Source organism: Vombatus ursinus, unplaced genomic scaffold, assembly GCF_900497805.2.
Source record: "Vombatus ursinus unplaced genomic scaffold, bare-nosed wombat genome assembly UNPS02014880.1, whole genome shotgun sequence".
Classification (NCBI taxonomy): Eukaryota; Metazoa; Chordata; class Mammalia; order Diprotodontia; family Vombatidae; genus Vombatus; species Vombatus ursinus.
The window spans coordinates 69,102-135,922 of record NW_020954658.1 but is presented as its reverse complement, the minus strand read 5'-3'; the positions used below and the strand labels follow the sequence as shown (position 1 = coordinate 135,922).

The 66,821-nt window shown below is 38.1% G+C and overlaps 4 protein-coding genes across 4 annotated transcripts; 1 reads left to right on the top strand and 3 right to left on the bottom strand.

Moving 5' to 3' along the window:
* Positions 1 to 7,154: 7,154 nt before the first annotated feature.
* LOC114028422 (olfactory receptor 4F4-like) lies at positions 7,155 to 8,111 on the bottom strand. The gene has a single exon (XM_027842655.1). The coding sequence runs from the start codon at positions 8,091 to 8,093 to the stop codon at positions 7,155 to 7,157; it is 939 nt and encodes a 312-aa protein (XP_027698456.1). The 5' UTR covers positions 8,094 to 8,111.
* Positions 8,112 to 10,075: 1,964 nt separating this feature from the next.
* CCDC115 (coiled-coil domain containing 115) lies at positions 10,076 to 10,974 on the top strand. The gene has a single exon (XM_027842595.1). The coding sequence runs from the start codon at positions 10,083 to 10,085 to the stop codon at positions 10,734 to 10,736; it is 654 nt and encodes a 217-aa protein (XP_027698396.1). The 5' UTR covers positions 10,076 to 10,082; the 3' UTR covers positions 10,737 to 10,974.
* A 12,234-nt stretch (positions 10,975 to 23,208) lies between these two features.
* On the bottom strand, positions 23,209 to 24,147 carry LOC114028362 (olfactory receptor 4F15-like). The gene has a single exon (XM_027842611.1). It carries the CDS (start codon positions 24,145 to 24,147, stop codon positions 23,209 to 23,211), a length of 939 nt encoding a protein of 312 aa, XP_027698412.1.
* Positions 24,148 to 57,705: 33,558 nt separating this feature from the next.
* LOC114028348 (olfactory receptor 4F3/4F16/4F29-like) lies at positions 57,706 to 58,659 on the bottom strand. Its single transcript, XM_027842599.1, has one exon. It carries the CDS (start codon positions 58,642 to 58,644, stop codon positions 57,706 to 57,708), a length of 939 nt encoding a protein of 312 aa, XP_027698400.1. The 5' UTR covers positions 58,645 to 58,659.
* Between the last annotated feature and the right edge of the window lie 8,162 nt (positions 58,660 to 66,821).

Below are 66,821 nucleotides of genomic sequence, written 5' to 3'. Positions count from 1 at the left end.
AGATAGATAGATAGATAGATAGATAGATAGATAGATAGATAGATAGAGGGCACAGGGTGAGTTGAAGATGAAGGGGTCATATCTGGAGAATAAAATTAAGGGGTGAGAGAGGATTATACTAGGAGAAGGAGAAAGGGAAAGGTAGAACGGGGTAAATTATATCACAAAAAAAAAAACAGAAAAGAAAAGGCTCTTACAGTGGAGGGGAATCAGGGGAAGGTGAGAGGAAATGAATGAATCTTATTCTCATAGAATTTGACTTAAGGAGGGTATAACATACACACTCAATTGGGTATGGAAATCTGTCTTACCCTAAGAAATAGGGTAAAAAATAGGAGGGGAAGGGGACAAGAGAGTAGGGGGATGATAGAGGGGAGGGCAGATTGGGAAAGGGAGTAATCAGAAGCAAATACTTCTGAGGAGGGACAGGGTCAAAAGAAAGAATAGAATACATGGCGGGGGCGGGATAGGATTAAGGGAAATAGAGTTAGCTTTTCACAGCATGTCTACTATGGAAGTGTTTTGCATAACTGCACAAGTATAGCCTATATTGAGTTGCTTGCCTTTCCAATGAGGGTGGGTGGGGAGGGAGGAAGGGAGAAAATTTGGAACCCGAAGTTCAAAAAAACACTTTTAAAAAAAATGTTTTCACATGCAACTGGGAAATAAGAAATACAGGAAATGGGGTACAGAAATCTATCCTGCCCTACCGGAAAATAGAAGGGGAAGGGGAGGAGAGATAGCAGGGATAGAAGACTAGGGTAAGGGGTATTCAGAATGCATGCCATCTTGAGGTGGGGGGAGGGGTGAGATGGGGTGAAATTTTGGGACTCAAAATCTTGTGGAAGTAAATGTTCAAAACTAAAAATAAAAAAAATTAAAATTAAAAAAAATTACAAACTGTGCTGAAAGCACATATGAGTTCATTTCTAGGCAATTGACAACTGAGAATTTCAAAAAATGATCATCTAAGAAAAAAACTCAGGTACTGAAATGTGCCCAGACAAGTGAACCAAGGCATTTAAAAATAATATCACCAACTGACCTGAAAAGAAAAGGTTTTTTCCTTAGACAATATAAAGCAGATCTAAAGTGAAAAGAAAGGGGGAAAGGCAGGTGGGTTTTGTTTTGTTTGTTTTGTTTTGTTTCTTTGGTGTTGATTCTGCTTGAGTGTGTCAAAAATTCCATGAAAAGGGGTTGGGTTATGATTCCTAGTGGAAAAAAACATCCACATGGGATAAGACAGATAAATTGACTTGGAATAAGCATTTTATTTTTACTATCAAGCTCAATTATTACTGTCGTGTTGTGAAAAACATTTTATTTTTATTTAAAAAGAAAGTCTATCTATCTGTCTATCTCAACAAGAAGGGTAGAATACTTGTATACCTGTCGCACCTCCATTCTGAGTCCCTGCTTTGCTCTAATCTGGGGAAGCAAAGTTGCATACATTTATAAATGAATCTCAAGTATCAGACTCCACTCAGGTAACTGATTAGTTCTATATGGCTCCAGATATTAGTTGGATTAGTAGGTTGACACAAGATGCTATAGCTGGATGCTTTGATCTTGGTTAAACTAATCTCAGTTGCCCCTGATTAGCTACCCAATCATAACTAGCAAATGGATGGGGGTGGGGGGTAACGTGCTGACAGGATTCCTTTGGAGTCAGGGTCTGTTGTCATGGACATTCATTAGTCACTGCAGCTTGTAGCTGCATATATCTCTCCTGGAGGAGTGCATTTATTATGTACTGAGTCAACAAAAAACATCATTCCACAGAATGCTTGGTCTTTTTGTCTATAAGTAGACATGATGAGCAGAAGGAACAGGCAACCATGAAGATAACTGAATTTTATGTACTAACATTCATTACAGACAATGAGCCAGTGGAGAAATTGAGTGACAGTCATCCCAAATAAGACAACATATACCTTGACAGTTGGTTCTTTCAATGTGAAAGTGAACAAAGGGTATAGTAAAAACTATGTTGGAAAAAAAAAAGTTTGCGGTTTTAAAAAGGCTGTCACTCAAAAGAGAAAAATGTGTGTTAGTGGACAGAATGGATAGACAGAATTGTAGTCAAACAGATTTTGGTTTGAATCCAGTCTCTGTCACTTATTAGCTTTGATCCTAGGTAAGTCATTTAAGTTCCCTGAACATCAGCTTCTTCATTTGTAAAATGAAGGTTATTACCTTATACTTGCAGTACCTGCCTCATAGGGTGCTTGAGGCTCAAATGATCAGAGAACTCTGCTTCAATGAATTTTATTTTCACTGTGAACTGCACTGTGAACTGCATAACTAAACTGATTTTTCTTGGGCAAAGAGTTTTCAATTTATGATATAAAGTTGTCTATTTTATCTTCTATGATTTCCTTGATCTCTTGTTAGTTATGAATTCTCCTACTCATAATAATTATATGACCTAAATGTTAAAAGTAGAAGAAATACAGGTAAGACACATTTCAAAAGAGTAGCTAGAAGAATGGCTTAACTAAACAAGAAATTTAGGTGCTCACAAAAGATAAAATGAATCACTTCAATTACATTAAGTTGAAAAGAACAGAAATTGAATCAAGTTAATAGATCTATAGTTTTCAAAATTTTGTAAAAGTAGGACATTTGTCCTTCCTAAGTATTTTCATAACTCTTCCATTTTCTATGATCTTTCAAACATCACTGACAGTGACTCAGCAATCATATTTGACAGTTTTCTTTTTTAAAATAGATTTTATTGAGATTTAGTTTTTACACTGCCTAATTTTCCCCCTGTATCCCTCTTCCCATCTTCCCTCACTGAGAGCCATCTAACATAACAAAGAAATTTTTTAAGAAAAATCAAGAAAACCTACCAAAATTTTGAAAAATCTGAAAATATGTGCAATGTTCCATGACTCTTCAAAGCAAAGAAGGAATGTGAATTTTCATATCTCTTCTTTGAACTTTATTCCTTTTAATTTTACAAATTCTTTTTTAATTGTTCTATGTTCTTTCCATTTACATTTCTATAGTCTTTAAATACATTACTTTCCTCTCTTCGCTTACTTAATTTTCATCAATTCCTGTAAACTTTTCCATACGTTACTGCTGACATCATATTTGTTGTTTCTTAAAAAACAATAATATTCCTTTGCATTTATGAATCAGAATTTGTTTAGTCATTCCACATCCATGATTAGTTGCGAGTTCTTTCAACACCCAACAATGTGGTGACTTGAATCAAGGGCAGGTAAGTACCATCTATCTCAAAGCATACATTAGATATTCATTCCTAGTTCTGTCATTTCTAGTGCAAAGGTCATTCCCCTTGACAGCAACAACAGAAGCAAAATCTCTGCCATCTATGTCATGCCACTTATCATCCCATCCAAACCAAGTAGTGACCCTGTCACTTCTTTGATCTCTCACTTTAAAAATGCTTTTTTTTGTTTTTAGCTTTCTTTGTCAGACTCTGCTAATACTTTTAACACTTCCTGACACTATTTTACAAAACTAACCCATGTCTTTGGATTCATCATCTGTTGCTTTCCCTTGCCTCCATCTTCTATACATATCTATTTTATACTTAATTTGGTTGGTGAATTCTCTATGCCTCTACAATAGTCTCTTCAGATAATTCTAGTTTGTCTTTCCTAGTAGAATCACTTCTCTTTCTGTCTTCAGAATTTTAACCTTCAGAGTTTGCCATCCCTCCTGAGCATACTCTGCCTATAGAGTTTTAGTCTTTGGGATCTTAGCTACCCTTTCTCTGGGAGGTACATGGGATGCTCAAGGAGAACTAGCACCTCTCGTGTGAAGGTTTGCCAAGCCCTTTTCAAGGCTGATCATCCACCTTTAGTGTCTACCTGTTACTCAGTTCTCACCTGTGGCTCCAAGAAGCTGTAGCATGCACAGTGACTACACCCCAGTAACCAACTCACAAGATGAAGTTAAATCAAGTTGAGGGTAACTGACAGGCCTCAGATCCATAGTTGAGTTAGGCTGGTGTCTACCCCAAATATATGAAGACTTCCTCTAGAGGAATGGACAGACGAGAATAATTTGTTCCAATAGCCATGAAGGTAGCTGAAGTAGGAGTTGTGGAGTGCTTAGAGTTTTGTCAGACACAGAAGATACCAAAGTCATCCACTGCATCCCAGGCCACCACCAGTCAACCTGACTTTTGTCTTGCCACTGGACTTAGATTACTCTGGAAGAGAAAGTGAGGCTGATGGCTTTGTGCAATTCTGCCTCACTTAAATCAAATTTATACATAGGTCAAGACATCACCCATGATGTCATTGGCCCTCTTTGAAAAATCAAGGACAAATAACAATCCTTCCTCTGAATTCCTGGAAATCCATTTTCCCAAAATCTAGGGTTTATGTAAAACATTGCCTATTCTTTTTTTATCACAAACTCTAAGAGAGAATGGTCACTTATTCTGAAGAGTCCCAACATTTCCACCCTAACAATGAGATCTTATATATAAATGAGAATCAGATAGAGTTCCCCTTTGTTGGTTCTTCTACCTACAAACAGAGTGGCAGAAAGAAATCCAGAGACAGAGAGAGAGGGATACAGAAAGAGAAAAGGAAAAGGACAGAGGGAGAGAAGAGAGAGAGTGAGCAATATAGCAGCTTTCTGGCTAATTGGAGTCTCTAGTATTTACTATATGATGTTTCTGTGTCATGCTTGTGATGTTTCCCAAAGTTCTCCTTCTTTCCTTCTATATGAAGCATCCTCCAGCAACAAAATTCCTTCTGTTTCTTCATCCATTAATCATCACTGAAATGGTCTTCAACACACTTCTCCCTCTACCTCACCTTATCCTGCTTTTCCTCATTTAAATGTACTTTCTTATGGTAAAATGCCCCCATTTACCTATCCTGATTCTTCTTAATAAGTATAATTTAATAACCCAAAGCCATAGTGGAATAGGTTAGGTACACCAGACACAGTAGTTAATGATTATAGTAATCTACTATTTCATAAACCCAAAGACCCCAACTACTGGGATAAAAATTCACTATTTGACAAAAACTGTTGGGAAGACTGGAAAGTAGTATGGCAGAAACTAGACACAGACCAACATCTTACACTGTATACCAAGATAAAGTCAAAGTGAGTATATGATTAAGATATAAAGTCTGATACCATAAGCAAACTGGGAAAGCAAAGAATAGTTTACTTGTCAGATTTATGGAGAACAGAAGAATTTATGACCAAACAAGAGATAGAGAACATTATGAAATACAAAATGGATAATTTTGATTACATTAAATTGAAAACTGTTTGCACGAAGCCAATGCAACCAAGATTAGGAGGGAAGCAGAAAATTGGGGAAGAATTTTTACAACTGTCTCTGATAAAGGCTTCATATCTAAAATATATAGAGAACTGAATCAAATTTATAAGAATATAAGTCATTCCCCAATTGATAAATGGTCAAAAGATATGAATAGGCAGTTTTCAGATAAAGAAATTAAAGCTATTTATAATCATATGAAAAAATGCTCTAAATCACTATTGATTAGAGAAATGCACATCAAAACAACTCTTAGGTACCACATCATACCTATCAGATTGGCTAACATGACAAAACAGGAAAATTATAAATACTGGAGAAAATGTGGGAAAATTGGAACATTGATACATTGTTGGTGAAGTTGTGAACTGATCCAACCATTCTGAAGAGCAATTTGGAACTATGCCCAAAGGACTATAAAAATGTGCATACCCTTTGACCCAGCAATAACACTTCTAGTTCAGTATCCCAAAGAGATCAAAAAATGGGGGAAAGACCCACATGTACAAAAATATTTAAAGCAGCTCTTTCTGTGGTGGCAAAGAATTGGAAATCGAGGGGATGCCTATCAGTTGGGGAATGGCTGAACAAGCTGCAGTATATGAATGTAATGGAATACTTTTGTGCTGTAAGAAATGATGAGCAGGCAGACTTCAGAAAAACCTGGAAGGACTTAGATGAACTGATGCTGAGTGAAGTGAGTATAATCAGGAGAACATTGTACTCAGTAACAGGAACATTGTGTGATGACCAACTTTGTAAGACTTAGCTCTTCTCAGCATGCAAGGATCTAAGACAACTCCAAAAGACTAATGATGGAAAATGCTCTCCACATCCAGAGAAAGAGCTATGGAGTCTGAATGCAGATTGAAGCATACTATTTGCTCTCTCTTTTTTGTTTTGTTTTGTTTCTTCTTTCTCATGGTTCTTCCCATTCATTCTAATTCTTCTTTACAACATGACTAATGTGAAAATATACTTATAAGAATGTAGATGTAGAGCTTATATCAGATTGCATACCATCTTGGGGAGGGGGAGGGGAGGGAGGTGGAGAAAATTTAAAACTTAAAAGCTTATGAAGTGAATGTTGAAACCTAAAAATAAATAATTTTTTTTTAAAAAATAACTCAAAGTCATATCACAGTAATGGGTGTCATCCCATTATGATTCAGTAATAGCTATGAAATCAATTTTGTCTTCTTGCACTATAGCATGTGCTGCATGTGGATTCTTCCTGTTTGCCTGCTTGTGCAATATTTATTGTTTCTGCTAGGCATGATACTCTATGTTAGAATTTAAGGGTAATTGCAAAGATGATGAAACATGTTCTCTGACTTACAGAATCTTTCAAACCGCCGTACCTGATGATTGTCTTTTCTGTGACTCTTATCTCCATATTTTCACCTGATGTCAAAAGCTCTCTAGTCTGTTGTAAAAGGCCACTTATTTCATGTTCATTAATATGTGTTCCTCAAGGGAGATAGAATCTTACACATGGCCATTTGAAGTAAGCATGGAATCTCTATGAAAAATATTTCTTGAAGTATTTGCTATCAAGTTCAGTGTTGTCCAAGTATAATCCTATGCATACAAGGAACCAATTTATGGCATTAGATACATAAAAAATGGATGTCATCAATGTCAGGGCAACATCAGAGCTACAGTTCTCATCTCTGCAGAATTAAGGAGGAGGTAGAATTTAAAGATAGTACTCAATAGTCACCTATAAATAGAAAAATAACACAAATCTAAAATGTAGATAAATTTACAATTAAATTTCTGATGATCTAGTATATCATTCAATGCTTTAAGGGCTGGTCAAGAAGATCCTAAAGCATCTCTTGATCTTGATTAACAAAATCCATCATGAAAACTCCATAGAACCAACAATCCTCTTGGTTAGTCTTTTCACTGCCATCTTCATATCCTTATTCCTAAATGTATATATGATAGGGTTCAAGAATGGTGTTATAAGAAAGATAAAAATGAGCAAAAATTTATCCAAAGATAACGTGGGAACTTGCCACACATAGACAAAGAAACAAGGAGCAAAAAACAAGAATACCACAGAGAGATGAGCTGAGAGTGTGGAGAAAGCCTTGGACAAACCAGCTAAAGAGTGGTGTCTGACAGTGACCAGAATAATGATATAGGAGGTGATTAGGAGGAAGAAGGTACCCATGGTGACAAGCCCACTATTTACAGTGACTGCATATACCACCCTGGAGGTATCTCTGCAGGCAAGTTTTGCAACCTGAGGGAAGTCACAATAAAAACTTTCAAGCTTGTTAGGACCACAGAAGGGCAAATTTATAACAAAAACAAACTGAGACACAGAATGGAGTAACCCAATCACCCAGGCAATACCTGCAAAACGAATACATGCTTTGTGGTTCATAATAATCAGGTAATGGAGAGGCTTACAGATGGCTGCATATCTGTCATAGGCCATGGCTATCAACAAGACCAGCTCAGTCCCTCCTATGAAATGGATAAAAAACATCTGCATCATGCATCCTGAGAAGGAGATGACCTTATGTTCGCTGAAAATGTCAAGAATCATCCTTGGTACTGTTGTAGAAGACAGACCAAAGTCAGTGAGAGAAAGGTTGGCCAGCAAGAAGTACATAGGGGAGTGAAGATGAGAGTCAAAAATCACAGTGAACACAATGAAGAGGTTTCCCAGCATGATTCCCACATAGAATGAAAAGAAAAATAAGAAGAGGAAAATCTTCATCTCCCAAGAAGTTGACAGCTCCAGCATCACAAATTCAGTTACCACAGAGCTGTTTATACCATCCATTTTGAGAACTGGTATCACAGACACTGAAATGACCTGAGAGTAGAGAAAAAGCAAGAAATTAGAAGTGTAGGGAATTAAATTGCTTATCCTATTTGTTCCACCAATGATTTTGGAAGGCCCTAGATAGGAAACATAGAAGTTGGAGGAAATTTGAAAGGTCACCCAATTAAGAAAGAAAGGTTGAAAAAATAGAATTTAAGTACTCAGGAGCAGTAAGGAATTGAGGAGTAGGTGAGGCAAAGAAGTTACCAAAAAAAGGTCAAAGAGAATGCAGCTGACTGAGCAGACAGAAGTAGGAAATATAATTTTCCATAGCACAACAATATTCCATCACAATCATATGCCACAACTTGTTTAAACATTCACCAACTGATGGGCACCCCCTCAATTTCCGATTCTTTGCCACCACAAAAAGAGCTGCTATAAATGTTTTTGTAGATATAGGTCCTTTTCCTTTTTTTTAATCTCTTTGGGATATAGATTTAGTAGTGGTATTGCTGGGTCAGAGGGTATGCACAATTTGATAACCTTTTGGATATAGTTCCAAATTATTCTCCAAAATGGTTGGACAGCTCCACCAGAGGTGCATTAGTGTATCAATTTTTCCACATGCCCTCTAGCATTTATCAATTTCCTGTTTCATTATGTTAGCCGATCTGATTGATAGGTGTGAGATGTGTCTCAGAGCTGTTTCATTTGTATTCCTCTAATCAATAGTGATTCAGAGTATTTTTATTGTTATTATAGCTTTGATTTCTTCTGAAAACTGAACAGGCAGTTTTCAAAAGAAATACAACCTATCAATACAAGCTTAGTTGTGGTACCTATAGGTCAAAGGATTTAGTATCTTTCTGGTCATAGTCCCAAATTCCTTTTCAGAATGGCTACATAATTCACAGCCTTACCAATGGGATAGTAATTCCCTTCCAACAGTTTTCACTCTACTTTTTTTTGTCAACTTTGCCAGTCTGAGAGGTGTGAAGTGAAACTTTAGAGTTGCCCTAATTTTCATTTTTCTAATTACTAGCGGTCTGTAGCATATATATGTGTATATGTATATATATACACATATATGCACATATATATATTATATATCAATTTATATTGATAGGTTGTATCTGATCAATGCAAAGACCAATCGTTATTCCAGTAGACTAATAATGAAGTACAATTACCACCTCCTAATGGAAAACTGATGAACTCAAAGTGCAAAAGGAAAAAATATTTTGGGACATGAACAATAAGGGAATTTGTTCTGCTTGATTAGGAATACATGTTATAAGTTTTTCCTTTTTCTTTTTCTTTTTAAAGAGGGAGAGGAAAGAGGAAAAGATCTCTATATCTACATGGAAAAGTATATCTCTATACTTTTAAAGTATAAAAATCAGTAATTCCAAAGTCTAACTCCAACTACCTAGTTGTATATATACTTTTTTTTAGAATAGGCAATGGAGTTAAGTGACTTGCCCAGGGTCACACAGCTAGTAAGTGTTATGTGTCTGAGGCCAAATTTGAATTCAGTTCTTCCTGAATCCAGGGCCGGTGCTCTATCCACTGTGCCACCTAGCTGCCCTGTATGTATACTTCTTTCCAAACAGTCATAGTATGAAACTGGAAGTATCATCCTGGCCAACTACCTTCTACAAATGGGGAAACTGAGGCCAAGAGAAGTTAAGTCACTTGACCTAGGTGCTATAGGTAGTAACAAAACCACAATTTGAATCTAAGACAACAGATTCCAAATTTATTGCTCTTTCTACTACAGCACAATACTTCATATGGTAGAGAATGGCTTTTCATCTTAAAAAAAATTCAACTTTTACCCTTATACAGAGAATCCATAAGGGAATCGGTGAGGCTCGGTTTTCATGCCCTCACTGAAGATGGCGCGCTAAGTCGTCGCGCAGTGGCTGACGGGCGCACACTGATTGGCTGGCTGCAGGGGAAGGGGCGGGGCAGACAGAGAATTGTGAGGTGACTTCCGGTGCTATGGCGACGGGAGGCGAGCAGAGCGCGGCGGCCTCCGGGCCTGGACCGTTGCAGTCCGTGAGCACCCAGCTCGATTCGCTCCTCGTGCAGCTACTCCTGGACCTTGAGCAGCTGGAAGGGAAGCGGGTGACCCTGAACGCCCGAGTGGAGGAGGGCTGGTTCTCCCTGTCAAAGACTCGCTATGCCCTGGGTGCTAAAGCTGTCAGCCCCCTTCAGTATAGCTCCTGTATGGCTCCCTTCTTCCGGGTCTGCACCAGTGAGCCCGAGACTGGTCGGCCTGAGTTCGAGGTGATTTTCGCTAGACCCGGGTCGCCGAAGGACGTGAGAGCCCAGGAGGCCCAAGGTGTGAGTGATTATGAGGAGGCCGAGTCCGAGTCTGCCGTGCTGCGGAGGCGGCCCCAGCCTCAGGGGTCGGCCTTGCAGACCACCCCACCTACACCTGCCGCCGCGACCTCTCCCGAGCGGGATCCCCTGACCTGGTTTGGGATCTTGGTGCCCCAGAGTCTGCGGCAGGCCCAGGGAAGTTTCCGGGCAGCTCTGCTCATGGCTGGGGAGATTGCCGCGCTCCAGAGCCGAATCGAGTGGGGAAGAGCCCAGATTCAAGCCCTACTGCAGGAGAAGCAGAAGTTGCTTGATCAGCTGAAGGTGGTATGAACACATTCCTCCTGAAATTTAGAATCTAAATAAAGGATTTAGCCCTTATTTGATGACTTTAAAAAAAAAATAAAATTAATTTTTCCTTTTCTGTAGAAAATGACACATTTCCTTTGCTTTCCAAAGTTCCCGCTGTTACATTAAAGAATCAGACATGAAAAATATGAAATATATTTTTTGCATTGTCACAAAAGACTCTGAAGCATTAGGAAGTAAACTAATGTGTAACCTTTGCACAGTTGTAGCATCGTTTTTGCCAAAGATTGTCCTTAACCTAAAATATGTTATTTGGAATATGGAATGCTTAATTTATAAATATTCTATGTCTGAATGTAAATGGGTGGGGGCAGGGAAGAACTGAGATCAGAGGGAAATTACTCAAAAGAGAAATCCCATATTGCACATATCCATCAGCGTGGATGAAATGAAAGCGTTTCTATGGTTATTGGTGCTTAGAAATGAAAAGTACCAGACAAAGGTGCCAAGAGTGAGCTGGTGGTACAAGAGCCATAGAGTGCCTACTAAGAAACCAGAATTCCATGGGTGTATAATGATTACACACACACACACAATTATACACATCTGTTACAAAAAATATAAATGGAAGGAAAAGAAAAAACAAAACTGAGCTCTGTTACAATTATAATAACCAAGTTTGGATTGGATAAAAAGAAGAGCAAATGTACCTCTTTGCCTAATTTGAAGGTTGGGGGTGGAGGGGATTCCATGAGTTTGGATCATCACATACTGTCAGATTCAGTTGCTGTGGTGTTTATTTCTGCCGAACTATATTTTTTCTTTTTCATTTTTGCTCTGTTACAAAGGATTGTTACAAAGCTTGGAGGGAGATGGGGAGAAAAAGGGGTAAGATAGAAAGTATCTATTCAGAAATGAAGATGATATAAAAAGACATTTTTAAAAGTTTTTAATTTAAAAAAGCAAAAATAAATTCTATAGCAAAAGTATCCTTATGAAAAGAACTCAGAGGGCCTCGTGAGGTTTTTTCCATCCTCTACTTAAAAGAGTTCATTACCCCTGCCCTCCAGAGCCCCAACTTTTTGGTTACTTTGAAAAATCAAAATATAGATAAGAAAAATGGTCTTCTTAAAGATGAAATAATTTCTTTTGCTCACATAAGATTCAAGAGCATGAAAACTGAATATGAATGTGTAACGTTGGCAAAGTCACTACATCACTTTGTTAGAAGTTACCTTATACTAAAATTCATTATTAGTAAAAACCTTAGTCATGCTTACTATACAGATATTGTATGTTTGCGTGGTGGTAGGAGGAAATAGAGATCAGAGGGAAGTTTACCAAACACTTCTAGAATAGAAAATCAAACATACTTACCTACTAGCCCCAGAGCTTGAAAATTGTTATCACCAATAGTGTGAGTGTAATCCATTCATGATCACTGATAATAATTTAATTTTTAAACCATCTCAGTCTAAAATACAGTATTTGAGGAGAGATAAAGAGGCTTAAGCCACTGAAAGGTCTGAGGACTAAGCAGAGCTCAAAGGACAAAAGAAGCCAACCAGAAGGTAAAGAAGAGGAAGGAAAAGAAGAAGAGATGTTTTTAAAAACTGTCAGAAACAAGCAGAGACAAAAAGGACAAGAGCTTTTTTTGGTGGGAGTGTGTTTACAGGTTGAAAGTATCAGACAAATGCTCCAGGGGTTAACTGGGTCCTGTGTAGCGTACCCACCCAGTGTGTACCAGGGGTTTTTGTTTTTTTCAAATAGTTCATACTAACTCTTTTGTGTATCACAAATATATCCTCTGTGCATGATGATGTCCTGGGTTTTCACAATTCTTTTATGAAATTTAAAACTAATGAAGAGGAAGAATGAAAAATTTCCACCAAATACTATTTAGTGTAAGGAAGGGTGGATGATGGATGGCAGAATGGGAACTAATATAAGGCCTTGTGTATTCCAGAAACTTGACAGGTTAAAGAATAACTGAAAATATTAGTAAATAATTTTATCAAAGGTATCACTCAGCCTTCATGAAAGATTTTTCTTCACCCATAACACTTTCTATATTCCATTTCTTAAATGATCCCAGAGGATGAAACCCAACTAAGTATATCTTAGGAAAAACACAGCAAGGCATCATGAATAAGTAAAAAGGAAAGATGTTCCATCTACTACCTGTTCTACACAATCTTCTGCCGCCTTGGGACAATTGGGTTTAAAAAAATTAGGCTAGAGAAATCGGTAATAGAAAGGTTCCATTCATTCTGTTGTTATGGAGGACAACCTGAGATCATGACCCTTAGGGAATTAAAAAACAAAAAGGAACTTCCAGACCTCAACTAAGGAAAGAAAAAAAGGCATATTAGGCTCTTCTGTTTACTCAGAAAATGTCATCCTTTGTATCTTGTCTCCCAGGTGTAAATTTTTGGCTCTATCAGGGTGGGGAACCTGCAGCCTGGAGGCCACATGTGGCCCTCTAGGTCCTCAAGTGACTTTGACTGAATCCATACTTCACAGAACAAATCCCCTTAATAAAAGAATTTGTTCTGTAAAACTTGGACTCAGTCAAAAAAGGCTGCACCCAAGGACCAAGAAGGCCACATGTGACCTCCAGGCCACAGGTTCCTCACCCCTGAATATTGGCTTGGGAAAGCAACCTTTATAAACAGGAAATAAAGATATATACTTTAACAGAAGAAAGGAAAATCAGAAAGAAAGAATTTGGTTGATATGAAAGGAATCTGGTAATATTATTTAGGCTAACTTCTTTATCTAATAAATGAAAAAACTGAGTTAATTTCCCTGGATCACACTTCAAGTCATTCACAAACCACAACTAGAACCTGGGTCTATCTTCTACTACAACTAGAACTCTAGTCTCTTAATTTTCAGTATAGTCTTTCACAGTCTTTCTTTCTTTCTTTCTGTGAAAGAAAAGAGTATCTAATGAAGTTGCCCCTTCTCACAGGCCAAGAGCAATTGGCCTTGCTAAAGTTGGCTCTAGTCTAGTTTTATCAACTCACGGCTGTAGTCTTAGCAAGTTATTTAACCTTTTTGTGCCACATTTCCCACACCTGTAAAATGAAAGAGTTGGACTATGTGTTGTCCAAGGTCCATTTAAACTCTATATCTATTACCTTATTAATATAAATCTGGTATGTGCCCCACATCCTAGAATGACAGCAATCAAAGATAACAATAATAGTGTTTTTGTACTTAAAGCATTTTTCCAAAATCCTTTGAGGTATGCGGTATTATTATCCTCTTCTTTAAAAGAGAAATTCAATTTTAATTTCTAAGTAATTTGCCCAACTTCACACACTCAAAACACAAAATCAGATTTTCTGAATGAACGACAAGCGAACTTTACACAATGCCTATCCTCCCATCAGGAAGGATCTGATGTCTGTAGAACTGGATTCTTATGTCTGTGCTTTCCTTTCACTCGCCCCTCCTTTCCCCCTTTCCCCTAAGCCCACTTTAAGGAATTTCACTTCCAAAATTGAACAATATTCCTTCCTAATTACCTATTGTCATTGATCTTTAAAAGGTATTGATCATTTTTCTTCTAGCTCTGGAGACGTCCCAACAAACAGACATTGGATGCCACCATCAATCATGCAGATAAACAAGATTGTAGCTGAGGAGGTAAACATTATAGATCCTCAGGATTAAAGAAAGAAGAACAAGGAGGAAAGAAGACAATGTAAATAGAAAGAATAAGAAAAACAAAACTGAGCCCTATATAATTACAATGACCTAGCAGGAGATTCTCTTAGCTCCTACCCAAAGCAAAATAAACCTGCTTCATTTAACATTTTCCAAATCCTAATGGAGGTAGGAATAGCCAAAATCTATAGCCATTTGGATCCTGATATGAGAAACTTGAACTTAAATTTAGAGAATAAAAATAGTTGAGAAATGTAAAGAATGAGACTAAAATACCAATCCACCAAAGGTGGAAATATTCAAAATAAGCAAAGTGACCTAGGCCATACCTGGGTTTGCCATAGTTAAATCTCACCTCAAACAATTGTGTGCAGTTCTCATTAACTCATTTCAGAAGAGACACCAGGGTGTTGAGGGATTGATTGAGAGAACTGGAGATATTTAGATAAGCAAAGAGAAGACTTAGTGGTCTTCAAATATTTGTGGGGTTATCATGTGAGACAGGGATTATACCAGCTTGACTGAAGAAGATAGGACTAGGACTTAGGGACATGAAAAAAGGTGACTTCTAAATCAGTTAAAATTTATTACTTTGATTTATCTTAGTTTGATTGAAGGATTATTTCCTTTCCTTAAGAAGAACTAAGCCAGGGGCAGCTAGGTGGTGCAGTGAGTAGATAGAGCACCAGCCCTGGAGTGAGGAGGACCTGCAGCCTCAGACACTTGACAATCACTAGCTGAGTGACCCTGGGCAAGTCACTTAATCCCATTGCCTAGCCAAAAAAAAGAGCCAAACCAGCATAAATATTCCTTTAAACCTAAATTACTTACAGATTTAGTAAATGAATATTTTAACAAGATTTAGTATGCTTTTAATAATATACTTGGTGGAACAGTGAACTGATTCAGCCATTTTAGAAAGCAATCTGGAATTATGCCTGAAGAGTTATTAAACTACCTATACCCTTTGACCCAGCAATCCCACTACTAGATCTATTTCCAAAGATGGTTAGGGAAAAAGGAAAAGAACCTATATATTTTAAAATATTCATATCATCTCTTTGTGGTGTCAAAGAACTGGAAACTGCAGAGATGCCCATCAATTAGGGAGTAGCTGAATAAGTTGTGGAATATGATTGTGATGGAATACTACTATGCTATAAGAAATGATGAGCTCACTGATTTTTGAAAAACATGAATAGACTTGCATGAAATAATGAAAAACAAAATGAGCAGAACCAAGAGATCATTGTATAGTAACAGCAATATTGTTTTAAGAACAACTTTGAGCAACTACATTTTTTTGACTATTTTAAATACCCAAATTAACTACAAAAGACCTATGAAGGAAGATACTATACACCTCCAGAGAAAGAACTGATAAATAGAAATGTGTATAGAATGATTTTACATATATATACATATTTGTGTCTCATGGTAGCTATCTTGAGGGCAAGGGGATGGGAGAGGGAAGGAAGAAAATAAAAGGAAAAAAAGAAAGTTACCAGATAACATTATTATATATTTAAAAGGAATAGCAAGTTGTACGTAATCGATTTGCAATTTTATGTGCAATCATCTTTTTTTTTCTACTACATTATGGAAATGCTTGTTTAATTTCATAAATTAAAAATATTTTCTAAAAAATCAATAATAGATAAGTTAGAATAGGGAATATATCTTTATAGAAATAATATAATCATAGAATTAAGCTTAGATATCACAGGACTATACTAAAGGTCAGATTGCCCTTTTCAGACACTTGAAAGGTGAATGGTTGACTCGGCTCACCACAAGTTTCTTTTTTAGTAAGTTAGTTCTTTTTCAGTGAGCATAATGGACCCATAGCAGAAACCCTTAAAGGACTACTGAAGGAGACTTATCAAAAAAAATTCACAGAATGATAGACATATGTTCTAAATCTATGAAATATTGGATCTAGCAGTTTTCCCACCCTAAAAACATCCTGTTACGCCCCCAACAGGCCCAGCAGTGGAATATTGCAAATCTACCTACTTCTCTGTAAATCCTATGAATCAGCCTGATGAATATATTTCCTTTTTTTTTTACTTTTTGTTTATAAATATTAGCTGTATAAACCTGTGAAACTATCACTAATCACTAAGGGATTAGTTGACCTGATTTAATGGTAACTTGCTAGCCTTGCTCTTGAATAATTTTCTCCCAGAAGTAATAAGCCTCAGAAATTTTCTCTTTTAGATATAAATTCAACAGGTAGATGTTACAGAGAGGCCTGAATTTGTTCAATATAAAGAAAATCTTCCTTGGGATTAGTTTTAGTGATCCTCAAACCAATATTTCTGTCCCTAATTCCTCTCCTAAACTCCATTCCTACATTACAAACTGCTTGATAGATGTCTTTACTTAGATTTCCCATAGGCATGTCAAATTCATCATGCTCAAAACAGAACTTAACTATATTTTCCCAAAAATCTATCTGTCCTTCAAATTTTCCTATGTCTGTGGAGAGCACCACCATGCTACCAGTCACCCAGGTTCACAACCTCAGCACCATCTTTTACTCTTCCTCTGTCCTTTCCTCCCCACACCCAATCAGTTGCCAAATTTTCTTGCTCCTACCTTCATAACATCTCTTGCATCTGTTCCCTTCTCTCCACTCACATAGCCTCTGCCCTGATTTAGTCCCTAATTATTTCTCACTATTACATTAAGTTCCTAATTGGTCTCTCTGCATCCAGTCTCTTTCCCCTTCAATCTATCCTCCACATTGCTACCAAATTAATATTCCTAAAACTTAGAATTGACTGTATTACATCCCTGTTCAAACATCTTCAGTGTCTTCCTATTCCTCTATGATAGTCTGTGTGTCCAGAGTGCTAGCACAGGACTCTTACTCATAGTTGGAATTTAATAAATGTTAGTGGAATGAATTGAGTTGCCTCCAGGGTTGTTGAGTTCTCTAGCACTGGAAGTTGAAAAACTGAGACTATATGATTATTTGTTGGCAATGCTTTAGATAGGAGGTAAACATGTAATCTTAGATTTGACTAAGTTTATGGTCTAAATATTCTATACATTCATTGAGAAGAATCTGATTTTCCCAGTCATGATGCAGTGTAATGGTAGTAGATCTCAAATGGAATAGGTATAGAAACATACCAACCATACGAGAGGCATAAATTGAAATGCAGCTGTAAGGACAAAAAGAACAACTGTTAAATGGTATGACAGAATTTAAAATAATCTCACTTACATACCAGTTCTGACACAGGATATGAGGCAGGATCAGGCATCAGAGAAAGCCAGGGTATTTAACTGGCCCTCCTATAATCACTTTTCAAAATAATGAACTATAAAAAGTTCTTCCCTACTATTAAAAATAATTAATTTCCTGAATGTTTGTGCTTTTATTGATGCTACTGACATCCAGCTCATGATTGGCTTTCCCCTGGTAGTTGTGTTTTAGAGGCACACTAGATTTCCCTATTGAAAAAGCCTTGAAACATTTATCTGGCAATGGAACAGGGTACAGGAGATGCAAAGAACTGTTTCTTATGCACCGGAAAAAATAATGTCCTAGTTGATGTGAAATACTGCCATGGAAGTATCGACCTTTTTGGAATGATAGAGATGGTGAAGGAAACAAAATGTATCCACAGAATTGACAGATAAATACTACCTTGGGGTTAAAAGGAGTATTTGAAATAAAAACCAGTGCCTTAGTGTAACCACCATCTAAGTAAGGAAGTAACCACCATGTAAGTAAACATCAAGTTAGGGAGTCAAAGTGGTTGACTTGTGGAACAGGGAGGCAGCAACAATATCCTTTATAAGAGAATCAACTTCTTCTTCCGCTGTGATACAGCATATAAAAGTAGGAAGAGTAAATCACTGAGTTGGTGTTTTGCTATAGGCCAGGCTGATGGTCTATAGTTTCAAAACTATTTGGAATTAAAAAAGAGAGAGATGAAAAAGAGATGTGACATCACTGGCTTCAAGAATCTTGTTTCTGGCTATATTTACCAATGTGCCCCTATTTTCCCTTTTTACATGTTATGTGTATCCTTGGTGATATTCTGTGTGCTAGACTGTGCTAAAAGCTGCCCAGGTCTTTGCATATACCACAAGTTTGTGTGCTGATACCTCTGTGTCACAAAGTCAGCAAGAATTACTTAATAAAACTTTCTGAGAAAACCTTGGAAGAGCTTTATGAACTGATGCAAAGTTAAGTGAGAGCAGAACCAGGAGAACAATCTCTATAATAACAGCAGTATGATAAAGATAATCAATTTTGAAAGGCTTAGTAACTCTGGTCAAAACAATGACCCACCACAATTCCAAAGAACTCATGGTGAAACATGCTATCCTCTAGATAGAGAACTGATGGACTCCAGAGTACAAATTAAAGCATGGTTTTTCTCTTTTTTCTTGCTTTTGTTTTCCAGAACACAGCTAATTCAGAAATGAATTTTGCATAGTTATACATATTTGTAATAGGCTTTGTTTTTCTTGCCCTCCATTCAGAGATGGAGAAAGGAGGAGAGAGAATTTGGAACTAAAAAAAAAAAAAAGAATAAAAGAAGTCTCTCTGCTTTAAATAAAAAAACCTAAGTCCTTTCCTATTCACTGATTCACATCTGTGTGAATGTGCTAAATTCATGAAACCCTAGCACATCATTTAACTACTATTAACAACAAATAAATAAGGCTCCTAACTGCTTTGAGGGACAATTGCCTAGAAATGTCTAACCCTACTTCCTCACTTTAGAATTTAGGAAAGGATAATCTGTCACCCTGAGAACTATGGGACTAATGTCTTTCTTATGGTGACAAGTAAGAAACAAAAAGTGTTTGGATTTGGAATTTGAGATTTGCAAAAAGAAAAAGAAAAAACTGAGTTATTGGGGCTAGGTAGTAGAAAACTCCAGATAAATGTACAAAGAGTAATAGGTCTTAAAAATATTTCTAGTAGACTCTAAACTCTATAACATTAGGAATCAATATCTCATATAAACTTTGAATTTAACAGCTTGTATAATAGTGTTGTATAAACCATAAGGAATAAATAAATGGTGATTTTGAAGATTATCAAATCTGTTCAGGCTTAGCTGGAACATTTGTGATTAACAAAAAGGGCCACTTTAAATATTCTTTACGCTTGAAGTAACCCTAGAAATGTCCCATTTTTATTTGAGATCCAGAGAGAAAGGGAACATAGGAGAGGTCATTTGTTGGTTTGGATAAAGGTACAAAGTATAAAGTTCATATTCCAGGGAATTGGAGCTCTAATCCTTCCTGAGCATGGATCAGCCTACCCAAATTCATCTCTCCTCCCTGCCCTTTCCTTGAATTCCTCCTTTATTTTCCTTAGCTGAGAATAGTTTCCATTCCCCCCATTTCTCTAAGGCTCCGAGATGTAAGGAATCCTGACTGAAAAAAGTTTGTTCATTATATATCAGCAGAAAAATGTTATTTTACCTGTTCTGAATTACCACCCAGTATCTTATAGATTTCAAATTGTAGTAACATACATTATCTCATTTTATCCTCACAATAACTTCTAAAGTGATGCAAAGTGAAAGTTATTTTCTTGATGTACTGGACATGAACAAGGAGCAATCACCACAGGAATTGATTTCTCACAATGCTTAGAGATGAGAAACCATTGTGAATTGAGAGGAATTCTCTGGACTATATTTTCTAGATAGTGCATATCTGGCCACAAAGCCCTGATGTTACTAAGCAAGGACTCGTTTTAGGAGTGTTCTGAAAATCTCCAAATTATAAAAGTGAAACAAGAACCACTGGTCCATTAGAGATGGGGAGGCAAATAACAAAGCTGGGGAAGCAAGTGAAAGGACAAAACCATCAAGAACAGTTATGAATAGAGACACAGATACTGTCTTCAAAATAGACCTTGGCCAATTTCTCAAGGATGGCAAAATTTTTAAACAAGAGGAAGAGTATAATGGGGACTGGCCAACAGGAACTTGAGCACGCCTTGGTCTGATGCAATTCTTCATGTGGGCTTCTGAGCGTGTGCAAGAATTCTATAGCTATTAGTTCCACTTCATCAATTGGCTACTGAGACAGATCTGAGCACAAACGACTATGGGGGAGATCAGAGGGAGCTACCATCAGAGGGAGGGGAAGGAGAAGAAGGAGGAGACTCAAGTTTCTCTTGGCTGGGATTGAAGGAAGTCATACTGTAATTCTTTTCATGGGAAGAAAGGCCTTAGAACCTCCCCACTTAGGCCAACCTGTAGCAGGTAAATACAGAAGGCCTCTATTTTTTGCCTCTGTGTTCTTTGCTGCTTTTAGATGAAGGAAAATTGAAGAGAGCTATAAACTTGTGACCTTTATAAGGTCAAAAGATCAGAAGTCCAGTGACAGGAGTAGTATCTGCTAGAATTTTCTGCCATTCCCTCTCTCTCTCTCTCTCTCTCTCTCTCTTTCTCCCTCTCTCTCTCTCTAATAATTAAATTTCAGTGAAGTCACTTTCTTTCATACTTTTTACTGTCTTGTACCCAGACCTATACTCAGGTGGAGGCAGTTGGAGGTAGGGACATGGACAAGCCCAGAAAGGGGTTTTACCTTTAGGAATAAACTCCAATAATGCCCTATTGCCTCTGGGCACAGGTGCAAACACCTCTTTTTGGCATTTAAAGCTCTTCACAGTCTGACCCCATCGAATCTTTCCAACCTTCTTATATATTGTTTCCTTTCATGCACTTGGTAATCCTTTCCATTTGTTGTTGTTGAGTCATTTTCAGTTTGTCCAACTCTTTGTGACCCCATTTGGGGTTTTCTTGACAAAGATACTAGAATGATTTGCCATTTCCTCCTCCAGCTCATTTTATAGATGAGGAAACTGAGGCTAACAGGGTTAAGTGATTTGGCCAGAGTCACATAGCTAGTAAGTGTCTAAGGCCAGAAGATGTCTTCCTGACTTCAGACCTGGAACTATATCCACTGTGCCACCTAGCTGTCCATAGTGCTTTCAAATATTGATCTACTTTTCATTCCTCACGCGTGATATTCATTTCTTTGCCTTTACACTGGCAGTTCCCTATGCACCTGGAATGATATCCCTCCCCTCCTAATCTCTGCTTATGACTTTCCGGATTTCAACATCATGCCTCAGCTGCAGTTTCACCTGCAGCTTCCATCAGCACCTAAGATGTCCTCACCCTGGACTAGTCCTCTGCCATGGCAGCCCCATCCTTCCACTGATGAGTTCCTCCCAAGGTTTCCAAGCTCCCAAGCTGATCCACCTTCCTTCCTTTCTTGTCTCTGCTCTTACCTTCTGGACTTCTACAGCATGCCCTGCCTTAGGAACTCCTTCCTCCCTCCCTAAAGTTTTCAGCTCACTTTTGACCTCCCAAAAAGAAGTGGAATTGTAAAAGTAATCTCCTTGAGGTAAAAGACTGTCTTTCTTCTTACTTCTATTTGTATCCCTAGGACTTAGTACCAGGTCCAGTACACAGCTCGTGCTTAATAAAAGCTCATTGCCTTGCCCCTCTGGTTTCTTTCAAGACTTAGATCAAACATGACATTCTAAAGGTGGTTTTGCCCCAGCCTCCCAGCTGTTATTGTTTCCTCCTCTGAGGTAGAACTGTCATTTATTTTGTATGTATCCTGCCTGTACCTATGTACATGCATGTTGTCTCCCCATTAGGCTGTCAGCTCCTTGGAGGCAGGAACTGTTTTTACTTTTTCTTTTTTTTCCCCAGTCCTTAGCATAATGTTCAACACATAGTAAGCATGAGTAAATACTTCTCATTCTTCTCATCTGCCTCAAATAAGAACATTAGACTCTCCCTTTTGAACCACTCTGGGCTCTTGTAAGTAGGTTTTTACCTTATCTAGCCTGGAACCAACCATCATATCATTTCCCAGCTACCATTTCCAAACCATGCTGCTAGGTGTACACTAACTCCCCTTTCTATATTGTCTTCCCCCATTAGAATGTGGCCTCCTTGAGGTCAGGGACTATATTTCTTTTTTCTATCTGTAGCACTAGTGCTTAGCACAGTGTCTGACAAATAATAATTACTTAAATGTTTTATCATTCATCATTCATTCCTTGTTCATTGATGAATTCATTGGGAGCCGGGTTGCTGGGTCCATGGATCAAATAGACTGTGCGGTAATGTTTTTGCTTTTGTTATTGGTGTATAATGCCCTCGTGTAATGTATTCTTGAATTAGAGATGAATTAAGAAGTCACACAATCAATGATATAAAAAGTGAAAGGAGCCAGGAGGATGGAGAATTTGAACTATTGATCTGAATGAATAATCTACACCAAACTCTGGATTACTGAGAGGAAAGCATCACCACCAAGAAGGAGACAAAGCCAAAATATATATACCAGGTACCTTTTCTATAGACAGAGCAAAGCATAGGGACATTGGTGGTTTTGTCAGAGTGCCCTCAAGTGTTGAGTGGTGCACGTGACAAATGGAGCTGAGCTCTTGATCAAAAGTATATGCTGTGGTGCTGAATAGAAAAAAAAAAGAATCAGGCATTTGTTATAGTGACCAATGGTGTCACACTCATTTAAAAAAGATTTACAACCAGTGCTTGCTTTGTATGTGTCATTCCACAATCTTGCTTACCTTTCTGTGCCTTTCCATCAATAAGGCAGTATTCAAATGACCCTTACATACGTCATCCCTGGGTCCACCTGTTTCAACACTGTAATAATGATCTGGTTTAAAAAAAATAACCAGAAATCTGAATACAGATGAACTTCCAAGTTCCTGGTGATCTTCCATTAGTTTAAGGCTGGCCAAAATGACCATAAAGCATCTTTTGATCTTCTTCAACAATGTCCATCATCTGATTTCACTAGATCTCACAATCTTCCTTCTCAGTCTTTTCATGGTCAACTTCATATCTTTGTTCCTCAATGTATATATGGCAGGATTCAAGAGTGGAGTGATAAGAAAGACTAGAATAAGCAAAAACTTAGCCGGTGACAGAGTGGGAACTTGCCATACACAGACAAAGAAGCAGGGAACAAAAAACAAGAACACCACAGTGATGTGAGCTGAGAGAGTGGAAAAAGCCTTGGACAAACCAGCTGAAGAGTGATGTCTGACAGTAACCAAAATGAAAATATAGGAGATAATTAAAAGAAAGAAAGTGCCCATGGAGATAAGCCCGCTGTTAGCAGTGACCACATACACCAACCAGGAGGTATCTGTGCAGGCAAGTACTGCAACCTTAGAGATGTCACAATAAAAGCCATCAACCTTATTAGGGCCACAGAAGGGCAAATTTACAACAAAAACAGATTGAGACACAGCATGGATCACCCCAATCACCCAGGCAATCACTACAAAACAAATGCATGTTTTGTGATTCATAATAGTCAGGTAGTGAAGAGGCTTACTGATGGCCGTGTATCTGTCATAGGCCATGACTATGAGCAGGACCATCTCAGTTCCTCCCATGACATGGATAAAGAATATCTGTACCATGCAACCTGGGAAGGAGATGACTTTGTGTTCACTAAAAATGTCAGTGATCATCCTTGGGACCGTAGTAGAAGATAGACCAAGGTCGATGAAGGAGAGATTGGCTAACAGAAAGTACATAGGGGAGTGCAAATGAGAATCAAAAATCACAGTGAACACAATGAAGAAGTTTCCCAGCATAATTCCCACATAAAATGAGAAGAAAAATAAAAAGAGGAGAATCTTCATCTTCCAAGAAGCAGACAGTCCCAACAACACAAACTCAGATACCACAGAGTTGTTTGCTCCATCCATTGACTCAGTTGATGTCACAGATGCTAAAATGACCTGAGGACAAAGAACAAGGAAAAAATCAGAAGCATGGGGACAAAAAATATATGTACTATTAGTCTCATGAGTGACTTGAGGAGGGCCCAGGTTGAAGGGTTGGTAATGCAAAAGGCTAGAAGGGAAAAAAATTAGCATATGAGAAGCAATGGTCACATGTTCAAAGTATCATAAATTTAGAACCAGAAGGGATCCATACAGATCATCTAGAGCAGGGTTCAGCAAACAAAAACCTCTCTGCCTATTTTTGTACTGCCATGGTTTTTACATAAAAAAATAAAGTTTTATTTAAAAACTTGAGAGTTTTATTGCATTTTAAAATGTAAAAAACCTTTCTTAGTTCAAGAGGCAGGCAATGGGAAGGATTTGGCCCATAGGCCACAGTTTGCCAACCTCTGATCTAGACTAACCCTCCAATTTTATAAATTAAGAAACTGAAGGTCTTTGAGGTTGAATGATTTGCTCAAGGATACATAGCTAATAAACGCCAGAGACAGGATTTAAATCCATGCCATCTTGACTCCAACTCCAACATTCTATCCACTATAACAAAACGCCTCTGCTATCAAGGAAGTTGAAGAGATGAAGAACACAGGAGCAGTTAGAGAAAAAGAAAAGCTAGCATGGAAGATAAATGAGAATACAGCAGACAGAAACAAAGAACAAGATGTAGAGTTACATACTTTTTCAGAGTAGTTGCATAAGAGGCATCTTTATATGGCATAAAATGGAATGTACTAAAAAAAATCAAGAGATTGGGTTCTTCAGGTGAAACTACTCATCAAAGTTATCAATTATCTCTTCATTGCCAAACCTAATGGCTTTTCTCAATCCTTCTCATCTTTGAACTCTCAGTAGCCTTTGACACTGTTCTCCTGGATACCCTCTCCTCTCTAGGTTTTTGCAACACTGTTCCCTCCTCATTCTTCTTTTACCTGCAATGTTCTCCTTTACTGGATCTTCATCTAAGTCATTCCTACTAATCACGAGTGTCCTCTCTTCTCCTCTCTCTGTATACTGTCTTGGTGATCACTTGGTGATCTATCAACCTAATGAATTTGATTTTCATGTCTCTGTAGAGAATTGATTCCCAGATCTATTTATCCAGCCCAAACCTCTCTGCTGAGCTCTAATTTTCATCACCAAATGTCTCTTGGACATCTCAAACTGCATGTCCTCTAAAGTCTCAAACTAAATATGTGCAAAACAGAATTATCTTTCCCCAAAAACCCTTCCCTCTTCCCCACTTCCTTGTTCTTGCTGAGAGCACCACCACCCCTCCCCCAGTCATTCAGGCTTTCACATCAGTGTCACCCCTGACTTCTTGCTCTCATTTACCCTACAAATCTGATCTGTTGCCATGTCTTATTTTTCCTACTTTGAAAACATCTCTAGTATACATTCTCTTCTTTCCGTTTACACAGCCAACATTCTGTTACAAATCTGCATACTTTTTTTTGTCCTACTGTGCAGATGTGACCATGTCAGCTCCCTACTCCTTGAGCTCCAGTGGCTTCCTATCACCTTCAAAATCAAAGGTAAAATGATCTTTTGGGCTTTGAAATCTTTTCAAAACCTGGCCTCTTTCTACCTTTCCAATCTTCTTGCTCTTCACTCATCTCCCCACCCAAGTACTATGTGATGTAGTAACACTCACCTACTTTCTGTTCCTAGCAAATTGTATGCCATCTCCTTATGCCATGCCTTCTCATTGGCTGTTCCCCATGCTTGGAATTCTTTTGTGCATTTTTTTTTAGGCAATTGTGGTTAAGTGACTTGCCCAGGGTCACACAGCCAGTTAGTGTCAAGTGTTTTGGCCTGAGGCTGGATTTGAACTCAAGTCCTCCTGACTTCAGGGCCGGTACTCTATCCACTGCGCCACCTAGCTGCCCCACCTGGAATTCTTTCCCTCCTTATTTCCATCTATCTGTTTCCTTGGCTTCCTTCAAGTCTTAACTCAAGTATCACCTTCTCCAGGAAACCTTTGTAAGTCTCTTTCCTCTCTTCCACTGAGTTATAGATATAGATAGATAAATAGATATGCAGATAGAAATAGATTGTTAATTCATTATAACCCTTAATACTCAAAGAGGACCAAAATGACATCACAATGTTGGGTCAATATACAGTGGGTCCAAATGTGGCTGATTGGACCAATATGAGCTTTTAAGGCTCTTCCACAGGTTAGGCTCAAAGAGTCCATATGAACATTTGGGATGGAGAAGTCTCTAAATTTGCACATATTCACCCAACTGACATTCATATCCTTTGCAAGCAGTTATGGGATTTAGAGCTGGAAGGAATCAGAAGAATCATCTAATCCAACCCATTCAAATTTTATAAATGAGCACACTTAGCCAAAGAGAGGTTAAAAGACTTGTCCTAGGTCATACATACAGTTAATTTCTCTCCAAGCTGCACTTCCGACTCTCCCAAATTTATCTATCATTCCATTAAAAAATAAATAAATGAAACACCTCTTCACTCTGGAGGCTCACTCTACTCTTGGACTTCACACATTGGAAGTATCTTCAATCCTTCAGCCTTTCCCTCTGATTTGGTGGTTCCTCCCAGAACCTCCATTTTACAGAGGACACCAAAGCCAAACAAGTCTTCATTCCTCTCTAGACTATACTCTTCTACATTCTGGTCTTTCTCTATCTTCCTTCTCCACCCCTTCAGCCACAATGAGGTAGGTTCAGGACAAAGTTACCCCTGAGATCATATTGGTCTCAATTTCCCTGATGGAGCTTCGTAGTCATCTAGGGGTGCAAAAAGTCCCAGCCACATAAAATCTGGTCTTCTCAGAATTTATAGGTTGCCCAAGACCATGACAGTTGCCTTACCCTGTTGACATGCTGACCAGACCCAATTCTGTATGGAGCCTGAATCCAAAGAAGCTAAGAGTCACAACTATATCCTTGTTACATGTCCTTGCTGTGTCAGGGAAGGAGAAGAAGGGAAAGCACCTATTATGTGCCAGGCACAGTGCTAAACACTTTGTAAATATTATTTCATTTGATAGGCAAAGTAGACCTCTTTTATTAAATGTTTGATTTCTTGTGAATAATTGAGTACACAGAGGCAGCTGATGGTGCAGTGGATAGACCACAGACTGAACCTGAAAGATTTGAGTTCAAATCTAGCCACAGACACTTGCCAGTTTAGTTACTTAATCTCTTTGCCTCAGTTTCCTCAGCTATAAAATGAGGACAATAATAGCACCTACCTCTCAGAATCATCATGAGGATCAAATGAGATTTTTTTAAAAGCACTTAGCACAGTGTTTTCATACATAGCAGGCACTATTATAAATGTTTATTCCCTTCACTTGTGAGTATATTTGTCCCAAAATTGAACCTGAACTGAATACCGGCATTATAGCTATACCTCTGACATTTGGCATAGTTTCGGCATGCTGTTATGAGACGGCCCCATGGCTAACACTGTTGTTGAGTTGGAGGAAGAGCCTTACAAATAGGAAGACTGAGGTGATTGGATGGTGAGGCACTATAGGGCTCCCTGGCTCATGAACCCCCCAATTGTGTATGGGGAACCCTCTCTATGGGATGGGGAGTAGGATCCAGCTCAGAAAAAGGGATTAACTCTGAGTGTTGGGGAAGGCTGCCAGAGAGTGTAAAGAAAACACAAAGGCCAGCATTCCCTGAATGCTGTTTACTGATCGTCATAAGTTGGACCACTAACATAATAAGACTAAAAGTAAACTGGCATATTCAGCAGCTAGAGACTGAGGTCTCAACTATATGTATATTAGCATTTTTTTATTCAGGGATCTAAGTCACCTTGTTTTCAATCATCGTCTAGTATCGCTTACTGAAATTGTGTTAGGGTATGCATGATCTCATCAATCAATCAATTAAATAGTCACCAAGCATTTATTAAGTGCTAACCCTAGCCAAACACTGTATACCAGTGGTACAAATCGCAATGCATCCACACCTTCTCATTCTGTGTGATTTTTTTGCCCAGGTCCTTCCCATAAATTCTCCATAGCGGGGATCTGTACAATACACTAGAGGGCCTTTTTCCCGGTCTTTTTACATTTCATTACCAATGCAGCAGTATCCAGGCTGACAATTGTCTTGCTAAGTGACACAATCACCTGGTATCAGTCATTCTATCTCACTCTCCATTTCATATCCAAGAGAACATTTTTACCCTTTACAGCATAAGAGAGTAGAATAATCTCCTTACTTTCCTCTATTTGTGCTTAGCTGCACCAGACAATGACTTCATAACCATCAGCAGATCCCTCAAACTGTATTTCACTCCTAAAGTGTTCACATTATGACTTAGCAAACTTCCAAAAATGTTATAGTGAAAAGGAAGCAAAAGCAAATTCTGGAGTGGTTGGATTAGAGAGAAACATATTTTGTCTAGTTATGGCAACTTATTTTACCATAAAGAAATGTCTAGTTATGGAAATATATTTTGTCTAGAAGTGGCAACTTATTTTACCATAAAGAAATGTCTATAACAGGAAGAGGAGAAAGTTAACTAAGGAGAAAACTTTGTAACCCATGAAAATGAAATGAGATAAAATGTAAGCATTTTTGTCCTCATCTCAACAATTTCATAAAGATACATTATAAGTACTTGTTAACTGCTGTTTAGTTTTCACATAGCACTCTGTTTACATTATGCTTTGTGAATTATATCCTCATGAGTGCCTTGGCAAATAGATCAATATTCCTTGACTCATTTTTTTTCAGCTCATTTATTTTTGACTCTTCATTTTCTCTCACTCAGTTGCCAAATTTTGCTGTGTGTCTATTTTTTTTACCTCTGAAATATTGCTTGCATCTGACCCTTTCTGCTCATACAGCCACCAATTTCACTAAGGACCTCATCTATCACTCTGTCACAATTTTGAGTCTCCGTGACTCAAGTCTCTCCCCACTCAAATCTATAGCCTCTCTGTGCAACTGTCAAAGTAATTTTTGTTAATTGTAACTTTTACTATGTTGCTCTCCTACTCAATCACCTCTAGTGACTGTAGCCTCCAGGATAAAATAAGAGTTCTTCTGTTTGGTTGTTAATGGCCTTCACAGCTTGGCCCTAACCTATCTTTCCAGCCACATCATATATTGCTCCCCTTCCCACACCCTATGTTCTAGACAAATTGGCCTTTTCATTGTTTCTCACGTATGGCATTCCATCTCCCATCTCCCATCTCCATGTCTTCAAACTAGCCATCCTCTGTGCCAAGAATGCACTCACTATACCGACCTTATAGAAACCCTATCTTGCTTCAAGATGTAGTTCAAGTACCTTACTCTATATGAAGTCTTTCTTGTTCCCCCAACTACTCATGTCCTCCTTTCCTTCTCTCCTCTGATACTGGTACCACTCTAGTAAAGAACCTCATTATACCACGCCTTGATTATTAAAATAACCTATTTCTGGGACTACCTGCCTCAAATCTCTTCCCACTCCAATCCATCCTTTATTCAGCCACTAAAGTGATTTTTCTAAAGCCCAAGTCTAATTATGTCACTCCCTACTCAAATAGACTCCAGTGGCTCCCTCTTGCCTCCAAGATCAGATATAAAATCTTTTGTTTGGCATTCAAAGACTTTCATAACCTAACTCCTCCTACCTTTCCAGTCTTCTTAAAACTTTACTTCCTGACACATACTCTTTGATCCAGTGACACTAACCTTCTGGCTGCTCCACAAACAAGATATGCCAACCTCCACTCTGTGCATTTTCTCTGATTGTCTCCCATGCTTGGAATGATCTCCTTCCTCTGCTATGACTATTGACCTCCTCGGCTTCCTTTAAGTCCCAACTAAAATCCCACTTTTTTTTTTTTAGTTTTCAACATTCACTTTTATAAAATTTTGAGTTCTAAATTTCCCCCCCTCATTCTCCTCTCCCCTCCCCAAGATGGCGTGCAATCTGATACAGGCTGTACTTTTAGAATCATATTAAACCTGTTTCTACAATTAATCATGTGGTAAAAAAAAAAAAAAAAGATCAGAACAAAAGGGAAAAAGCAACAGAAAGAAAAAAAAAACAAAAAGAAGAGAATAGCATGATTCAATCTGCATTCAGACTCCATAGCTCTTTCTCTGGATGTGGATAGCATTTTCCATCATGAGTCTTTTGGAATTATCTTAATTCATCACATTGCTGAGAAGAGCTAAGTCTAACAAAGTCAGTCATCACACAATGTTGCTGTTACTGTGTACAATGTTCTCTTTGTTTTGCTCACTTCACTCAGCATCAGTTCATGCAAATCTTTCCAAGTTTTTCTGAAGTCTGCGTGCTCATCATTTCTTATGGAACAATAGTATTCCATTACATTCATATACCACAACTTGTTTAGTCATTCTCCAATTGATGGGCATCCCCTCAATTTCCAATTCTTTGCCACCACAAAAAAAATGAGCTTTCAACTTTCAGGGACTGTGCAATGAATGCTGAGGTAGTTAATGGAGCTGGTGACTAAACAAGTAAAAGAATCTCTCCTTATGGGTATAAACCCCAGTCTCTGACCTAAAGATCCTGAGTCCTGCTGAAATAGAGTCATGAGACCAGAGAAAGAGAAAAAACTTGGGGAAGATATTGGGGAACTCCCACTGTAGACAGTAAATCTTTCAGCTATATACTGCTCCCAGGAGAGGGAAGGTGTCTCTCAACCTTGGGGGGGCAGGGGCAGGGTGGAGCCTCACCACCAAGCAGCTGGAGTATTTACAGAAGATGTTCAAACAGAAACCTAAGTAGCCCCAGGAGCAAAGGATAATGGAACCAATGGCTCAACAGTCTCATAAAGCCAATGATAGAATGCTCTCTGCTAGGGACTTTGAAACCCTGGAGGAACTTTCTAACAAGCTAAATTTAGGAACAAGCTAAATCCAGGACAATGAGATCCCACCTTCTGAGTGGAGCATCACCAAATGACTTCAGATTTTAGCTATTGGTTGCCCACATACACACACCACACAACCACACAGATGTGAGCTAATTAATTGATGCAATCCTAGCAGGAAATTGGGACAGTTGTAGCTTGGACAAATACTGCTGTCAGTTCAAATTGGCATTCTGGGGATGGGGGGAGGAGTTATAGAGTCCTCCACCCTGCTAGGTGGGCAGAGAATGATGATACCATCCCCAGAGAGTTTTGGGTATGGCTTCTGAAACATGGGATTCATAGGAAAGCACTTGATGGTCTATCTATAGGTGGTGCTGGTAAAACTGTACAGAGAAACTCAGCAGCTAAGCATTAGCGGAAGCCTGAAATGTCATCTAAATCCCTTTCTTCATTTGGATTACTCAGAACAGGCTGCAGAGAACAGTCTATGGAGGGAAGGAGTATTATGGGCTCAGTATCTGTGTGGGCCTTTTTAGCAACCGCTAGTCATGTTACTGTGGTTAGGATCAAGTGGAAACTTTTAGTTATTCAAAACATCCTGTGCAGTTAACATCTACAATATTGGGTACCAAAGAGGATGAAAGATATTTCTTCTCTAGTGATGTAGTGAGAGAGATGAAGGAAGCTGCATCAGGGAAATTCTGTTCCTATCATATAAATTTCCCCTAACTCATCAAAGGATAGAATGGAAATTAGCTCCTCTGGTTATAACCCCCCTCATCTCCATATTGAAACATCTCTGGTCAGCAGATCAACAGAGTATGACAACTCCCATGGTATTAGGCACCCACCAAGTCTGAAAGGCCCAGATTCCATGTTGCTGAGACTTTCTACGCCCCCAGTTGACCAGGAAGCTATATCAGGGAAGCTGATATAGGTCCTGGTGCAGCTTTGGCCTAGTCCTACTCCATGTTGGTTGAAGACACAGGGAAGAGAGTTGTCAGTGAAATACTGCTCCTAACACAGAGTGCCTACTCATTCTGAACCAGAGTTTTTCAAGCATAGTGAAGAATCTAGATCACAGAGCAAATTATTAACAAACCACAGCTAAAATCCAAGTCTCCTAAATTCTAGTCCAGGACTCTTTCACTCTAAAATATTGTCATTTTTCTATTAAAGCAAAGGACATCTAATGAAGTTGCCCCTCCCATGGAAGCCAGTAGCAATAAGCCTTGCTAACACTAGCTCCAATTCTCTTTCTTACCTCTGCCCAGGTAAGTCACCTAACCTCTCTGTGTCTCATTTTCCACATCTGTAAAATGAGGTGGTTGTACTGAAGATGTCTAAGATCTATTCTAGTGCCAGATCCCATGAATTCTCATCTGCAGTTTGCCCTGGCACTTATGATGACAGCAAGCAAAGATAGCATTAAGAGTGTCTTGCATTTATCTATTTTGAAGCTTACAAAGCACTTTTCAAAAAATCTTTTGAGGTAGATGGTATTAGTATCCCCATTTTAATAATGAAGAGATTCAGTCTTGTTTAAGTAAATTGAGGAAGGTCACACAACCAGGACACAAAATCAGTTCTTCTGAATAGAAGACAAATAAACTTTATACAAAGCCAATTCCTCCCTCAAAAGTATCTGATGTCTGATGAACTAGATTCTTACATCTGTCCCTTCTTTCACTCACTTTTCCTATTCTCTTTCTCCCAAGCCCACTTTGCTAAGTTTCCTATTCAGAAGCAACCAATATTCCTTCCTGATTACCTGTTGTCATTGATCCAATAAAAAGGTATTGGTCACTTTTCTTCTAGATCAAGAGGCATTCCAGCAACCAGACCTTGAATGCCACTTTCAATCTTGCAGACAGACAAAGTTGTAGCTGAAGTGGAGCAAACTTATAAAATTCTTGCTCATCCTCTGAAGTCTCTGTGGAGAATTGCATCAAACCAAACATGCTAATATTCATAAAGAGCTGGTTTCTGATTGACCAGTCTCCAGCATACTCTCTACACTGTTTAAAAAAGAAAATTTGTCGTCCTTGGGAAATTGGCCGAAGTTCATTTTGAACACATTGACTATCTCCCCCAAACCAAAACAATTCTCTAGGGTCTTAGGTAGACATAAACATTGTCCTTTCATTTGTTTCCCCAGGCCTGTTACTTCCCTCCTTATCTCTAGTGGACCAGTAGCACTTGCTCCTTTTTAAAAATTTGATCTTTGGAACACTGCTAGAGACAGTCCTAGTTTGGTGACATTAGAGGAAAGGTGGAAATATTCAAAATGAATGAAGTGATCCAGGTCATACCTGGATTTGTCATAGTTAAATCTTACCTCAAATATTGTGTGCAGTTTTCATTGACTCTTTTCAGAAGAGACATTCATGAGATTAACTACCTCTTATGGATGGTAATCAGGGTGATAAAGGGATCAATTGAAGTAACTGGGGATATTTAGCCTGGAAAAGAGAAAAGTCAATGGTCTTCAAATATTTGTAGGGTTGTGTGAAATGAGGATTACGCTTAGCTCAGCTTAACTACAGAAGGTAGGACTATGACTTATGTATGGTTAGATATTACAGAGAGACAAGTATTGGCTCAACACAAGGAAAATCTTCCCTAATATTAAGATTGTCGAAAAATGAACAAATGACCTCAAGACTGATATATCTATTGCCACTGAACTTCAGTCTTACCAACTGCTTACTAGACATCTCTACCCAAATTTTTTGCAAGCATCTCAAGCTCAACATGCCCAAAACAATATGTCATATTATCCTCAAAATCTCTCTTCTGCAAACTTCCCTACCTCTGTTGAGGATACCACTATGCTACCAGTCACCCAGATTCACAACCTCAGAATAATCTTTTACTCTTACCCTTTTCCTCACTCCCCATACCCTAAGCAGTTGCCAGGTTTTCTTGCTCCTCCATTTATAACATCTCTTGCATCTGTTCTCTTCTCTCCACTCATATAGTCTCTACCCTATTTCAGATCCTCATCCTTCTCCCTCTATCAAATAAATTCTTAATTGGTCTCTCTGCGCCCAATATCCTTCCTCTTCAATCCATCCTCCACACTGTTGCCAAACTGATATTGCTAAAACACAGATTTAACTGTGTTATATCTCTGTTCAAACATCTTTAGTGCTACCTACTGCTTCAGTAACAGTCCATGTCCAGAGTGCTAGCATAGGACCTTAGTCATAGTTGTAATTTAATAAATGTTGGTGGAATTAATGGAGTTGCCTCCAGGGGTGTTGAGTTGTCCTAAAACTGGAAGTTGTCAAGCAGAAACTAGATGAACATTTGTTGGTGAGGCTGTAGGAAGAATTCATTATTTAGATAGGGGGTGAACTTGAAATCTGAGGTTCAACCAATTTGTTATCTAAAGATTCTACACATTCGTTTGGAAGAGTCTGATTTTCCAAATCATGATGCAACTTAATGATAGTATATCTCACAGGGAATAAAGAGATATTGAAACATACCAATGAGAGATGGGGGAGAATAAGAGACATAAATAGAAATGCAGCTGTTAAGGTTAAAAATGAGAACTGTGAAATTGTGTGACAGAATTTAAAATAATCTCTCTTACATACCAACTTTGATGCAGAATATGAGGTAGCATCAGGCATCAGAGAAAGCCAGAGTGTTTAACTGTCCTCCTTATAATCACTTCTCAAGAAAATGAACTATATAAAGTTCTTCCTTACAAAGAAGATAATTCATTTCCCTGAATGTTATTGATCTATTGATCCTACTGAGATCCAGCCTGTGAATGGCTTCCCCTGGTAGTTGCATCTTACAGGCATATTTTTTCCCCTAAGGGAAAAACCATGGAACATTTAACTGGCAACAAAACAGAGAGGGTAGAGGAAATGCATAGAAGTGTTTCTAATGCATGAGGGAAAATAATGTTCTGGTTGATGTGAAATAATGTCCTATGAGAATGAACCTGTTTGAAATAATAGATGATAGAATAAGGATCCACAGATTTGACAGATAGACATTGTCTGAGGGTAAAAAAGTTGAAATAAAAGCTGTACTATGGTGTAACAACAGTCAGAGAGGCAAGGCAGTTGACTTGTGGGGATAGGGAGACAACAATTGTTACCAATAGTCTTTGTAAGGCAATAAGCCTCTTGTTCTGCTCCAAGACAGTATATAAAATGCACAGTGAGTGAATTACTAGGGATGCATTTTGCCATAGGCAAGTCTAACGTTCTGTTGGTGCAAATTTATCTGAGGCAAAAAGTAAAAAAAATGAAAAAAAGGAGTGAAATTATTGGCTTCAGGAATCTTGTTCCTGGTTATATTTACCAGTGTGCCTCTATTTTCCCCTATGACATGCTATGTGTATCCTTGGTGATATTCTGTGTGCCAGACTGTGCTGAAAGCTGCCAAGGTCTTTAGTACGCAACAGATCAGAAATTTGAGTGGTAGTGTCTCCGTGTCAAAAGATCAGCAAGAATTGATTAATTAAACCTTCTGATTCATTTCCTAGTCTCTTATTCACACCTTTGTCAAAGTTCATGGAACCCTACCACAGCACTTAACTACCATGGTATTATCAGCAAATTAAGGCAACACTTTCTCTAGAAGAAAAGGGCTAAAGATGCCTAACCATATTTTCACTGTTTAGAGAATAGGGAAGCATGACCTCTCCCTAAATGAGAGCTTAGGAGCTGTATTTTTCTTATGGTCATTGGTAAATGAGATTTGGCATTTGGGTTGTTTTTTTTAAATCCCACTAAGCCCTTGGGACCAGGTAATAAAAAGCCCCATATAAATTCGAAAAGATAATAATAGATCTTAAGATGGAAAGAATGATATAACTAGTAGACTAAGCTCCATGAGGATAAAGATCATATCTTATATAAACTTTTTATTCCCTTCAGTGTCTAATATAGTATTATGTCTATAGTAGGCGCTAATTTGTTTATTTGTTGGTTTTTTAATTTGAAGATTCTACAATTATACTTAACTGGGGCTGTTCTAGGATTGGAGAGCTTGTGACTGACTGACACAGAGAGGGCCGTTGTACATATTATTTACACTCAAAGCAACCCAAAAAATGTTCCATTTCTATTTGGGATCTAAAAAGAGAGGGAATGTGATTTGTTGTTTTGGGGAAAGGCATATGGTGTTCACGTTCCAAGGTACTAGAGTTTGTTCTTCTTGAGCATGATTCCAGCTGCCATGCTCTCCTTTGTGCCTTTTCTTTGACTTCCACTCTTCTTTTCCTTGTCTGAGAGCAGGTTCCCTTTTCCCCATTTCTCTACAGCTCCCAGATAGTAGGGATCCTGACTGAGTTTGTGCTTGCATTTCAGAAAAGAAATATTGTTATTTAACTTCTTTTAATTAGCTACCAGGATACACTTAAAACAGAAAGACTTGTAAGTCTGTGGCAGTCCCAGAAGAGGAAAAAGGATAACTATATCCAGGTAAAAACAAAGTCATATGTTTAGGATAAGTGAAGTTTATAATAATATATCACCTATATTCTAAATTGCTGTCACATACATTATCTCATTTTTTCCTCACAGCAACTTCTAAGTGATGCAAAATAGAAACTATTTTCTTGATGCACTGGATATGACCAAGGAAAAAAGACCACAGGACTTGATTTCCCATTATATTTAGGAGTGAGAAACTATTGCTCATTGGGAGAAATTATCTTTACTAAATTTTCTAAAAGGTGTCTATCTGGCCATGAAGTTCTAACATCACCAAACTAGGACTGTCTCTAGCAGTGTTCCAAAGATCAAATTTTTAAAAAGGAGCAAGTGCTACTGGTCCACTAGAGATAAGGAGGGAAGTAACAGGCCTGGGGAAACAAATGAAAGGACAATGTTTATGTCTACCTAAGACCCTAGAGAATTGTTTTGGTTTGGGGGAGATGGTCAATGTGTTCAAAACGAACTTCGGCCAATTTCCCAAGGATGACGAATTTTCTTTTTTTAAACAGTGTGGAGAGTATACTGGAGACTGGTCAATCAGAAACCAGCTCTTTATGAATATTAGCATGTTTGGTTCGATGCAATTCTCCGTGGAGACTTCAGAGGAGGCACAGGAATTTTATAATAGTTTGCTCCACTTCATCAGTTGGCTACTGAGTCAAAACTGAGCATTCATACAAATGACTCCCGGGGGGTAGAAGACGGAATTGGGGGAGGAGAGGGAGGATACTCAAGTTTCTACTTCCTGGCTGTGATTGAGGGAAATCCTGATGTAAATTTCTAGGTGGAAAGTCCTCCAGCCCTCCCCACTTGGGCCAACTAGTAGCCTATGAATACATGGAGCTTTTACTTTTTCCTCTTTGTGTTTTTTGCTGCATTTAGGTGGAAAAAAAGAGAAGAGATGGCTACAACCTTGTGACCTTTATAAGGTTAAAAGAGTAGAAGTCCTGTGACAGAATCTATGCTAGAATTCACTGCCAGTACAACCCCAAGGACCAGGAGCCAACTTAACAGAGATACCACCTTGGCAGGTGGAAAAGGACTCATCCCATGGCTATGTCATAGTCTGAGGTGAGGTGTATTCTTCCAATCAATAACTTTAAGTTTGAGCTCACTCTCGCCAGGGTCCCAGTTAAATATAGGAGAGAGTGTGCCCCTATTCTGGGGAATGTGTTTAGAACATCTGTCCTGCTATATCTTCTCAGTAAAAATCCTTTTGTAATAGCTAATTGATGTGAATTAGTTAAATACTATTGAGGCACTAATCAGTGGTATCCATGATAATGAAATGGCACTAATAACTAATAATAATAACTAATAACTGGCACTAGCAATTGAAATGAGAACAAGCATTCTGGAACATTGTCTCAAACCAATGGAAATAGAAAGACACCCTACTGCCCTTAGAAACCAAGGGGAAGATGTCATTAGCTAGCCAACCATGAACACTCTGGGGACTCAATTTGTCAGTGTGAGGGGGTTTTATTAAGGACTGCAGAGTCAATAGCTAGCCAGTTTTGATCCAGAGGGACTCAACTCAAAATGAGTAGAAGTTGGAATAAAGATTCCCATAGCCTGAGGCATTAGGTTGATCTATGAATGTATACATATTTTTCAGCCAGTTAGGCTCTGACTAACCCTGCCTTCATAGTCTGGACAATAAACATTCTTGATCCACTTTATTTTTCCTGCATGGATAGTTAGACCAAAATCTTTTGAGCGCTTAGGGATATCATTTGGGAGACTCTTCATTGTTGTAAAGTTTGATGGAGATAGCAATATGTCATCCACAAACATCTGGTCCTCACTATCTATAGGGAATTCCTTGTAAGCTTGAACTTTTCACTATCTCTCCTCCATAACAATGTCAAATATTTCTGGCATGTATAATTCTTCTTGTGCCGTCTCTAGCATAGACCTCCTTGAGTATTTTCATCTGAAGGAGTTTGGAGACTTTTTTGGTCACTTTATTACAATTTATTTACATTTGTTAAACTTCTTTGTGAAACTGCTATTAATGTTCTTTCCTCCATCCATTTCTATTTTTTCTGTTAATAAACAATTGAATGGGTCAAATTGGAATTATCTTAATTGTATACCATATCTTTTTCTCATTTTGATTCTTTTTCTGATTTTTTTTATTAATTTTGATCTCTGCCTTAAGAAAGTAATGGCATTGACTATCCTCAGATAGATGATTCAGGAAATATTCTTACAACAATAATAAGTGGTCTCCTAACTTTTAACAATTTTAACAGAAAATTCATTTTTCTGTGATATCATTATGTACTTGTCATGTCCAACATCTCCCAAATCTTTTCTCAGGGAAAATATTCATAATGTATTAGTGTCAGTTTTTTATAAAGTCTACACACCTTTGGCCTGTCTCATTCCTTACTCCTACAACATATTTTCCAACCTCTTTTCACCACACACCTCCATACCCACCTTTATGTTGAAGTCACTAGAATCTGTTGACTTCATTGGAGGATTTTATTTAGTTCCTCATAAAAATTTTTTGACTTCTTCATCCTCTATAAGAAATGCTATCATGCAATATACATCTTATTTCCTGCTGGTGTTTTTGTAAGTACTTACAAGTAGTGTAATATAAGATGACCAAATGTCCCATGAAATGTTTTTTTATGCCTTTGAATGAACAATAAAACTAATTCCTTCAACACCTTTATTTGCATTTTTGATGAAGACAGAGACTAAAATTGCTGAACATAGTAAGCACCAAATAAATATCATTAAAATGAAATTGACCAAAAAATGGGAAATAGATGGAAGAAAGGGCATCAGTGGTGATTCCAGTTATTTCACAGTTTAATCAATGTAATTCACTTGTTGAAGCAAGGAAAACAAAAGAAATTTTGAACTACCATAGTCAATAAACATTTGATCTCCTTACCAAGCAGAGAAATATGGCAATCCAAGGACATCAATGGCTTAGAATTGAAACTCTTTTGATAAGTCTTGTGGGAAAGGATGTTAGGGAGGAAGGAGGTTTGGAAAAATTTTCTTACAAAAAGTAGGATTTTGTTAAGGCTTGAAGGAAGCCAGGTGATCTATGGGGTGGAGCTGAAAAGGGAGAGAATTACAGGAATGGGAGACAACCAGTGAAAATGAAAATGGAGTTGGGAGGTGGAGTGTCTTATCCAGGGAATAGCAATTGTCACCAGATTGTAGAATATGTGGGTAAAGTGGAAGAAAACTAGAAAGGTATGGGGTGGGGGGGCTAGGGTATGAAGTTTTAAAAGTCTAATGAAGCATTTTATATATGATCCTGGAGATAAAAGGAGCCATTAGAGTTTAGTAAATTGGGGAAAAGGTTATATGGCCAAACCTGAAATTTAGCGAGATCACTTTAATAGTTGAGAAGAGGAAGGACTGGAGAAACTTGAAGCTAGGAGACCTATCAGCAGACTATCGAAATAATCCATGTGTGAGGTGATGAGGGTCACATGAGGTTGATGGCAATGTCAGAGGAGAGAAGAGGGTGTATACAAGACATGTTGTTAAGATAGAATTGGCAGAACTTGGCAACAGACTGGATATGGAGGGGGAGAAAGAATAGAGTCAAGAATGACAGGAGGCTTGTGAGCCTGGGTGACCAGAAGGATAGTGGTACTCCATTGACAGTAATAGAAAAGTTAGGGGAAAGGGAGGAGCTGGAGGCTGGGGAAGGTAATGAGTTCAGTCACATGTTGAATTTCAGGTGTCTATGGGATATCCAATTCAAGATGTTCAATAGAGAGTTGGAGATGAGAGACTGGAAGTATAGAAAGAGGTTAGGTCTGGATCAAGAGATGTGAGAATCATTAGAATAGAGGTGATAATTATACCCATGAAAGCTGATGAGATCACCAATAAAATACTATAGAAGGAAAAGAGCCCAGGAAAGAGCTCTGCAGGACCTCCACTGTTAGCTGGCATGACCTAGATGAAGATCCAACAAAGGAAGCTGAGGAGAGATCAGACGGGTGGAGGGAGAACCAGAAGGGAACAGTGTAGGAAAATCCTAGAGAAAAGAGAGTATTAAGGATAAGAGAGTAGTTGACAGTGTCAGAAGCTGCAGAGAAGTCAAGAAAAATGATGACTACAAAAAGGCCTTTAGATTTGATGGTTAAGAGATCATTGGTAAGTTTGGAGAAAGCAATTTCAATTAAATGAAATCAGAAGCCAGACTGCAAAAAGTTTAGAAGAGAGTGAAAGAAAAGGAAGTGGGGACACCTATTGTAGACATCCAGGAGTTTAGCCACAAAAGGAAGGAAAGATGTAGGATCACACTAGCAGGGAAGGACAGACCAAGTGAAGATTTTTATTTGAGATTTGGGGAGACATGATTATGTTTGTAGGCAGTATGTAAGTAGTTAGAAAACAAAGTGAGATGTAGATAATTGAGAGAGGAGGCAATTTGATGGAGAAGACATTATGTATAGTGAGTTTTGTAGACAGTGAGTTTTGCTTAGGCAAAGAGAAGGGCCACCTCTACATAGAAGTCATCTGAGTGATATAACTAGGAGGAGATAAGAGGGAGATCTTTATCAGTATCCTCAATTGTTTTTGTTTTTTTGTTTTTTTGGGGTTTGTTTGTTTTTTTTCAGTGAAATATGAGGCAAGAGTCTCAGCTGAAAGGGTGAGGGGATGGAGAAGTTTGAAAGTAGATGAAAAGGAACCTTTTTTACTTCCTTCTCTCTCACTCTTGCTGGGAAAGATCCTTTAGACAAGATCCAATTTTCCTAGCAGTTTTTGTCAAATGGTATTTATCTCAGGAGCTGGAGTCTTTCTGTTTATTGAATACTAGGATTTTAAATATATTTGTTTCTGTGTGTTGTGTATGCACCTAATCTGTTTCTACTAATCAAGCTATCTATTTCCTAACAAGTACTAAATTGCTTTAATAATAACTGCTTTGGCCCATCAATTGGGGAATGGCTGAGCAAGTTGTGGTATATGAATGTAATGGAATACTATTGTGCTATAAGAAATGATGAATAGGCTGACTTCACAAGAACCTGAAAAGACTTGTATGGTCTGATGCTGAGTGAAGTGAGCAGAACCAAGAGAACATTGTACACAATAACATCCACGTTGTGTGATGACTAATATTGATAAACTTAACTCTTCCCAGCAATTCAAAGATCTAAGACATCTCCAGAGGCCTCGTGATGGAAAATGGTAACCACATCCAAGAAAGAACTATGGAAGTTGAATCGCATTTTTTTTCTCTTCTGTTGAGTTTTGTTTCCTCTTTCTGATGGTTCCTCCTATTGCTTTTAATTTTTACTTACAACATCACTAATGTGAAGATATGTTTAATAGGAATGTAAATGTATAGCCTATATCAGATTGTGTGCTGTCTTGGGGAGGGTGGTGGGGAGGAAGGGGAAGAAAAATTTTAAACTCAAAAGCATATGGAAGTGATTATTGATAAATCAAAGTAAATTAATAAAAAATTTAAAAAAATAATAACTGCTTTGTAGTATAGCTTGAGATCTAGCACAGGTATGCTCCCTTTGTTCCCATTTCTTTTCATTATTTTTCTTGAGATTCTTGATCTTTTTTTCCTCCATATGAATTGTGTTATTATTTTTCTAGTTCTATAAATAATCCTCTGTTGGTTTGATATGGCATCAAATAAGTAAATTGATTTAGATAATATTGTCATTTTTTATTATGTTGATCATTGTACCTACAAGCCAATTATATTTTTCCAGTTATTTAGATCTGTCTTTATTTTTGTAAATAGTTATTTATAGTTGTATTTATATTGTTGTTATTCAGTCATTTCAGTTGTATCTGACTCTTCATGATCTTATTTGAGGTTTTCTTGGCAAAGATACTGGAGTGGTTTGCCACTTCCCTCTCCATGTGTTTATATAGTTCTTACATATATCTTGGAGAAAAGACTTCCAAATATTTTATACATTATGTAATAATATTAAAGGAATTTTCTCTAACTCTTCTTGCTGGGTTTTATTGCATATGATAGGCTCTTTTGAATTAGACATGAAATAGGAATTTGGAAAAACAGTAGCAAATAAGGTATAGTATAGAAGCTAAATGGTGAGAATGATCAAGTGGTATCATTTGCTGTGTTCCAAAGTAGAAATGTAGGGAATCAGATTAGAAATCAGCTAAAGCACTTTATGAGTAACTAAGGTGATAAAAATGCAAGAAGCCTGTTCCCATCTCTACCAGTTAATCCTTTTGGTGGTTAATAACTAATTGTGTGTAAACTCACTTCCTTTAGTATTTCCTAATGTTACCTCTTCTGGATTCTCACCACTGTATCCCTGAGATTTTTCCACATCTCTAGTGTTCTGGTCAGTTATGTTCTGGCCAGCCCGGAGTGATATGTTGACCTGAGCTGAGAGCATGTCTGAGGTTGGCAAGAGAAGGAATGATTTCAAATGGAAAATGGTTCAGAGTATTGAAAATGAAAGAGGAAGAAGGGACTGGATGGTAGCAAACTGATTACAGCCTCCTACCACTGTGAATACTAGATTTATGACTGACATGAGCAATTGCTAGAGTGTTTAACCTATGCTATTACTGGAGTTCTGGGAATTACAAGAACTTACCAAATTCTAAAAAAAAAGATTCTGATCTTGAGCAAACATCATGGACCTGAGGTGAGAGAAACCGTAGGGAGGAATAGAGGTTTCTGGTCCTCCTAGAGCAATGATTGAGAAACTAGATTATGCTACATGTGTAACTTTGACACTTTCCCTCTCATTGTGTTAGGACATTTGTGAATGGATATTAATTCCTGCCATCTCATGATTAAATCTACACACCCTGGTAGAGGAAGATAAAAGTAGGAACAAGCTTCAGCCTAGAAAGCATTTTTACCTTTGGAAATAAATTCCACTAGCTCCCTATTGCCTCTGAGACCAGGCATATTTTTTTTTGACATTTATAGCTTTTCATAGCCTGGCCCAGTCCAGGCTTTCCAACCTTCTTATAAACTGTTCCTTTTCATGCACCATGTGGTCCTACTTTTCATGTTGGCCCACATTCCATTCCTCACACATTATGCTTTGTGTTCTATTTCCATGCCTTTATACTAACATTCCCCCATGCACCTGGGAAGATCTGCTTCCTCACCTTCCTTCCCAGACCTGCCTCTGATTTTCTGGATTTCAACAACTAGCCTCAGCTGCAGTTTTACCCTGGAACTTCCCTCAGCTCTTAGAACCTCCTCATCTTAGAACAGTCCTATGCCAAAGTAATGTCCTTTTTCTATTGGTGAGTTCCTACCAGGACCTCCATTTTGGAGAAAGGCCCACACTGACCCACCTTCATTGCCCTCCTGACTCTGCTCTGATTTTCTTCACTTCTGCCCAGATACTTCCTCTTCCCTTACTACAATGTATCAGCTCCCTTTCTGAGTTGTCTTCCCCCATTAGAATGTAAGCTCCTAGAGGGCAGGGACTGTCTTTTTGCTTTATTTATATCCTCTGGACTTAGAACAATGCCAAGTACATAGTAAGCACTTAATAAATGCTTGTGGTCTAGTCTTGCTTTGTTGTCTTGGAATCTCTAGCTTCTTCCAAGAATTAAACCCTACCTTCTATAGGAGGTATTGCCCCATCCTCCCAGCTGCTATCTTCCCCTCTAAGTTACCTTCCATCAACTTTATATGTATCTTATAAGTCATCTCCCCATTAGTCTGTAAGCTCCTTGGGGACAGGAACTGTTTTGGGTTTGGGTTTTGTTTTGGGTTTTTGTAGTTATTGTTGTTTTGTATACTAGCACTTAGCACAGAGTTCAACACACAGTAATCATTTAATAAATACTTTTCCTCATCCTCATCTCACACCCGCAAGAACATTGGACTCTGCCCCTTGAACCACCCTGGTTCAGGTGGGCTTTTTTCACCTTATCTTACCTGGAACCAGGCTTCCACATCACTTCCCAACCACCATTTCCAAACCATGCTGCTTGGTGCATACTAACTCCCCTTTATGTGTTGCTTCCTCCATTAGAATGTGAGCTCCTTGAGGGCAGAAACTATCTCTTTTTTATTCTGTTTGTAGCCCCAGTGCATACTTAGCACAGTGCTTGATACATAGTAAGGGCTTAATAAATATTTTATCATTCATCATTCATTCTTGATTGATTGATTGATTGATTGATTGATTGGGAGTACCTGGGTCTAGGGATAGAATAGATTGTACAATAATGCTTCTGCTTCTGATACTATTGTATAGCACCTTTGTATAATGTATTCTTGAATTAGAGATGAACTGATAAGACACACAATCAATGATGTAAAAAGTGAGAGGAGCCAAGAGGATGGGGAATAGGAACTATCGATCTGAATGGATTATCTATACCAAACCCTGGACAATTGAAAGAAAAGCACCACCACCAATAAAGGGGCAGAGCCAAGATTATGCATAAGGTAACTTTCTCATAGTCAGAGCAAGGCATGGGAACCTGGGGGTTATGTCAGAGGGGCCCAGGAGTTGGGTGATGCACATAACAGATGAAGCTGAGCTCTTGATCAAAATTACATGCTCTGGTACCGAACAGGAAAAAAAAAATCAGGCATTTGTCATAGTGACCCACAGTGTCACACTCATTCAAAAAAGAATTTCAACTAGTGCTTGCCATGTATGTGCCATTACACAATTTTGTAGACTTTTCCATGCCTCCTATTCTGCCTTTCCATCTATAAGGCAATATTAAAATGACTTGTAGATGTCATTCCTGGGCCCACCTGCTTCATCACTGGAATAATGATCTGGTTAAATATATCTGTTGTTTTACGAGGGGAAGAAGGGGGAGAGGAATGCTTTGGAGTCCTTTACATTTGTTAAGTATATATATCTATATAGATATATAAATTTTCATATAATATATATGAAAAAATGTTATATGTTTTCACATGTATTAAAATATATTGGAAAATACATTATATGTCTTCATGTTTAAAATATATTTAAATATATTACATATTTTATAATAAATGTATTTTTATATTCAAATATATAACATATATTAACTTATTTGATCCTGACAGACACTCTGTGAGATAGGAATTTCTAGCCTTTTTTTCACAAGTGAGGAAATTGAGTCTCAGGGTCACAAAATAGTAGGGACAATTCGTCCAAGTCCAGCATTATTTCTAATACATTATGGGCCTCTCAGAAGCCAGTTTGCCTTTCAGTATGCTAGGCAATAGCAACTTCAGGGAGTCAGAGAACCTAAGAGAGTTGAGTCTTCTCCCAGTCGCATAATTAACCAACAGCAGAAAAAGTTATACTAAATTCTGGCACAAAAGCAAAGACAGCTAATTAGTAGCACTAAAGCACAGTGACCAGGTGACATTGCAATAACCTGGGGGTTGCCAGTGGGAGAGCTATCTGTGGTGGGAATTGTCTCACAAAATCATGCTGGTTTTCCCTGGGTAACCAAGGGGAGACAAAGTTAATAGGTCACCTGGGAGGGAAGGTGACATCTTCTCTTGTAAAATACGCTTTTGCCATTTTTTTAGCCTGCTTAGAAAGCTTTACTTGATCTTTGAGACTGAAAAGAAAGCCTGAATATTAAGGGGGAAGAGGGGGGAGCAAAACCCCATTTTAAAGGTTTTAATGGAAAGTCATCTTGCCACTGACTAAAAATATTGTTCTAATTCTGAGTGAATAAGGGTCAATGGATAAAGACATAGCATAGAAATTCAGATCCAAATATTGTACATTGTTGAACCTATAGCATGTCTCTAAAGGTTACCACATATATCTTAATAAGTGGAATTCACCACAACAATTAATTGCTTTGTCTGACACTAGTCTCATTGATGTAGCTTTGGTAGGGAGAAGAAAAGAAAGAGATGAGGGAGATGACACCCAAATCCTCATGGAAGAACCAAAGAGAAATCTTTTTTGGCATATTACCCATGAAAAAAATAATTTCAGAGAGGAAAGGCCATTTTTAAGATTAATACTAGGCTTATATTCCTGGCAATGTGAGCATGAGTCAGAACAGCATCATTCATAGGAAAATGTTCTGAAGTTATAATATTATCAGTGAAGGTTCTAGAGACCCCAAATGGTCTATGACTTCAGGCAGGATAACACAATGGAAAGATCACTGGCTCTGCAATCAGGGAAACCTGGATTCAAATCCTGCCTCTGATGAGTGCTACCTGGGAGACCTTGGACAAGTCACTTAAAATCACCAGGCCATACATAATTTCTATATCCCTAGAATTTGGACCAGCTGGCATTCAACATCCCTTCTAGCCGTAGATCTGTGAACCTGTGATTTTAAATGACTTATCCTCTCTGGGCCTCAGTTTCCTTCTAAAAAGTTGAACCAGATGGCCTCAGAGGTCCTTCCTCTATAATCCTATAATAATAAGAGGAAGGAAAAAGTTAAAAGTAAGAGTTAAGCAAGTCATATTCAAAACAAGCAACCGACAATCAAATATGTGTAGGCCTAAGATTACAGGTTTATGTTATAATTATAAGCTTATAGTTTTTGTAACTTCTGCATTAGCTCTTCTATGAACCAGTTGTTGAAATAATTCACCAAACATCCTAAATCAAGTTCTAGAAACACTGAGAGAAAAATAATGCACAAGCTTTCACCTTCAGGATATTGGTACTGCCAATCTGTAATGTTTATGTTGTTAACAATATAGCTTCCCAGGCCATGCTTAAAGACTGCACTTAAGAAGCCTGTTGAGACTTCTTTAGATCAAGGAGTCTTAACCTATAATCCATGGATCCCCAAGGGGTCTGTGAATAGATTTCAGGAGGTCTGTGAACTTGGTACTTTAAATATTTTAATAACTGTATTTCAATATAATGAATTTTCTTTGTAATCCTATTTATTTTATGCATTGAAAATCATTATTCTGAGAAAGACTATCATTGGAGTCCATGATGCAAAAAAGATTAAGAACCCCTGCTTCAGATCAATGAAAAAAGAGACTGCAATTGTCCAGTCCCACATGAATCTTAGCATTTCCATATTGAAGTATTATATTACACTAGGTTCTATAGGTTAACAGTTGCCATACAGTTCTTTCAGTTCATATTGATTTCGAATCTGCCTCCAGTTAGGTAACAGTGAACTTGATACTTCAGGAATCAATGAATCTGTGATCTCTTTGGCTTATGTTTTGCCTCCAAAAGGGCACATCACATCCCCTCCACACAATCTTAGCCTGTGAAGTTTTTGTCTTTATTTTCCCATAAACCATCCATAAAGGATCTATTCAACAAGCCAGAGGCCTTTTTCTAAGCTAAGTTTTGTTTTCACATGTCAGGGCTACCAGTGCAGTACTCCCAGCTTCTCACTTAGATGGCCTCTGAGGTCCTTTACTTCTCCATATTATGATCCCACAATCTTATGATTTCAAATTCTTGCTACATGACTTGGTCATACATTTCATGCACGGTATCCTTTATGGCAGTATTCTTTCTTGACATTATATGTTTACTAAATGTCACATTCTCCAAAGAATCAAAATAGAAGAAATTGGGTAAAAGTATGCTGTGGTACATTTTTACAGATCACTTGCCTACAAGAAAAAGAGATTCACCCAAAATGCTTCAGATTAAAGAAAGTATGAATCATATAGTCCAATGCTTCCACTTTACAAGCAAGAAGACTGGGGCCCAGAAAGGTTGTTTATTTGCCAAAGGTCACACAGGGAATAAGGGCTTCAAACCCAGGTCCTCTACTGCCAGGTATATACTTATTTATTTTCACTGCCGCAGGATGCCTCTCTAAGAACTGTGCTGATGATTTGATATGCTAATTTCACACCAATTCCAATATTAAACTGAAGCTAAAGGAAACTCTTCTCCAACCTCATTGCCCATACCCACACAACAAAAGGCAACCATTTCCAGTTCCCTCATCCTCATCCAACTTAGTCTTTCTCTCACACACACACATACAACACACATAAATATATAATATATATATATATATATATTTGTGTTTATACATGTAATGTTAAAAATGATTTCTGTTGGTAATCTGTGTCTTGGAGACTTAGAGCTCCACCCTGCCAACCTTAGGTCCAAAGTTGTTCAGAAGGACATCTTTGATAAAGAGATTGAGTGGAATCTTCTTAATGTTGGTCAGACTCCAACCCAGGTTGGAATTGATTTTATCTACTCAGATTTGGGTAGAGACAGACTTCCAAGATTGGGGGTGGCATTTCCTTTGATGGCAGGCAATATCGGCCCATGTAGACTGAATGAACTAAGGAATCCACCCACCTCCTAGTATGTCAACCAATCATGGTTGATTGGCACCCGTTTGGGAACACCTACTCTTTGAAGGGCATATAATGCTGTACCCCAAAATCCCAAACCAAGCTAGTTCTGAACTGGTGCCCGTAGAGGGGGAGCCCAGTTTTGGACTGAACTCCCATGCAATGAAGTTCAAGCCACCTTGAGAAATTAAACTGTGGACACATATACACCAATTTCATTTGTCTCTTTCTTAGAGCAGATTCTGTTTCAAATTGAGGTTTGTGGGGTTCATGGAATTTGGGGTTCACAACAAATATACATGATATACCCATATGTACATATATAAGTATATATGATATACACACACTTTATATTTTTATTAAACGTGATTTAATTCAGGAGAAGACACACTTCTCCTTTTTATGGTTTCATAAGTCCAAACTCACACCTGGCCATAGCCACAGAAGCAAAGCTTTGGTCTTTTTAAGGATCAGGCCTATCTATCTTTTTTTCCTTAAAAAAATAATCCTGGAAAATAAGATATTTTTTTCACTTTGTAAGCGTATATGCATTTCCTTTCATAAGGAAGTATCACCATCTAGTGGGCATTATAAATATTGCCACACGTGATTTTCATTAATGTTTTCACAGTTAAAGGACTGAGTCCAGGGTTTTTGAATGGAATTTGTGGAAAATTTATTATTAATAACCAATATCTTTGAGATTCAGAGTTTCTCCCCACCCACACCCCCACCCTTCTTTCAAAGTCCTGACTTTAAATTTAGTTTTTCTTCAGAAGGTCATTACTGATAATGAGATTGAATTGACTCTCCTTATCCTGGTCAGCCCCCACCCAAGTTTACAAGTAATTTAATCTAAGGTTTGGGTGGAGACAGATTCTTTTGTCTAGATAGCCTAACGCTGGGAGTGATCTGGTTTATGTTGGAGTAACATCAGTCCCTGTTGAAAGGGTTGTGCACCCTAAATCCAAAGTGAGCTCAGTTCCAAACTGGCTCCCATGCATGGATGCATGCATGCCATCTGCTTTGAGAGAAATAACACAGATGCAACCTAACATTGAAGGTTAGTCTTTCTTAGACTGAACTCTGAAGGTTGACAAATTTAATTGACATACACTCCTATAGGCTCTGATTGTCAGGGGAAAGTCATGTAATTATCAGCTAAAGCTAAAGCATTAATCAAAATGGGTATGCTGTTGCTGAATCAGATTCAAAAGGAACTCCAAACATTTGTCAGACTGATTCAAAAATATATAGAATAAAAAATGGCATTATAATTACATAATCATAATTACTAGAGATAACATAGAGTGCTGTTTTAATAAATGAGAAACAAGAAGATTGTTTCAAACTCTCATAACAATAATAATAGCTAGCATTTATATAAAGCCTTTAAGGTTTTGCAAAGCACTTTACAGATATCTCATTTTAGCTTTACAATAATCCTAGGAGGTAGGTTTTATTATTTTCCTTACTTTACAGACGTGGAAACTGAAGCAAACAGAGGTTAAGTGACTTGCCCAGAGTCACACAGCTAGTATTTAGTCCTATGTTAAATATTTCAGGATGGACAGAATGAAAACTTGAAAATTCTCCCGTGAAAGTCTTACTAGACTTGTTAAATTGTTTCTTATGTTCACAGGGATCCTTAGAGTTTCCATGTTCATTACTTTACAGAGTTTTAAAAAAAATAAAGATATAGCTGAATGGATCAACTTTAAAAAAAAAAATCTGGGGTCAAATTTGACTCTAGGGTTAGTGCCCTATCCACTGTGCCACCTAGCTGCAAGGCATGTTGACCTCTTCCTTAGAAGGATGCTATTCTCCAAAGTTAGTAGTATTCTCTTCATGAAGACATGAATCTTGCATGACCTCTCTGCATCTTTGGACACTATTAACTATTCTGTTTTCCTACACAGTCTCTGGATTTTCATAACTCTAGATTCATTTTCCCCCTGTATGACTGGCCAATCTCCACTTAGTTCATTATCCATATCACAACTCTTAACTATAAGTGTACCCCAAGGCTCTGCCTTAAACCCTCTTCTATCCTTTGTCTTAATTCGTTCGCTTGATGACGTCAGCAGCTCACATAGGTTTATACAACTTTATACAGAAGAGAAGGCTCAGATGATGATACATGTCAGATGCCTAGGTACTTGAAGGACTTTTAAGTGAAGGAGAGATTAAACTCATTCTGTTTGCTCCAGAAAACAGAACCAGTAGCAATAAGGCAGAAGTAAGAAAGAAACAAATTTAGACTTAATGTCAGGAAAAAGTTCCTAAGAATCAGAACTGTCCAGAAGTGTCCAGAGGTTGTGGTTTCCCTCTCTTTAACAGTCTTCAAGAAAAAACTAGGTGGCCGCTTGTCAGAAATGTGGGAATTAGTTTACGAGTTGGAACAGGTGATTGTTGAAGTCCCTTCAAATTCTCATATTCTGTAATTCTATGTAACTTTCAAGGGCCTCAGTTTGAAGAAAACCTGGATAAAAATAATAAAAATAATACATGTATAAATTATTTTAAGGTTTAACATTCAATCAACATTTATTGAGTACTATCTGTGGACAAGCCCAATAAATGAATGAATGAATGAATACAAAAGCACTGATTAAGTATGTTCCCTATTTAAGTCAGTATGCCACGTGCTGGGATTACAAATACAAATGAGTAAAATAGTCACTATCCTTAAAGAACTTAAATTTTAATGAGAGGAAGACAGTACATAAAAGGGAACTAGAAAGGGGTCAACCACAGGGTCCGGGTCCGTTACTGGTCCATAAGTAGGAGGCCAATTCCAGGCAAGGTAGGGCATAAGCTCCATTCTCAAAAGTCATGGTTCCTAGTGGTTTCTGTTGGAAAGGTTAAAGAAGATGGACAGAGTATAGGTGGCATGGACTGGAAATGGGCAGGAAGCAACTGATCTAAATGCTGTTTGGATAAGAATCAGTCTTTACCCTTTCAGATCTTAAGGTCTGTTCCTTAGAGGAATAGAACAGGAATATAGACAACTGTAATGAACATATTATGTAGTAAGTGGATTAGAGAGTCAATAGACAAAGTAATGTGTAACCCCCAAGGAATAATTTTGATATTTAGGGAACATAAATTTAACCTCTCTCCCCTGTGTCCCTTTTCTCCTCATTCCTCTTCCACTGGATTGTCTAGGGAGACAGCAGGAGTAAAGGGAAAATCGGGTCTTGAATATTCACTAGCTCTGTGACCCTGGACAAGTAACTCAACTCTCTCATTTTTCTCATCAGTAAAATAGAGATAATAATAGAATCTTCCTCCAAGGGCTATTATGAGAATAAAATAAGATAATATTTTAAGGCATTTAAAGTACTATACAAATGTTAAGTATCATTATTAGTGATCTCAGCAGATAGGCTAACCCAGGTAGAGGTTAACCAATAGGCTACAAACCCAAAGGTAAATTAAAGGATTGTCTACCCCAGAAGTGGGGAACTTGTGGTCTTAAGGCCACATGTGGCCCTCTAGATCCTTAAGTGTGGCCTTTTGACTGAATTCAAACTTCACAGAACACATCCCCTTAATAAAAGGATTTGTTCTGTAAAATTTGGATTCAATCAAAAGGCCACACTTGAGAACTTAGAGGGCCACATGTGGCCTCAAGGCCGCAGGTTCCCCACCCCTGGTCTACCCAAAGTATATGAAGACTTACCCCTATGAAATGGGTGGATGAGAAGAATTTGTTCCAAAGGCCATGAAGGCAGCTGGAGCAGGAATGGATAACTTGGCAATAGTTAGAGTGGGAAGAAAGTGGTTATGGAAATGATGAGGTCTAGAGGTTAGGGGTCCTGGAATCCCAAAATCATGACATGCAGGTCCTGCCCAAAATTTGATCCAAGCTTTCTTTCAGCCAAAAACAAGGTTTATTGAAGATTTTCCATATTAGCCAGGCTCAAGGAATCTGAGCATCTGTGGGCTATTGGCTAGATTGTGAAAATCTGAGCAGTGGCTAGATTTTAGGAATCCCAGCATCTAAATGGAGATGAGATGGACCTTATATACAGAAAGACTATGGGAGGGATCTAGGAGTGGTCAAGTAGTCTATGAGGTAATAGAACTCCAGGGGTGGCCAAGAGAGAATGGAGTGTAGATAGAATTAACGGTGGGAAGTGGCCAGGGGACATAGGGAGGTCTAGGCTAGGTTAAGGGTAAGAGATTGGGCATAGCCACAACGAAAGGCCAGTTGATGGGATTATAGCCTCAGGGGAATGCCAGAGATTTGGCCATGTGGGAAAGTCCAGGGTTTTTCCTTTTTGGGGTCTAGATCCAATCCTCATCAGAAAGACCAATTAGGAGGCTATAGCAATAGATAGTTCAGGAATATGATGGGAGCACGCATGGAATCTGCACATGGGATCATAGATATAGTGTTGGAAAGAACCTCACAGGCCATCAAGACCAACTCGTTCATTTTACAGACAAAGAAACTAAGGTCCACAAAGGTAAAACAACTTACCCAAGATCACACAGGTAGTTAGCATCAAAGATGAGATTTGAACCTAGGTCCTCTGATTCCCAAAGCCAAGGGGATCTATTCATTGTGCTCCCTTTTCACCTCCTTCAGATGATAGAATCCCTGGCCTCCTTCAGGGTTCATACAAGAGGTCAATTCTAATCCTTCCGGTTTCAGTGCCATCCCAACCCCAACCCCAGAAATTACTCTGTATTAACCATGTATATGTTTTGTATTAGCTCATCAGTATTTATGCTGTTTCCCTCTTAGTAACTAATTTAAGCTCCTCAAGGGCAAAGATTGTTTCATTCCTGTCTTTGGATTCCAGAACTGAGCATAGTGATGAGTTCAGAAGAGGTGCTTAATTAATGCTTGCTGAATTGTCAGGGGAGGGGAGGTAAAGATAATAACAGGAGCTTATATTAATGGAAATGTAGACAAGGGAACAGATTAAGATATATTGTAGAGATGAAATCCACAAAAATTTCCATGTGGGTCTGTCTTAACCACTGTGTGGAGGGAAATTCCAATATAACAACAACAACAACAATAATAAAACAGTTAGCATAATAATAATAACAGCTAGCATTTATATGGCACTTTAAGGTTTACAAATATTATCTCATCTGATCCTCACTACAACCCTGGGAGGAAGGTGCCATTATTATACCCATTTTATAGATGAGGAAACTGAGCAGACAGAGGTTAAATGATTTGCCCAGTGTTACACAGCTAGTATGCCTAAGGCCCAATTTTAACTCAGGCCATAAGTTCAGACATGTAGGCAGTTAGGAGCACTGGCCTAGAGTCAGAAAGACCTACCCGACTTCAGACACTTACTGTGTGACCTTAGAGCAAATCACTTAACCACTATTTACCTCAGTTTCCTCAACTGTAAAATGACTGTAAAATGACACCTATCTTGCAGTGTTGTTGTAAGGATAAATGAGAGAATATCTGTAAAACACTTAGTACAGTGCCTAGCTCATAATAGGCACTATATAAATGCTTACTCCCTTCCCCTTCCCTTCTCTTTCTAACACCAGGTCCAGAGCTCTATCTACTGTGCCACCCAGATGCCTACATGTCTTATATAGTCTTGGTGCATATCTTCAGAGAAAATCCTATTCACAGGATTCCTAAGATCACAGGTCATAGATTTCAAGATAAATGGAACCTGAAAGGACATCTAGTCCAATCCCCTCATTTTACATATGAAGAAACTGAGTCCCAAAGAGGAAAAGGGCTTGTTGAGGAGCACACAAGCAGTAAGTGACAAAGCTGGGATTTAGAACCAGCTCCTGTCTCCAAATCCAGTGTTTTTTCACGATGTAGACTGCTTATCAGTGGGATCACTACTAGATCGGTACTACAAGAAGTCAAAGACAGAGGAAAAAGATACCATACAGACCAAAATATCCATATTGCAGCATTTTTTTTTCTATAGAAAAATATAAACTGGAAACAAAGTAAAGGCCTGTTGATGGAGATATGGTATGTGGCTTTTGCTTTAGAACCATGAAGCATATAAAAGAATTGGATAAGTAAAGTGGAAAGCCAAGGATGTTTCAGATGGGAGGAACAGTGTAAGAAAAGGCACATAGGAAGAATAAGGCAATACCTGTTCAGGGGTGAGTTGGAGATTCTGAATTACTCCCTACTTTTAATTTTTCAGTTTAAGTTAATCTTTAGTACTCTGCTGGCCTACCCTCAAGCTTACTTCCTGAATAGCCTTAAACTAATTGAAATGCAAGAAATGAGCTGCTTCCACTGAGTTTAGATTCAGTTTACCATTCCTTCCACTGTTTTCTCCTCATACTAAATTGTTCTTTTTTTCTTCTACTATTAGAGGCATCATAGCAGATGAGAGAGCAAGCCTTAGAAGCCAGGAAGACCTGTATTCAAGTCTTGACTTTGACATATATTTGCTATGTTACCTTGTTGTTGCTGTTCAGTCATTTCAGTCATGTACAACTCTTCATGATCCCATTTTGAGATTTTCTTAGCAAAGATGCTGGAGTGGTTTGCCATTTCCTTCTCTACCTATGTGATCCTTGGCAAATCACTTAAACACTCATGCTCTAGGTCTAGGCAACTCTTTCAGATTATAGGTTCCAGAAAAGGTGCTGACCTACATTGGTAGAAGTAATTTCCTCACATGGGAGCTCAGTATAATAATGAAATCATATGTTTAATCATTTTTTTTCTGCTATTAAATTGTTTATCCACCTGGTAAATGACCCTATCTTTTTTGGTGTCATCAGAGAAGTCATCTGAACTTAATCACTCAGAAAACCTTGAGATTAGATCATTTTAATTCCTGGATATTATTCTCTCTCAAAACTCTACAAATATCCTAATTTCAAGGTTAATGACTAAGTTTTCTTTACAAATCTGCCAACTCTTGGCTTTGTTTTGTTTAAGATCCTCTTTCCCAGCCCATTCCCCTCAAATCTCTTCCTTGCCTGAATGAAGCAAATGTATCCCATTGTGGATAATCCAGACCCTAACCTTTTTCTGTCTCATTCCTCTGAATAATCCCTGCTCTTACTTTTCAAATATAAAAAGATAAAAAAAATTTTTAACTAGGTTAGCTATGAAGGACCATAGCACTCCCTATAGGTCAGTTTTTGTTGCTTTAACCTAATTTTCAATGTATGAAGTTAAACCCTGCAATCTTAATTTACTTAGTCCTTCTTTTCATCCCCTTTCTACACAGTCAAGAAATATTTTTACCCTGCTTCTGCTTTAAGAGAAAATACTTTCAATTCTCTTTCTTTCAAATAGCTTTTTATATTAAAAGATTGTTCTATTTTATATACTCTACCCTACAATTCCCCACCAGACATGAATAGTTTATTTATTCTAAGGATAAGGTACAGGGTAATTATGATAATCAAATCAACAAATGGGATTGATATAGTGTTCTATAGTGTTTTCCATGGCATTTTTTCACTTGAGGCTCACAATAATCCTATGAGTTAGATACTGCTTGTATTATTGTCCCTATTTTATAGATGAGAAAATTGAGGTTCAGGAATCATAGAATCATAAATTTAAAGCAAGGAGGAGCCTTAGAGATAATTTGGTCTAACTTCTTCATTTTACATAGATTGAAACCAAGACTTAAAGGCTTTAATTGCTATACCCAAGGTCACACAGGCAGTAAACAGCAGCGTAATCCAATCCAGGTCCTCTGACTACAAATTCAGCATTTGTCCACAGTAGTGTATTGCCTCAAGTCCTAGTGTTGTGTTAAGTGACTCATCTAGTGCCACAGAGATGGTAGTATGCTGGAGCCAGGTCAAACAGGCTCATAAGAACTAATTGTTAAATTTTCAGTGTGAGCATTTACACCTTGGAAATTGGCAAGCTATAGTAAATCAAAGCTTGATTTATTGTTTTGTTAGTTATATAGGCTTAAGATGTGATGGGGAAAATGTTAATAATGTTAATAATAAATGTTAAAAATTTAAACTTAAAAGCATGTTTTGGGTACCCTGTTTCCTCATAGGGCTGATTGTTAAACACCACTGCACACAGGTAATATCAGAGGTAGCATTTGAACTCAATTCCTCCTGGCTCCAGGAATATGCATATTTAGTATAGCAACTAAAGTCAGAAAGATGGGTTCAAATCTTCCTTCAGACACTTACTATCTGTGTGACCCTGAGCAAATACCTCATCTTCTCTAAGCCTCAGTCTCCTTACCTGTCAAATGGACTCAGTGACTTCTAAGGTCTCTTCTAGTTCTAAATCTATGATCCTATGAATGTGGATTAAATCTGCCAGGTCAGAAGTATCCTCTTCATATACAAAGGATGACATATTACATGCATCAGTATTTGGTCACGGAATATTGACAGTGAACAATACAATCAATGTAATATCAAATAGAAATCTCTATTATGGCATTATACACAAGAGTAGAAGGCGGGTTAGGAGCACATCAGCTCTGTGAGCCCCTTTACAGAAAGTGAATTCATCTACTCTTCGGATATTAGCAAAAATAGGCGTACCATAGGAAGGCTAGGGAAAGACATAGGGAGGACACACCAGAGGTCTTTTATATATTACCCATTTATATATTGATTTAAGTTTTGCAAAGCATTTTACAAATATTATCTCATTTTATTGTCAAAACAATCCTGGGAGGTAGGTACTCTTAGTAATCTCATTTTACAGATGAGGAAACTGAGACAGGTAGAAATTAAGTGACTTGCCCAGGGTCACACAGCTAGTTAGTGTCTGGGGCCAGATTTGAACTCAGTTTTTCCTGACTCCAGGTCCAGCACTCTCTCCACTGAGCCACTTAGCTGCCCAAGTCTTATGTTGTTTGGTTCACAGATCACCATTACATATTTATGTATCTTTAACTTCTAATACTGCTGTGAATCAGCTGATGTCTGAAATATAGTCTCTGTAAACCTGAAAGCTTCCTTTTCCTTAGATGCTCTGGTCCATTGAGTCCAACCATCCAAATCTTTTAAGAGAAAGTCTGAGACTTCATGAGCTGAACCCACAATCTTTTCATCGCCATTTTCATCTCCTTGTTTCTGAATGTGTAGATGGTTGGATTCAGAAAAGGCGTGATCACTGAGTCAAATATGGCAAGAAATTTGTCCAGTGACAATGTAGGAAATGGCCACATGTAGACAAAGATGCATGGACCAAAAAACAAGATCACTACGGTGATATGAGCTGACAGTGTGGAGAGGGCCTTGGATGACCCACCAGAAGAGTGCTGTCGGACAGTGGTTAGAATGATGATGTAGGAGACTATCAAAATGAAGAAGGCACCAAGAGAGATAAACCCACTGTTGGCAGTGACTAAGAACTGTAGCTTATAGGTATCTGTGCAGGCAAGTTTTATGAACCGAGGAAGGTCACAATAAAAACTATCTACTTTGTTGGGACCACAGAAGGGCAACTTTATCACAAAGGCTAATTGAATCAATGAATGGATGAGGCCAATGATCCAGCCAGATATCAGAATACCAATGCAAATTCTCAGGTTCATAATGGTCAAGTAATGAAGAGGCTTACATATTGCAATATAACGGTCAAAGGCCATAGCTATGAGGAGCACCATCTCTACACCACCAATGCAATGAATAAAAAAGATCTGAGAAACACAGCCTCCAAAGGAGATTAATTTATGCTTCTTAAAAAGATCATAAATCATTTTTGGGGTCACAATGCAGGAATCAATCATGTCAATGAAAGAGAGATTGGCCAGCAAGAAGTACATGGGGGAGTGTAGATGAGGCTCAGAGATCACTGTGAGAACAATGAGGAAGTTACCCAGCATGCTTGCCATATAAAATACAGAAGAGAACAGAAAGAGAAAAAGCTGCAGTCCCCAAGAATTGGTGAGTCCCATTAATACAAACTCATAAACCACAGAGCGATTGCCTCCACCCATTGACTTAGTCAGCAGAGCCAATTCTGAAGTTGCCTAAAGGAAAGAGAATGAAAAGAGAATCAGAAATATGGACACTAAGTGGGGATTCTAAATGGAAGAGATATGGTTGTGCCTTCCAAAACAAATATTGGACTAGTGAATATTTGTCAAAACTATAATCAGAGCAGATTTATTTTGTAATTAATCATTTATAAAACACTTTTACATGATTATCTCATTTGATTCTCACAAAAACTCTAACATACTACAATCCCCATTTTACAGATGAGAAAAATGAGGCTCAGAGAGGTTACTTGGTTTTCTCAAAGTCCCGCAGATCTTCAGTGTTATAGGAAGGATATGAGTTGAAATTATATCCTGACACTAGTACTCTTCACAACAAACTGACTCTCAATAAATGGAACTCAATTCACTGGTCCCAAGCATGCCCTATACCCACTACCACCTGATCATACCCCTTAACTACTCCATGCCACTTGACAATAGAAACTTACCTCTCTGCTTGTGACCAAGTTACTGCATGACAATTACTATGAATGCCATCATTAAAATTCATGGCTGACACCCATAGAGCAAAACATAAAAACTACATGGATTAATCCATTTATGGATTGTTAGAACTAGAAAGGACCTTCCAATTCATCTAGTCCAACCTATACAGTTTACAAATAAGGAGACTGATATTCAGAGAGTTTATCGACAAAAACTTGTTATAACGTACTTGTATCTGAACATACCTTTTAATATGATACAACGGGATCCCCTTATGCTTATTAAACTTACTTTTTTTTTGCAAGTAATTTTCCAAATGTTCTTTCTATCTGTCCATCTCACTATTTTTTGTGCCATATTTATTCAGCCTAACTCGAATAAATGGTTGTCTGAAACCATATTAGGAAGAGTACTCCTTTCAAATTTGAAATCCTCTCTGTTTAATCCATTGGCACTAAAACTGAGTATTCCTATTTACAGAAGAGTACATTCCCAGGACTTCAGTACTTGGTTTTCACCAAATAAAACCTCTCAGTGGAAGATGTCTGTACATATTGGGCACTGACTCGCTGTAAAGCATAAAATGGTTGCCAGAGGTCCCTGTGCCGGTCTTCTTCCCAGATCTTTCTGAAGCATGGATGAAGTAGGAATGGTCAATATCTAGTCAAGGAAAGGCAATGTGGCTATGATACTAAATCTGTAGTCAGGAAGACATAGATTTGAATCTTACCTCTGAACCTTAGTAACTATGTGACTATAAATAAATAAGACATGACCCCTGAGTCTCAGATTCCTTATCTGAAAAATAGGGATAATAGCATTTACATCACAGAGTTCTTCAGAGACTGAAATAAGACAGCATAGAAACCACCAGAGACAGAAGATAGAGACTAGAACTGTGATTTCATTGGTATTGGAGCTCTTAATGAATCAATTCCCTCTATCAATAAAGTAACCACTATCTCTGTAATTTGAAGTTTTAGAGAATTGCCTAGAACACTCAGAGTTTAAATGACTTGCTGAGGATCACACCATCACTATGTGTCAGAGGAGGGACTTCAACCCATATCTTCTTGGTTCAGAAACCAGCTCACTAACCATTAGACCATGCTGCATCAACTACATCCTGACTACCCCTGCCCCACTACTACTCAAGTGTTGTATAAATGTCAGCTATTTTTATTATATGTTATGTTATGTTATGTTATGTTATATTATTATAGAGGTGTGTCCTCTAGGTTGGAGAACTGTTTGGCATCTATCATACCTTTATTACATACTATTTCTACCCCACCACCATTCAAATGCTGGACAAATGTCAACTACTCTTAAAGTAATTAAGGATGTATTCTCTAGGCTGGAGATCTGAAGGAATCCAGAGCAAACATGAAAAATAGTGGACCAAACCAGAGGTGTCAAACTTGCAGCCCACAGGCCCCCCAAATTCCACTGTTCAAAATAAAATTAAAATGTAATTGGGAAATGTTTAACAAAACACATAAAATACAACATAGATTAATTTGTGATTTTCTAAGTCAATATGCAGTTGACAAGGAATGTTTCTATTTAACAACACTGGACCCAAAAACTTGAGATACAAAGAAAGGAAAAATGTTAAGTCTCAATAGGGAATTTAAAACATGAAAACAAAAGATACTAATGGACCAAGGAAGTTGGGGGTAGAGACTAAAAGACACCTTGTGTAGCAAAGAAAGAGAGCCAAAGTAAGGAAAAGGGAAGAGAGGAAATGTGACAGAAATTAATACTACTCTCAATGTTGGGTATGTAGTAGGAACTTAAGAAACTTTTTTTAATTCATTTAGGAGTATGAAGGTCTGATTTTCAAGTTCAAAATAAAGCCTGAAACACTTTTTGTTGTTGTTGCTCAATCATGTCTGACTTTTCATGACCCCAGTTGGGGTTTTCTTGGCAAAGATACTAGAATGATTTGCCATTTCTTTTTACCGATCATGAAACTAAAGCAAACAGGGTTAAGAGACTCGCCCAAGGTCACAAAGCTAGGCCAGATTTGAACTCAAGAAGATAAGTCGTCCTGACTCAAGGCTTAGAATTCTATCCACTGCACCACCTAGCTGCCTTGCTAAAGCCTAAAACAAAGGAAGTTTTAAAATATACTAGAAAGGAAAGTCCTCTGAAATCTTCTGAAATTCTCTAATATTTATTCTTTCATTTGGTCAATCACTACCAATAGCTTTATGCCATAGCAATAGCCTTTTGTGCCATGTTATCTTCTTATGTCCTGTCACCCCAATAAGACTTCTCATAGATCTTCGAGGGCTGGGACTGTGCCCTTCTGCCTCCTCCAATATTAACATTGTATTGTGCACATTATGAAGTAAATATCGTACGAAGGACTGGATCAGTAAAAATAGAGGTAAAGAAGGGTTAAAGATGAGGAAGGAATAGCAAACACAGTCAGAATCAGAGAAGAGGGAGATGTATAGATGGAAAAGGAAGATATAAATTCAGGTGTCATCTCTCTCACCTGTTCTGTCACAACACAAAAGGTAGCAGCATGTTAAAGGGTGGACAAGCTCAAAAACTTTAATCTCTTTCCTTACAGTATTTTTACTACCACCGTAAGTTGCAGATTTTCAGAGGGCAGATCCAATTTCAAGTATTTTACCCTATTCACAAATTTAAAACCAAGTATTTATCAGATATGTGTACTAATTTGGGCATTAGGAAAATATTGTCTTCTAACTATAATACTCTACCCCCACTCTCAAGAAGGAGAAAGCATCATTTGTAGCTTTTCTACTGTAGAAAAAGCTGTCAATTAACAGCATTGGTTTAGTGACCAAGTAAAGTTATGGGAATATAACAATAGCCAATCTCATGATCGGCATGGCCTGGGATTTGTGTCATAACATTATATTGGTTTTCCCAAAGGTCAAAATGTTAAAACGTTGCTAGGCAATGAACAGAAAAGGAGAGAGGATGGAGAGCAGTGGCCCCTGTAGGCTGGGTGATTTCATGCCCTGGTTGAAAGGAAAAGGAATTAGCTCATTTGAGGTTAAATTAACCCTCCAAAATGGATGACCTAGGGGATTTGCTGAACTAATTGAGATGCAAATTGAAGAAAGTGGCCAAAGACTCTTTATGGACATGAGGCAGATAAGAAGTGGTATAAGGGGAGAATTTCCGGGGCTCTCTACTGGCTACCAATTCTTAATTACTAATAAAGATTAAGTAAAGCCTTCAGACCTCCACATGCTAGGGACCAAAGCTCTCACTGAATGCATAAACCTCAAGGCCATTATTCCCTTCAAAGTCAACCAACTCTCAGGAACACAGGTTGCAATTCTAGAACAGTAGGACATCCTTCACTGAAAATAAGCAGCCACATCTCCAAGCACACCACTTACCCAATATAATCTCATTGTTTAAAATCTTGGCAAGGGAGGGAATACATCCATGGGGGATCAGAGTTCCTGATCCTGCAAAGAAAATGAGGAGTGAATACTTTGAATTGGCAGTTGAGGTTTGTAAACTTTTTCATATTTTTAGGAATTTGATGAAAGAAAGAAAGAAAGAAAAAAGGAAGGAAGGAAAGAAGGGAAAGAGGGATGGAGGGATGAAAGAAGGAAGGAAGGAAAGAAAAAGGAAAAGAAGGAAGAAAAGGAAGCAAGGAAAGAGGGGAGAGGAAGGAGGAAAGAAGGAAAGGAGGGAGGAAGGAAAGAATGAAGGGAGAGAGGGAGGGAAAGAAGAAGGGAAAAAGGGAAGTAAAGGCAGATGAAAAGGAGGGAGGAAGGGAAGGAAAAGAGAGAGGAAAGGAAAAAGTGAGGGAGGATGTAAGGAAGGGAGGGGAAGAAGGAGAATGGGAGATTGAAAGAAGAAGGGAGGAGAATTATAAAGCAATAGAGAAGAGTAAAGATTTCTGTAGGGAACTAGATGAGGAGAGAATGAATAATTACAATTCATCAATTTTCTCAAAGACTCCAAATGTAAAGTCTTTTTCTAGTGGGTTTTCACCCATTTATTCTCATGAACATGATACAGTGTGAAAAGTACTGAATTTGAAGTCAGAGGACCCGAGTTCAAATTTCAGCTCTGCCGCAAAATATCGGTGTGACTTTAGAGGTCACTTATATTCTCCCGACTTCAAATTGCTCCTCTGAAAAGGGGACAGTTGGACTAGATGGCCCTCAAGGTCTCTGAAGCTTTAAATCTATGATCCAGTCAAACTCTACCTCTATCCCAGAGATGACTATAAAAAGAAAAGAAAAAAAAAGCTCATGCAGACATTGCCTGTGGGCACACTGATCAGATAAGATATCCCTCTTTAATCTGGCACATATATTCAATTAGGTTGTCAGATACCAGTTCCCAGGTGTCTGGAAGACTTGCTCTAGTACCAAGCCAGAAGGGAACATAGGAAGGTGGGAAGTCCTCCATGTTATTGGAAGGATTATAGTTGGTCACTCCCTACTCATCCAAATCATGTGAATATCAGCTCAACAGGGCAGGGAACCTCAAAGGGTCCCACCCACTGTCACTGGGAAGGAAAAGGTAGGCCCTTTTTACAGGGGTGGGATTTTCAGTGTTCATCTAGAAGAGGGAGAAGGGAAGAAGGTATTGGCAGGAAAATTAAGAAGAGTATTTCAAATGGTATGGGATCTTCTAGTCTATCTGGTACCAAGATGAATTCTGGAAGGTCTAGGGTAAGGGAAGGGGCAAAAGGGATTCTCCACTGGTGGGTCACATGTGACCAGGACTTCAATGAACTGTGAGAGGCCTGGGGTAAAGTGCTGGATTTAGAGTCAAGAAAACCTGGGTTCATATTCATCCTCTGATCAGCAGCGTGATAGTAAATGCTTAACAATCAGTTCTCCTGAAAAAATAAATAAATAAAAATTTTATATAATATATACACACCCATATGTGTAGACAGTATATTTTTAAGTTTAATCTGCCTTATAAATATTTTCTCTATTACTTTCTTTTGGTGAGGCAATCAGGGTTAAATGACTTGCCCAGGGTCACATAGTTAGTGTCAAGTATCTGAGGCTGGATTTGAACTCAGGTCTTTCTGACTCCAGGGCCAGTGCCCTATCCACTGTGGCACCTAGCTGCCCCTTCTGTCACCTTCTTAAGTCTAGAAAATCAACAAAATAATAAATCAAGCCTTGATTTGTAGTTTTTGTTGATTTCTGAAGTATAAATGTCCACAATGAAAATTTCACAATCACCTCTCACAAGTCAAGCTGACCCCAGCATTCCCCTGCATCTTACACTTACTAGCAATGGCAATTGCTATTAATTAACTAATTAATGCCAATTAGCATGGGCAAATCACTGAACTTCTCTGCACCTAAGATTTATCTAGTAATTTACAAATGGATTGTGATCCGCTGTGAGGGAGTTCCCACAAGGACAAAATCATGATCTTTGGCATATTGATGTATTTATTCCCTGTGCTGTAGGAATAGACACTAAGTCAGTGTAAGCTAATCCTTAAGATCCAGCCAAGGATACTCTCAACAGATTCAATAAGGACGGATTTTATTTGGGACATATTTAAGGGAGGCAACCTCAACAAAGCTGCTTCTCAGGTGGAGAAGCTATCAACAATTCAAGGGATTGTTCTTGGCAGTTTCAGGGAGTCTCTATTATAAGCAATAGTTTTCACTGCAGGTGAAAACTAAGACTGTGATGGAGGCAGTAGGGAAGGAGGTCATTCATAATTAACCTATGTCAATGAGTTTTCCAACTGAGAGCAATTTTAGATTTGTATTGTATTTTATAATTGATTGTATTTCATAATTTTCATATTAATTAATATATTTCATAAAGTCCTAAATGAATATTTAAAGGACTACTTATGACCGGAGATGTACAAAGCCAAAACTAAGCAGGAGTGTCTAGGACTTCTCAGGGAATCAAAATTTAGGAGTCATTGAAAGAACTTGTGCTTTTTCAAAAGGAAGACACAACTGAGCTTAGCACCCAGTTAGCAAGAATAATTAAATTAAGAGACCATCAGATGGCATACTTACTGCCCATTCCCAGTGGCAAAACATCTTTCCTGGTTCAACCCTGCCCTGCTTCCTTTATACCCTAAATAGCAACTTTCTAAGAAAGAGCAGATGTATAGCATCCTGAGTACTCTATTTCCCCTCCTAAAAGGTAGTTTCCCAGAATGTCTTCTGCGATGAGATCTCATCTTTCTTCCAAATGTACCATACCTTCAAGTTAATTTGTCTTATTTCTTACCCTGGGTGGTTTTTATGATGCTCTCTCCAAGTGTCAGAATTACTAGTTACAGCCCTAAAGATTTGGGATTCTGAACTAATGTGACAATGCCACTTCTGTCTGCATAAGGTTTGGAAAGTGTTATTTGACAACCAAAGAAACCAGAGAAGATAGTGTGTATGAATCATGAGAAAGGAGTCAACATGACTTCATTAAGAACAGGTCATACCAGATTCAGTTCATTGCCTTTTTTAATAGAGTAACTAGACTAATAGATTGAAGAAATGACTAACTAATTAATTACCTACACTCTAATTTGATTTGATAAAGTTTATCTTGCTATGATTATGAACAAAATGAACAAACGTTGGCTAAACAATAGTACATCAGAACTGGCTGAATAGCTGGACCAGAATAGTAGTAATTGATGGTTTTTAAGTGCCCTACTGTGGTTGGCCCTGCATTATTTAACAATTTTAACAATATTTATTATATTTCTGTATCCAAGAGGTATTATTAACACGATATTTGAGTCAGGATCCAAAAAGCTCTTGTCAGGATAGAATGCTGGGCTGAATCTAACAAGATGAAATGTAACAGGGAAGTTTTGTACTTATGTTTGCAGAATTAACCTTACAAATAGAATGTGAGATAGGTATGACTGGACAGACGTTCATCTGAGAAATACCAGGAATTTTTTTGTGGATTTCAAGCTCAGAATGATTGAACAGTGGAGAGGACAGCCAAAGAAACTAGTCTTATCTTAGTCTACAGAGGTTCTCAACCTTTTTAGGGGTGATGGACCCCTTTGGCTATCTGATAAAGCCTTTGGATCGCTTCTCAGATTAATGTTATAAAATGCATAAAATAAAACATAGGTTAACACAAGAAGTGAAACTAAAATGCAGTTACCAAAAAAAAAATTTTTTTTTGTAATTATGTTCATTATCCCCAAATTAAAAATCCTTCCTTTAAGGAGTCAGGTTCCATGGATGGCTACAATTTTCCCATGGGACTTTCAAATTGAGTCAGGAACAAGAAAGGGACAGCTTTTATATTTGATCTCTCTCCCCTGTCCAGGTAGGGGTCTTCTTCATATCAAGAAAGGCCTAGAAGCCCCTTTGCCAGGTGTCAGGGTATATTCCATATCAGTTTTTTCTTCCTCCATATTTTGTCACAGAACTTCCTCATATAAGCTATATTCTGATGCCAACCAACCAGACAGATGAGTGGATGCGACCTTCGTGAGGCCTGGTTCTCAGGTCTCTTAAGTTTCCTGCTAAACAGATTCTGACAGATCCCAGATGGGCAAGAAGTGATTGAATACAAAATCCTGGACATTGCTTGGGACTCTTTTGCAGACTGGTAGAGAGGTTAATCAATGGAACAGAATAGATACACAGTATGCAGAAATAAACAAATACAGTGGCCTGGTATTTGATAAACCCAAAGACACAAGCTACTGAGGA

What these genes read in the sequence shown, in the direction of transcription:
- LOC114028422 (XM_027842655.1), bottom strand. Translation starts at nt 8,093, where the DNA reads ATGGATGGTATAAACAGCTCTGTGGTAACTGAATTTGTGATGCTGGAG.
- CCDC115 (XM_027842595.1), top strand. Translation starts at nt 10,083, where the DNA reads ATGGCGACGGGAGGCGAGCAGAGCGCGGCGGCCTCCGGGCCTGGACCG.
- LOC114028362 (XM_027842611.1), bottom strand. Translation starts at nt 24,147, where the DNA reads ATGGATGGAGCAAACAACTCTGTGGTATCTGAGTTTGTGTTGTTGGGA.
- LOC114028348 (XM_027842599.1), bottom strand. Translation starts at nt 58,644, where the DNA reads ATGGGTGGAGGCAATCGCTCTGTGGTTTATGAGTTTGTATTAATGGGA.